A 70,504-nucleotide genomic window follows, 5' to 3' on the forward strand; every position below is an offset into this window, starting at 1 on the left:
ATTCTAAACTCACCTTTATACACACGGACCTTCCAGTGCAGCTCTTCATGGTTTACTTTAGCTCATTTCATTACCAAATAAAACAAACGGCCAAACACCAGACAGTCTACTCTTGCTTTCCAGGGTGATTCAAGACCCACGGGCCCCGCCAGCCCTTTAAACAAACAAACAAACAAACAAACAACACCAGACAGTTGTACAAATCCACCACTTTCTTGTTGAATCCATTCAGTCACTTGAGGTTTAAAACCTTCCTTCTTATTTGCCTTTTGCGATGTTTGTCAAAGCGTCATGAGTCCTATCACTGCATCTCTGCTGACCATCCACGTCTCTCCTTATGAGTCACGCGTCGCGGGGAGCCCTGTTCTCAGGAAGGGCCTCACATTCCTGCAGGGACTCTCCCCACACCCGCGAGGGGGTCAGAGCTCCATCATCACCTGGCTTCTCCACAGCTGTGCTCTGGGTCTCTGCGCCTCCTGGGTTGGACATGCAGGAAAGAGCTGGCGCCCTATTGGGATTGGGGTGTAACCCCTGAACTCGTCAGTACTCTCTGTTACATGGAGCAGAAGGCCCCCCTCACTCACTCCCAGGCTCCCGGCACCCCGACTCCTCCAGGCTCTGTCCCCTCCCTCCCACTGTCTGGGCTCAGAGCCGGGTCTCTGGTTCCCAGGAGGCCATGGGTTCCCTCGGGCTTTGCGGGTGGCAGTGCCTTCCCCTGAAATGTGCCTCCCCCCCTCCCCCCCCCCCCCACACACACAACCTTCAGGCCACATCCTGTCACTCAGGCCACTGGCCCCGCCCTGATGGGACTGGGGTCCTGCTGTCCCTGCTCCAGACCCCCTTTCCTGACACCTCCCTCCTGTGTGAACGCCTGTGGTTGGCTGTGCCCCCACTTTGTGAATTCTGAGCTCAGGGCGGAGGGCGATGCCCGGTTTCCTGCCTGGGTCCCGGGGCAGCTGGGCCTGGCACGAGGTCCCCTGCCCAGGGGTGACAGGAGGAGGGGGTGTGGGAACGGGAAAGGCTGTGGGGAGGAGGGGTGTCTAGGAGGAGGCGGTGATGGCACAGGTCCTGGCCCAGCCTGGAGCCCGGAGCCCCGCGGGAAGCCCAGTGGGTCCCCAGGGGCTGAGGGTCCCAGGGGTCTCCCTGCCTGCGGCCTCCCTCCAGCCCCAGAAGAGGGGGCCCCGGGTGCTGGCAGTGGGGTGCCGGGGTCCTGTGTCCCCACCACCTGGGCTCCCCGCACTGGGCGGCGGCGCCATCTTCTCTCACCCGCGTGACGGGTCCCTCCTGTCCCCGCAGCGCATTTCCTGATTCTGGGGAAGGGCGAGTGTCAGTTCTCCAACGGGACGGAGCGGGTGCGGTTCCTGTACAGAGACATCTACAACGGGCAGGAGGATGTGCGCTTCGACAGCGACGTGGGGGAGTTCCGCGCGGTGAGCGAGCTGGGGCGGCCGGACGAGAAGTACTGGAACAGCCAGAAGGACTTCCTGGAGCAGATGCGGGCCGCGGTGGACAGATGCAGATACAACTACGAGGTGTCTGAGGGATACCTGGTGCATCGGCAAAGTGAGCGCGGGGCGGGAGAGGGGGGAGTGGTGGCCTGGAGGGCGGGGTGCGCACCCAGGGCTGTGAGGAGCACCCTGAGGGGCCTGAGGGCGGCTGTGGGGACCCTGAGGTCCTGTCCTGTGTAGGGGCGTTTTCGGGGTGCCCAGCCAAGCCCAGTCAGGGGAGAGTTTGGGGAGCAGAGGGGAGGTGTGAAGTGTGAGGGGGAGAGTCGGTCTGCCTTGGCCAAACTCCCCCCTCACCCCGAGCCCCGGAATAGGGGTGCTTGGTGCCCAAGCCTTTCCCTGGCAGAGGGTCAGGCTGGGTGTGAGGGGCGGACCTGTGTGTACAGAGGGGGTGATGGGAGCCAGGTTCCACATTGTAATTCTGTTACTTCACACACTGATGTTACATGTATGCAGTGCTAATAGTATTTAAGTAATCGCACACTAACTTTTTAGAGTTGTGACAGTTTACCTCACATTCTTATTTTGTTAATCTTTTTATATTACTGCCAAATCTCAGTTGAAAATTTGTTCTTTATTTCTAATTCATCCTTCTTTGATTTCTAAGGTTCTTTTTTTTTTTTTTAAATATATTTTATTGATTTTTTTTACAGAGAGGAAGGGAGAGGGAGAGAGAGTTAGAAACATCGATGAGAGAGAAACATCAACCAGCTGCCTCCTGCACAACCCCCACTGGGGGTATGCCCGCAACCAAGGTACATGCCCTTGACCGGAATCGAACCTGGGACCCTTGAGTCCACAGGCTGATGCTCTATCCACTGAGCCAAACCAGTTAGGGCTGATTTCTAAGGTTCTTGAACATTTTTGACATGTGCGTTGGCTAATGGCTGTCCTGCTCTAGGAATGGCCTATTGTCCGTCATCCCTGGGGTCCGGGCCTTTTCTCGGTGATTTTCCAGGTTCTCTAGGCAGCCAGAGGGACACTTTGCTGACATGGATTCAGCATTTTCTCCAGCTCCTGGCTCGTGTTTTGATTCTGCTTTATTTCTTCCATGTTAGGAATTTAAACATCTTTAAGGTAATGAAATGCACTCAGAAGTTGCTAGCAATGATTTACCATCAACCTTACATCTACCCTTTTGGCCCCAGCTGTTCGTCGTCCTCCTCCTCCTCATCCTCATCCTCATCTTCCTCCTCCAAATCTGTATTTATTGGGCCTGGTCTCAGGCAGGAAGGACACATGTCAATGAGTCCCAGCCCCTGCCCTGAGCTCAAATGTCAGATTGAAAAGAGGGACAATTATAAAACGACAACAATCCCAATAACAGATCGGCTTCTGTGAGAAGGAGCGGGTGGATCAGTGAGCGTCACTATAAGTGGTATAATGGGTGAGCCTGCTCCTCCCTCTCCCCCAGGACTCAGCCCCGGAGCTGGGGAATCCCCCTCTTCCTGCTTCCAGGGGAACCATCTCTGTGTTCCAGGTGTGACTGCATTCCCAGGACTTCACACCCTGAGTCCCATCTTCCCTATGCCGGTCCCCAGCTTCTCCCTCTGCTTTCCTTACATTCTCTCTCCTGCCTATATAATAAAAGGCTAATGTGCAAATCAACCAAACGGCAGAACAACCTCTCTTTATGGTGTGCACTGACCACCAGGGGGCAGAGGATCAACAGGAGTTGCCCACTGGTGTTCTGTGCACCAGAAGCTAGGCTCCTGGCTGGTGAGTGCGGCAGCGGTGACGGTAGCCTTTCCTTCATCCACAGCAGCGCTAACGATATCGGACTGACAGCTTAGGCCCGCTCCCACATCCCCTGAGGGCTCCCGGACTGTGAGAGGGCACAGTGGGGCTGAGGAACCCCCCTGAGTGCATGACTTTCATGCACCGGGCCTCTACTATATAATAAACAGCTGACATATAGTGATGGCTCCGTTCCAGCCACTGTTGTGCATATTTTAGGCCCATTGATCCCCATGTGTCACTAAGCGGTGAGTTAGTATTATCACCCCCTTGTAGGGGAGAAGCTGAGCAGGAGGATCTCCCAGGATCCCCAGGAAGAGGCAGAGCCTGGATGTGACCAGGCAGCCATGCTCCAGAATCACACTCTAAAGCACACACTCTGTGCCTTGCACAGATCTGTAAACACTTCCATTCAACAATGAGGAACTGTTTCAAGTGAAAAATCCCCTAAATGTCCTCACCGTCTCTCCAAACCAGTGGCCCGGGCTGGAGGAGGAGATTCAAGGTCCATGGCACTACCTCCTGCGGGGCCACAGGGCGGTTTGAGGGGGGCCTGTCCGGGGCCGGGAGCTGGGGCCGGAGACGAGGCCGAAAGGGAGCAGCCAGGGGCTGCCTGTCTGCTCACGTCTCCCTCCGCCTTCTCTGTCCCAGCTGCGCCCACAGTGACCGTGTTCCCGGCCAAGACCCAGCGCCTGCAGCACCACAACCTCCTGGTCTGCTCCGTGAACGGCTTCTACCCGGGCCACATCGAGGTCCGCTGGCTGCGGGATGGCCGGGAAGAGCAGGCCGGGGTGGTGTCCACGGGCCTGATCCGGAACGGGGACTGGACCTTCCAGATGCTGGTGATGCTGGAAACAGTGCCCCGGAGCGGGGAGGTCTACACCTGCCAAGTGCAGCACCCCAGCAGCTCCAGCCCCGTCACCGTGGAATGGAGTGAGACGCCTTCTGACCTCCGCGCCCGCCCCCCCCACACACACAGGGGCCTTTGCTGGTCCCTGAGGGCCAGGGTCCCTCTCCCCACACCCCGTTTTCCTTTGCTGGGGTCTCTCCCTCAGCACAGGCCACAGGGCAGCCCTGCGATCGCTCCTGTGGACCCCACAGCCCTGGGGGCGCCATTCCTGCCCTGCGGTCAGTCTCCCACCCTCTCCCTCATGTGCCCCTGGGCCTGGCCCCGTCCCCTGTGGGCTGGGCGGTGCTCCTGCCTGCGCTGAGCTGCCCACTGTGACCCGGGAGGAGGCGCCTCCTCCACAGCGTGGGGACCCTCCTGCCGCGGGAGAGCCCCGTCTGCTCTGTGTCTGCGGCTCTGTCACCCGGGCCACGTACCCAGGGTCCCCGAGCCCCGGGCTCCGCAGCCCTCAGAGGCCGAAGCAGAGGCCTTGGGTCGGGGGTGAGGGCACCTGAGGCCAGTGCCTGGGCCTCTACCTGCTCAGTGTGGCCTCAGTCTCTTTCCGGAAATGGCTATTCTTCTGCTTCCTCTAGGGCACCCCCCACCCCCCCCCAGCTCTCCATCCCAGGGTCTCCACTAGAGAAGGTGCCTTGGGCTGAACCCACTGACACAGCCTCTCCTCCAGGGGCCCAGTCCGGATCCGCACAGAGCAAGGTGCTGAGTGGAGCCGGGGGCTTCGTGCTGGGGCTGCTCTTCCTCGGGGCGGGGCTGCTCGTCTCCTTCAGGGCGCGGAAAGGTGAGGAGCCCGCGGGCAGCGAGGCCCCGAGACGGCGGGGGACGGGGCTTTGCTGGGTGAGCTCTGGGTTGGCAACGCCGTAGAGGCCTCTCTTTCCCTGTGGGTCTCCCGTGTCCTGGAAACGCAGAATCTCCAGCTCCCGGTTCTTAGGCGGAGACATGAGGAGCCATGGCTGTGGGTTAGAGACAGGGTAACACGCACGGGATTTGGGTGCAGATCCTGGGCACATGGAGGAGCAGGCCCTGCGGTCACTGATGACACTGGATGTGACGGCTTCGGGGCCCCTGCTCTCAGCTTCTGCTCTTCTCTGCTCTGTGTCAGCGGGTGGGGTGCTGCTAGAGAAGCTCAGGTGGCCTGGGCGGGGACCCCGTGTTTGGGTCACACTGACCTTCCTATCTTTAAGCGGCATCTTCCTTCTCTTCCCAGGACACTCTGGACTTCAGCCCACAGGTAATGCCCTTTAATCCTCTCTTAGGGGCGCATTGGGTTTCCCTAGAATAGAAGGTGCAGGGGAGGAGCCAGGGGACAGAGGGGGAGCCTGGGGTGGCTCTGGCCCCGCCCACACGCAGAGCCTCCTCCCGCTGGGGAGAGGCAGCTCTAAAGCAGCTCTGTCTCCTGTGGCCTCAGAGCCTTTCCTCTCATGTGGGAGCCACAGCAGGAGGCTGGGAGGGCAGCGCCCCTGCTGGCCGGGCCTGGGAACTGCACTGTCCTCTGTCTGCAGGGCTCCTGAGCTGAGGCGGCCATGGGGACACGGGCAGGAAAGACCCTTCTGTCAGGCCCCTTGGCAGCCTGAAGAGGTTTCCTACTGGGCTCTCACTCCACAAGGAGAGCCGCCTCGGGCTTTGGGGGGTCCTGGCTCCTGACCCGCAGCAGCTCCTCCCTGCTGGTTCCTCCCCGCCCTGGACCTGGAGGCCCCAGTGTTGACTACAGAGCCTTAGCTCCATCCCTCCCCGTCCCTTTGTGTTCAACCCTCGCCATCTGCTGTGCACCTTAGCTCACCTCTGCCCACATCTATACTAATAAAATGGTAATATGCTAATTATACTGAGTGTCCAGACATCTTCTGAACATCCAATTTCCTTCTGGACAAAGCCACGGTGGTGGAGCCAGAGGCAAAGGCAGTTAGGAGTGATCAGGCTGTCAGGGGAGGGCAGTTGAGGGCCATCAGGCTGGCAGGGGAGGGCAGTTTGGGGCCATCAGGCTATCAGGGGAGGGCAGTTGAGGACCATTAGGCAGGGGAAGAGATTAGATGGCAATCAGGCCAGGAGGCAGCAAGTGTTAGAAGCCAGAGGTCCCGGATTGCGAGAGGGATGTCTGACTGCCAGTTTAGGCCCCATCCCTGTGGAGTCCCGGATTGAAGAGGGTGCAGGCCTGGCTGAGGAACCCCCCTTCCCCTGTGCACAAATTTTGTGCACCGGGACTCTAGTCTATATATATAAAAGCCTAAGCGTCCATTACGCCTGAATGACCGGAATGATGGGTCAACCGGTCATTATGACACGCATTGAACACCAGGCAGCAGACACTCAATTCTGGAGCTTCACCCTGGTGGCCAGTGTGTTCCCACAGCGGGAGTGCTGCTCAGCTGACAGACCAGTCCCAGTGGCCCACCAGCCTGTCAACAGCCACTCACTCCCTCAGTCGTCCTACATGTCCAATCTCCAAAAATGGGCCAGGCACCAACAGACCAGTGCTGCTGGCATGATCCCAACAGCACCACCAGCCTCCTGGATGTCCCCACAGCACCACCAGCCTCAGGCACAGTGGCTGATCCCTTGTCCTGGACGCTCCACAAGGAAGAAAGGATATAAATCGACTCCCAGTTGGCTTCTGACAATTGATGTGAATGTCAGTGGGATGGATCTGGATCCCGGGCAGCAAGGGCATCCCACCACCTGCTCAGAGGGCCAATCATGTCCAAGCCCCCCTCCACGCCCCTCGTAACTCCACTCATGCACCAATCCATGCACCAGACCTCTAGTTTCTTTATAAAGGTTTACTCAATTAAATATAGAGTGAAGATAATCTGCCTCACAAGGCTTCAAAAACAGGAATTTGAAAGAAAAGGTTTTCTTCATCCCTTCCTGCTTTTCATGAGTTTTCCATCCTGCAATTGGACTGGTTCCTGAGCCAGGAGACAGCCTGCAATGGACCTGAACACGGTGGTCTCCTACGTCGGTGTTTCTCAAAGACAAGCACACAGGTTTCCTTGCCCATGGGATGCAGAGAGGGGACAGCAAGTATAAGAAATGCAGGCTAACCCAGCTGGTGTGACTCAGTGGTTGAGTGTCAACCTATGGACCAGGAGTTCACCATTCAATTCCAGGTCAGGCCATATGCCCAGGTTTCAGGCTTGATCCCCAGTGGGAGGCATGGAGAAAGCAACCAATCAATGATTCTCTCTCATCATTGATGTTTCTATCTCTCTCTCTCCCACTCCCTTCCTCTCTGAAATCAATAAAAAATATTTGTATTTTAAAAAGTAAAGAAAAGCAGGCCACTTGTAAAAATATGACCTCTTCACTGTTTCTATAATCATGTTCCTTTCATTATTTTTCTCTAATTTTTGAAAAGAAGGTACTAAACCCGGTACCTCTTGAAGTCCCCTTTTACAGTGTTAGTTTATTGATGACTTCTATACCTCAGTCTTTCTGTGTCTCAGATAAAACGCGGGCTGTGCTGACTCTGCCTTGAGGTCCACCTTCCCCATGAGTCAGTCCAGAGGCCATCAGGACAGAGCTGCAACTCTAGTGGGAAAGGTGCGCGTCTGAGGCCTCCAGCTTGTGTGGCAAACTCACTGTCTGTCACAGGAAACCCTGTGTGGTCTCTGAGCATCAACCAGGGCCGCTGCTGGGCACCCAGGGGAGCGTGTGGATCCCTGCTGTGCCACCAGCATGCAAGCCTCTGAGCTGGAGGAAACATGGGAGACCTCCTGTGGGGTGGCCTCCCAATGCGTATGAGCAAGGAACAGCAGAGTTTTATGCAGCGTTTTGTTTAATAAGACAGAGGAGGAGAAAGGACATATAGATAAACCTGTTCATTTCATCCACCTATTTATTTTCCTACCTACCAGTCATCTATCTATAGAAACAGGGGATGGATTTTTTAAGTGGTTGTCTACAGGGCAAAATGAGGGAATAGGTTGAAAGGTTCTGTACTTTTCTGAATATATATCTTAATAAATGGTTTTAACTTGAGGAACATTAAATATGTTATGTAATAATTTAAAACAAAAGTTTTAGGAGGCAATACATAAAACAAACAAACAAAAAAAAAACTATAGCAATAAAAACAACTGACAAGAAGTATATGATGGGAAACAGCTAAAAAGTAATCAAGGGTTTCCAGGCCAACACGACAGAGAAGGAAAACCCTGAGCTCACCTCCTCCCATTTCACGTTAAATTGACACCTGCAGACACAGCAACTCCCCTGGAGAGGAAATGAGGGCTGACTGAACAACTTCTGCACGACCAACAGGAGAGAAATCCCATACAAACATGTGGGAAGGAAAGAGACATGGCACATGGAGACCCCACCCAGCACTGACCTGCAGTAGGCAGGGATCCCTGAGGGCGTATGTGCAGACTCGCCCCCTCTGGGTGAAGTGAAAAACAGTGGCTGAAAGGGCACCTAGACTATAAGAAGGGAAATCCATTTACTAACCAGGAACATCAGCCAAGTGGGAGGGGAACTGCAGGAACCCTCTCTGGTGTCAGAGGCCCTAGAGAGAGCCAGTCACTCACTGACACTCTCCCTCCCCATTGATCTCCTGGGCAGGACATACTTCAGGTGCTTCAGCCAGCCAGCCTTGGTGGTCAGGGTGCACACCAGGCCCAGGCTCAGGCCTAAGGCCCCAGGCCCCAGGACCAACCAGCTCTGTGGCTTGTCCCCAGGACTTCCATAGCCAATCCCACTCCAGCTCAAGGACCCTTAGCCCCAGAGCTCCACGTGGTCCTCTCTCACTGCAGCTCTGGTTCAGGGCCCCTTATCCTCAGGGTTCTGCTTGGCCCACTTCCATTCCGGCTCCAGCTAGCCTGCTAGGGACACCTGTCACGCACAGTCTACAGAGGAGAAGATCCTGAACAAGTCTCTCCTTCTAGACTGGGAGAGGTCGCTGCTTCACCTAATTCATAGAAACAAACACAGAGAGACAGACACAAGGAGGAGGCAGAGAAATGTATTCCAAATAAAGAAACAGAAAAAATAAAATAAAAAGAACTAAATGAAACTGAAATAAGCTATTTACCAGATAAAGAGTTAAAAGTAAACACTGGTTATAAGTATGCTCAATGAACTCTAGAGAGGAATAGATGAACTCCATGAAAACTTCAACAAATACATAGAAAAATATTTAAAACAACCAATCAGAACTGAGGAATATGATAATTTAAATGAAAACAAAAATACTCTGGACGGAATCAACAGCAGATTAGTTGAGGCAGGAGAATGAGTCAGCAAGCTGAAAGACAAGGTTGTGAAAGTCAATCACAACAGCAAAAAGAAAAAATAATGTTTCCAAAAGTGAGGATAGTTTAAGGGACCTATGGGGCAACATCAAGTGTGCCAACATTTGAATCATAGGGGTCCCAGAAGGAGAAGAGAGAGAAAGGGATGGAAAACCTACTTAAAGGGATAATGACTGAAAACTTCCCCAACCTGCTGAGGAAAACAGATGTCCAAATCCAGAAAGCACAGAGTTTTCTAAACAAAATGATCCCAAAGATGCCCATATCAAGACACATCATATTTAAAATGCCAAAAGTTAAAGAATCTTAATGGCAGCAAGTGGAAAACCAGCTAGTTATGTACAAGGGATCCTTCCTTAAGACCATCAGCTGATTTTTCAGCAGATACTTCTCAGGCCAGAAGGGAATGGCACAAAATATTCAAAGTGATGAAAGGTGGAAACTTACAAACAAGAATACTCTATCCAGAAAATTTAGCATTCAAAATTAAAGTAGTCATAAACAGTTTCCCAGACAAACTAATGTTGAAAGAGTTCATCACCACTAAATAAGCATTAAAAGAAAAGTTAAGGGAACTTCTTTAAATGGAAAATACCAAAATTAAAAATAAGAAAATATTGGAAAGAAAAAATGTTCACTTATGATAAAGGCAAATTTGTAAGTGCGGTAGATCAACCAATTATAAAGCTAGAATGAAGATTATTACACAAAAGTAGCTAAACAACTGTAATACATTAAGGGATACACACACAAAAGAAGAGGTAAAATATGATGCCAAAAAACATAAACATGGGGGTGAGTATACAATGTAATTTTAGAATGCATTTGAACTTAAGCAACAACCAACTTAAAAATCATTGCTATAAACATAGCTTGTTATATATGAATCTTATGGCAACCAAAACCAAAAATCTATAATACATACAGTTAAAAATGAAGAAAAAGAACCCAAACAATACACTAAGAAAGTCATTAATGTACAAGAAAAGAGAGCAAGAGCCATAGCCGGTTTGGCTCAGTGGATAGAGTGTTGGCCTGGGGAATGAAGGGTCCTGGGGTCAATTCCAGTCAAGGGCACAGACCACAGTTGCAGGCTCCTCCCCAGCCCAGGCCCAGGTTGGGCTAGTGCAGGAGGCAACCAATTGATATGTTTCTCTCACATCAATATTTCATGATCTCACTCATTAATGGAAAATAAAGAACATTATAACCTGATGAACAAAAAGATAGATACAGAGGCAGTAAAGCATCAAACAGACTGTCAAATTATAGCGGGAAGGCTGGGGAGTGTTAGGGGGTGGGGAAGAGATCAACTGAAGGACTTGTTTGCATGTATATAAGCATAACCAATGGACTCAAGATACTGGGGTCGGGGAGTGAGGGCAAGTGCCGGAGGGTAGGGGAGGCTGGGGGGAGGTCAATGGGGAAAAAAAGGAGACATATGTACTACTATTTGTAATACTTTAAACAATAATAAAAAACTACTATATAAAAAATATTTCTCTCTGTCTTTCCCTCTCTCTTCCACTCTCTCTGAAAATCAGTGGAAAAATATTCTTGAGTGAGAATTTTTTAAAAAGAGAGTAAGAGAGGAAAGAAAGAGCAAAGAACTATAAAAGCAACCAGAAAATAATTAATAAAATGGCAATAAGTCTATACCTGTCAATAATTACTTTAATTGTAAATGGATTGAATATTCAAATCAAAAGACAGGGTGACTCCATGGATTCAAAAACAAGACCCGTGCATATGCCTATAAGAGACTCATTCAGTTCAAAAGACACATGCAGACAAAAAGGAAAGGGATAGAAAAGGTATTTTATGCAAATGGAAATAAAAAGAAAGCTGCAGTAGTGATAGTTATGTCAGACAAAATAGACTTTAAAACAAAGACTATAGCAAGAGACAAAGAAGGGCACTACATAATGATAAATGGATCAATCTAACAAAAGGACATAACATTTGTAAACATCTATGCATTCAACATTAAGAGCACTTAAATATATAAAACAAATATTTATAACATAAAGGTAGAGTTGACTGTAACACAATAATAGCAGGGAACTTTAACACCCCATTTACACAATGGGTAATTCAGACAGAAAATCAATAAGGAAACAATGGTCTTAAATGACTAGATAGAATAGATACACTGTACAGACACAGAACATTACAGCCAGAATCAGAAGAATATACATTATTTTCAAGTATGTATGGACCATTTTTCCAATATAGACCACATGCCAGGCCACAAAAAGAGTCTCAGTACAATATTTAAAAATCAAAATAATATCAAGAATCTTCTCTAATTACAACAGTATGAATCTAAAAATAAATTATAAGAAGAAAACTGGAAAAAACAAAACCAAGTGGAGACTAAACAACAGATACTAAACAATTAATAGGTTAATAAAGAAATCAAGGAGTAAATTAAAAAAAAATATCTTGAGACAAATGAAAACACAACAATCCCAAATCCTTGGGACACAGCAAAAACTTCTAAGGGGGAAATTCAAAGCAATAGGCCTACCTCAAGAAACAATTCAAATAAGCAATCTAAACTTACACCTAAAGTAACTAGAAAAAGAAAAACAAACAAAGCCCAAGTGAGTAGAAGGTACGAAATAACAAAGATCAGAGCAGAAATAAATAAAATACAGACTGAAAAGAAAATAGAAAATATCAATGAAACTAGGAACTGGTTCTTTGAAAAGATAAGCAAAATAGATAAAACTTTGGCCAGACTCATTAAGAAAAAGAAAGAGAGAAAGACTAAATAAACAAAATCAGAAATAAAAAAGGGAAAGTAACAAGCAACACCACAGAAATACAGATTATACGAAAATACTATGAACAATTATATGCCAACAAATTGGACAACCTAGGAGAAATGAATAAATTCCTAAAACCATATAATCTTTCAAGAGTGAGTCAGGAAGAAACAGAAAATTTGAACAAACTGATTATTACAGACAAAAGTGAATCAGAAAAAAGACTTCCAACAAACAAAAATCCAGGGCCAGATAGTTTCACAGCTAAATTCTACAGAGCATTTAAAGAAGAATTGATATTTATCATTCTAAACTATTCCCAAAAATTAAAGATGAGAGAAAGTGTCTACACTTATTTTATGAAGACAGCATTACCCTCCTATCAAAACCAGACAAAGAGCCTGCCAAAGAAAAAGGAGGAGGGGGAGAAAAAGGAGGAGGAAGTGGTGGTGGTGGTGGAAGAGGAAGAGAACAAGAAGAAGTAGAGGAAGGAGGAAAAGGGGGAGGAGGAGGAGGAAGAGGAAAATGATTAGCCCATATGCCAGATAAAATCCTTAACAAAATATTAGCAAACTGAATTCAGCAATACATTACTGGTAAAAATATCATACAGCATGATCAAGTGGGGTTTATTTCTGGAATGCAAGATTGATTCAATATCCACCCAGGACTGGGGAGTTAGGGGATAGAGCTCAGAAGGCAGACACCCCAAGTTTCCTGGGTTGAGTCATCCCTCACGCAGCAGAGGACATCTTTCCCACATAGTCATTTGCCTAGCCTGGGGGGAAGACAGTTGACACACCCTATTGGAAAACACCTTGCCCTGAGGCCATTTAAGAGATTAAAAGTAACAATTAACCTCCAGGCAGAAGCAACTGCCCCACCCTGTTGAAAAATCTCTCTCCACACCTAAGGGTGATTCCCTAGGGGCAATTCAAGTCAGAATCCTATTAGTCCATAGACAGAGGCGGTCTCTGGAGGCTTTGCATCTTTGCCTGATCCAATTAGTGAGAAACAGCCTTTAACACTCTCCTTCACTAGAGTTTGAGAGGTGTAGAGGAACTACCTAATACATAGTCACAAACCCAAACAAACAACCAAAATGGGGAAACAAAGAAACAATCCCCAAATGAAAGAACTAGAGAATTCTCCAGAAGAAGAGATAAATGAAGCAGAGATAAGAAACTTATCTGAAACAGAGTTCAGAGTAATGATGGTAAAAATGCTCAACAGAATGAAAAAATATATAGTAGCTATGAAAAAAAGAACAGTCTGAGATAAATAATGATATAACACAAATAAAGAACACATTGGAAAGAATACACAGCAGATTAGGGGAAGCTGAGGATCAAATCAGTGAATTAGAAAATAACACTCAATCAGAGAACAAAAAAGAAAAACTAATTAAAAAACAGGAGGACAGCTTAAAGGAGCTGTGGGACAATGTGAAATGTAACAATATTAGAATATCAGGTGTGCCAGAAGAGGCAGAAAGGCAGAAAGGAATAGAGAAGGAGTTTGAAGAAATAATGGTAGAAAACTTCCTTAACCTGGTAAAAGGAAAAGTCACACAAGTTCAGGAGGCACAGGGAACACCGAACAAGAAGAACGCAAACAGACCCATGCCCAGACACATCATAATTAAAATGCCAAAATTTAAAGACAAAGAGAGAATCTTAAAGGCAGCAAGAGAAAAGAAAACTGTTAGCTACAAAGGAGTTCCCATAAGGCTGACACCTGATTTCTCATCAGAAACTCTACAGGCCAGAAGGGAATGGCATGAAGTCCTCAAAGTAATGGAAAGCAAGGATCTGAGACCAAGATTACTATATCCAGCAAGGCTATCATTCAAAATAGATGGTGAAATAAAGAGCTTCCCCCCCACACACAAAAAAGCTAAAGGAATTCATCACCACTAAGCCAGCATTATAAGAAATGTTAAAGGGATTGCTGAGAAGGGATTGCTGAGAAGAAGAAACAGAGGGAGAAACCTAGGCATAAAGAATTAAAATGGCTATAAATAAGTACCTCTCAATAAAAACCCTAATTGTAAATGGATTAAATGCTCCAATCAAAAGGCATAGGGTAGCTGAATGGATACAAAAACATGACCCAACTATATGCTGTCTACAAGAGACCAACCTCAAAACAAAAGACACACACAGGATGAAAGTGAAGGGATGGGAATAAATTTTCCATGCAAATGGAAAAGAAAAAAAAGCTGGAGTAGTAATACTTATATCTGACAAAATAGACTTTAAAATGAAGGCCATCACAAGAGACAGCAAAGGTCAATACATAATACTAAAAAGACTGATCCAACAAGAGGATATTACCTTGGTAAACATTTATGCACCCAATATAGGTGCACCTAAATATATTAAAAACCATCTAGAGGACTTTAATGGAGAGATTGACAACAATACAGTCACAGTAGGGGACTTTAACACCCCTCTGACTTCCCTGGATAGATCTTCCAGACAAAAACTTAACAAGGAAACAGAGACTCTAAAGGACACACTGGATCAGATGGATTTAATAGACATTTATAGAACATTTCACCCCAACGTGGCAGAATGTACATTCTTCTCAAGTGCACACAGATCATTCACAAAAATAGACCACATGTTAGGACACAAAACAAGTCTCTACAAGTTCAAGAAGGCTGAAAACATATCAAGCATCTTCTCAGATCACAGTAGAATGAAATTAAAAATCAACTACAGTACTAGTAAAGATACCCCAAAACATTCCAATACACGGAGGTTAAATAGCATGTTATTAAACAATGAATGGGTTACCAACAAGATCAAGAAAGAAATCAAGCCCTAACCATTTTGGCTCAGTGGATAGACCATCGGCCTGCGAACTGAAAGGTCCCAGGTTCCACTCCGGTCAAGGGCATGTACCTTGGTTGCGGGCACATCTCCGGTAGGATGTGTGCAGGAGGCAGCTGATCGATGTTTCTCTCTCATCGATGTTTCTAACTCTCTATCTGTTTCCCTTCCTTTCTGTAAAAAATCAATAAAATATATTAAAAAAAATAAAAAATAAATAAATAAAAAACTTCCTGAAAACAAATGAAAATGAACACACAACAACCCAAAATCTCTGGAACACAGCAAAAGCAGTCATGAGAGGGAAGTTCATAGCACTATAGGTCTACCTCAAAAAACAAGAAAAATCAGCAATAAACTATTTAACCCTACAACTTGAAGAACTAGAAAAAACAAAACAAAAGAAAAGCCCAGAGTAAGTAGAAGGAAGATAATAATAAAGATTAGAGCAGAAATAAATAACATAGAGACTAAGAAAAAAAATACAAAAAAATCAATGAAACCAAGAGCTGGTTCTTTGAAAGGATAAACAAAATTAATAAACCATTAGCCAGACTCATCAAGAAACAAAGAGAGAAGACCCAAATAAATAAAATCAGAAAGGAAAGTGGAGGAGTAACCACGGACACCACAGAAATACAAAGGATTGTAAGAAAATACTATGAATGACTATATGCCAACAAGCACAATGTGGATGAAATAGACAAATTGCTAGAAAAATGCAATCTCCCAAAAATGAATCAGGAAGAATCCAAAAACCTGAACAGGCCAATAACAATCCATAAAATAGAAGCAGTAATTAAAAACAAACAAACAAAAAAACAAAAAAAAAACCTCCCACTAAACAAAAGCCCAGGTCTGGATGTCTTCACAGGAGAATTTTTCCAAACATTCCAAGAAGAACTAACACCTATACCTCTCAAACTGTTTCAGAAAATCCAAGAGGAAGAACACTTCCAAACTCTTTTGATGAGGCCAGCATTATCCTCATTCCAAAACCAGATAAAGACACTACAAAGAAAGAAAATTACAAGCCAATATCCCTGATGAACACACACGCTAAAATTCTCAACAAAATATTAGCAAATCGATCAAGCAATACATTTAAAAGATCATACACCAGGATCAAGTGGGACTTTTCCAAGGATGCAAGGCTGGTACAATATTCACAAGTCAGTAAGGGTGATACATCGCATAAACAAATTGAAAGACAAAATCACATGATCATATCGATAGATGCAGAAAAGGCATTCAACAAAATTCAACACCCATTTTTTGATAAAAACTCTCAGCAAAGTGGGAACAAAGGGAGCATATCTCAACATGATACAGGCCATATATGACAAACCTAGAGCCAACATCATCCTCAATGGGCAAAATCTAAAACCATTTCCCCTAAGACCAGGAACAAGACAGGGATGTCCGCTTTCACCACTCCTTTTTGACATAGTACTGAAAGTGCTAGCCATAGTGATCAGACAAGAAGAAGGAATAAGAGGCATCCAAATTGGAAAAGAAGTAAATCTGTCATTATTCTCAGGTGACATGATATTGTACATAGAAAGCCCCAAAGACTCCATCGAAAAAATACTAAAGTTAATAATGTATTTGGCAATGTAGCAGGATACAAAATTAACACCCAGAAATCTATGGCTTTTTAATACACCAATAATGAACTCACAGAAAGAGAAACTAAACAAACAATCTTCTTTACCATTGCATTAAAAAAATTATGATACCGAAGGAGAATAACTGACTGAGAGTCCCAGATGCTGGCCCTCTGGATCCACCAATGCATTTGCACCATGGGCTGCTCCCAGCCAATGACTGAGGGGTACTAGTGTTGGCCCATTCCTGTGGGATACAAGACTCTTCCAACATGTGACATTAAGTGAGGATCTTCCCATCAGCCTTGGCAAAATTTCTTAGAAATGTGCTGTAGGAGAAACCAAGATGGCGGCATAGGTTAAACACCTAACCTACAGCCTGGCACAACAATTTCAAAAATACAACTAAAAGTCAAAACGGACATCATCCAGAACCACAGGAAAGCTGGCTGACTGAAATGCCCACAACTAGAAGGAAAGAGAAAACCACAAGGAAAATCAGAGAAGCCGTAAAAGCCTGAGGTATGGAGACACGGGCGGAGACACGAGCCCGCGCGCGTGCGGGGAGGACGGAGCTGGAGAGGAAGGGGCGGCTGACGGCCTGGCTGGCGTTCTCTGGCGGGAAGGAGATAAAAGCCCCAGATTGTGCTGAACCCCAGCTCTGACTGCACTGAACCCCAGTTCTGGGCAAAACCCTGGGAAGCCGGGCTCATGCTGGGGGAGTCTGGGCTGTGGGGCGGAGGCACAGAGGAGTTGTGCTGGAGCCACTCACGGGAATGTGCGCAGAGGAGGGACTGTTGCCTGTGCCGCTGGATTGCCCTAGCGGGAAGGAGACAAAAGCTCCGGACCGTGCTGAACCCCAGTTCTAACTGCACTGAACCCCAGTTCCGGGAAAGACCCGGGGAAGCCAGGCTCATACTGGGGAAAGCTGGGCTGTGGGGCAGAGGTGCAGAGAGGCGGCGAAGGGCAGAGCACCGGAGGCGCGCACGGGATTGTGCGCAGAGGATGGTCTGTTGACTGTGCCGCTGGATTGCCCTGGTGGGAAGGAGACAAAAGCGCCAGACTGCGGTGAGCCCCAGTTCCGACTACACGGAAACCCAGTTCCGGGCGAGAATCTGGGAAGCCAGATTCATTCGGGGAGAGACTAGACTGTTTGGCAGCCGGCGAAACTCCAGGGCGCTTTTCTCTCAGAGGTGTATGCTGGGAGTACAGAGGGACACTGAGACACAGGAACCTCATAGGGTGGGGCTGACGGGAAGCCAAGGCTGTAGGCTCCGCCCTGTAACTCCGCCCCATCCAAGCTGAGCACAGAGGCTTTTACAATTTTGCAAGTCTAGTTGAATGGGGCTGTCTCCCGGCATAGACACAGCTGATCCTCACAGCCAATTGGACTGGAGGTCACATCCTCCCAGTGTACCAACAGCAATCAAGGCTTAACAACACCAAGACTTTGCACTCAGCCGACAAAGGGGGATATCAAGAGCGACCACCTAGGGAGATTGGGGAAGCTGAGCGATAGGGAGGCAGCCAAAAGGGGAAGACACCGAAACAGGTCACGAATATAAGGGATGCTGTAATTCCTGCTGAGTGGCCTCAGGCAGTAGCTGACCTACACTCCATTGGAGACCCAGAAACGAGGGCATCTAGTGGTCGGTGTGAGATGACACCAGATTTCAACCACTCGCATAAGGGACACATTCAAGAGGCAGACTCAGTGAGCACCAAAGCCTTGCTGCACCAAGACCCGGCCCATAAACGTGTCTCCCGCACAACAACTCTTCCTTTATAGACACAGAGGGTCCGCACAGCCAATTGGCCTGGAGGACAATTCCTCCCAGTGACACCAACAACAATCAAGACTTAACTATACAAAGGAGGACCAAGATGGAGGCATAGGGCAGAAGCCTGATTGTTGCCTACCACAACAATTTTGAGACTACGACGGGAGAGCAGAGCAGACACCATCCAGAACCACCAGAGGGCTGACTGAGCAGATGCTCTACAACTAGAATAAAAGAAAGGGGTACGCGGGATGAAGCTGATGCCGGTGACCCAAAGATCACACTTTAAGAACTACGGCTCAGGCGACACAATGGCGGCCTGGAACGTGCTCGGCGCAGTTCCCCCAGCGGTCTCCGGCTGAGGGGAAGACTTCACTTGCTGCCGAGCACGGACAGACGAGCCCCTGGGAGACATGGGGTGGGAGACTACGCGCTTGCTGACCTCCGAGTCCTTCAAGAATCTCAACGCCCCGAAAGCGGCCAGGTGCGCACGCTCGGCGACCGGCCACCGCTGCAGACACAAGGGCCGACGCAGCCACCCCGGACCAGCCCGCCGCCGCGCACCGGGCACACCGGAGCTTCGCCGAGCCCGCCGCCCAACGAGTTCTGCGGTGGCTGCCCTGGAGCTCTGAGAAAATGGCCGAAGGAATTGCTGAGAGGGAATTGACCAACAGGAATTGGGATCAAGAAGACGAAACCCCGCTGGGTCCCGGATCCGGGTGAAGCCGAACGCCCCTGGGTCCGGGTGAGGCTGGGAACTGGGTCAGGGTGAGGCTGGGTGCCGGGTCCGGGTGAGGCCACATGCCCCTGGATCCGGGTAAGGCCGCACGCCCATGGGTCCAGGTGAGGCTGGGTCACGGGACAGGGTGGGGCCGCCCCACTGGGTCCGGGTGAGGCTATGCGCCCCTGGGTCCGGGTGAGGCTGGTACCTGGGTCCGGGTGGGGCCGTGCTACCCTGGACCCGGGTGAGGCCACGCAACCCTGGGTCTGGGAGAGGCCATGCGCCCCTGGGTCCGGGTGAGGCCACGTGCCCCTGGGTCCAGGTGAAACTGTATCCTGGGTCCGGGTGAGGCCGTATGCCCTTGGATCCGGGAGAGGCTGTGTCCCGGGTCCGGGTGAGGCCTCGCACACTTGGGTCCGGGTGAGGCCACGCGCCCCAGGGTCTGGGAGAGGCCACGCGCCCCTGGGCCTGGGTGAGGCCACACGCCCCTAGGTCCGGGGGAAGCTGGATCCCGGGTCCGGGTGAGGACGTGTGCCCCTGGATCCGGGTGAGGCTGGGTCCCGGGTCCGGGTGAGGCCGTGGGCCCCTGGATCTGGGTGAGGCCACGCGACCCTGGGTCTGGGAGAGGCCATGCACCCCTGGGTCCGGGTGAGGCCATGTGCCCCTGGGTCCGGGGGAAGCTAGATCCCGGGTCCAGGCGAGGCCGTGTGCCCCTGGATCTGGGTGAGACTGGGTCCTGGGCCCGGGTGAGGCCACGCACCCCTGGGTCCGGGTGAAGCTGGATCCCGGGTCCGGGTGAGGCCGTGTGCCCCTGGATCCGGGTGAGGCTGGGTCCCGGGTCCGGGTGAGGCCGTGGGCCCCTGGATCCGGGTGAGGCCACGCGACCCTGGGTCTGGGAGAGGCCACGCGCCCCTGGGTCCGGGCGAGGCCGTGTACCCCTGGATCCGGGTGAGGCTGTGTCCCTGGCCCGGGAGAGGCCACTCGCCCCTGGGTCCGGGTAAGGCCACGCACCCCTGGGTCCGGGTGAAGCTGGATCCCGGGTCCGGGTGAGGCAGTGTGCCCCTGGATCCGGGTGAGGCTGGTTCCTGGGTCCGGGCGAGTCCATGGGCCCCTGGATCCAGGTGAGGCCACATGACCCTGGGTCTGGGAGAGGCCACGCGCCCCTGGGTCCAGGTGAGGCCACGTGCCCCTGAGTCCGGGGGAAGCTAGATCCCGGGTCCGGGCGAGGTCGTGTGCCCCTGGATCCGGGTGAGGCTGGGTCCCGGGTCCGGGTGAGGCCGTAGGCCCCTGGATCCGGGTGAGGCCACGCGACCCTGGGTCTGGGAGAGGCCACGCACCCCTGGGTCTGGGTGAGGCCACGCGCCCCTTGGTCCGGGTGAGGCCATGCGCCCCTGGGTCCGGGTGAAGCTGAATCCTGGGTCTGGGCGAGGCCGTGTGCCCCTGGATCCAGGTGAGGCTGGGTCCCGGGTCCGGGCGAGGCCGTGGGCCCCTGGATCCGGGTGAGGCCACGCGACCCTGGGTCTGGGAGAGGCCACGCGCCTCTGGGTCCGGGTGAGGCTACGCGCCCCTGGGTCCAGGTGAGGCCACGCACCCCTGGGTCCGGGTGAGGCTGGGTCCCGGGTCCGGGTGAGGCCGTAGGCCCCTGGATCCGGGTGAGGCCACGTGACCCTGGGTCTGGGAGAGGCCACGCGCCCCTGGGTCCGGGTGAGGCTACGCGCCCCTGGGTCCGGGGGAAGCTAGATCCCGGGTCTGGGTGAGGCCATGTGCCCCTGGATCCGGGAGAGGCTGGGTCCCGGGTCCGGGTGAGGCCGTAGGCCCCTGGATCCGGGTGAGGCCACGCGACCCTGGGTCTGGGAGAGACCACGCGCCCCTGGATCCGGGTGAGGCCACGTGCCCCTGGGTCCGGGGGAAGCTAGATCCCGTGTCCGGGCAAGGCCTTGTGCCCCTGGATCTGGGTGAGGCTGGGTCCCGGGCCCGGGAGAGGCCACGCGCCCCTGGGTCCGGGTGAGGCTATGCGCCCCTGGGTCCGGGTGAAGCTGAATCCTGGGTCTGGGCGAGGCCGTGTGCCCCTGGATCCGGGTGAGGCTGGGTCCCGGGTCCGGGTGAGGCCGTGGGCCCCTGAATCTGGGTGAGGCCACGCGACCCTGGGTCTGGGAGAGGCCATGGGCCCCTGGGTCCGGGGGAAGCTAGATCCCGGGTCCGGGTGAGTCCGTGTGCCCCTGGATCCAGGTGAGGCTGGGTCCCGGGCCCGGGTGAGGCTACGCGCCCCCGGGTCCGGGTGAGGCCGTGTGCCCCGGGATCCGGGTGAGGCTGGGTCCAGGGTCCGGGTGAGGCCGTGGGCCCCTGGATCCGGGTGAGACCACGCGACCCTGGGTCTGGGAGAGGCCATGGGCCCCTGGGTCTGGGTGAGGCCACTCGTCCCTGGGTCCGGGGGAAGCTAGATCCCAGGTCCGGGTGAGGCCGTGTGCCCCTGGGTCCGGGTGAGGCCACATGCCCCTCGGTCAGGGTGAAGCCGTGCCCCTGGGTCCGGCCGAGACCAAACCAGAGGGAGTCTGACCTGCATTACCACCATTTGTCCACCATCCAGAGCTGAGGGGTCAGTGTCGACATGTACTCATAAGGAACTGGTGGACATTGATATTGGGTCTCAAAAGAACTGTTGGTCCAGAAAGAAACTCACTACAGACTGATTCATTTGCCTGTCAGCATAACTATTATTGCTCGTCTCACATTCAGTTCTTATAAGTATATCTCTAGTGACACATGATTTCGCTCATCTAGGGGAAATGATGAACAACATAGACTGATGAACAACAACAGAACCAGAAACAAAGAGGCATCGATCGGACTATCGGGCCTCAAAGGGAGGATAGGGGAGGGTGGGGGGAGGGGGGGAGATCAACCAAAGGTCTTGTGTGCATGCATATGAGCCTAACCAATGGTTAAGTTCAACAGGGGGTTGGGGCATCCGTGGGGAGGGGTGTGGGATGGGAATGGGGGGATGAGGACAAATATGTGACACCTTAATCAATAAAGAAATTTAAAAAAAAATTATGATACCAAGAATAAACTTACCTAAGGAGGTAAAAGACCTGTACTAGGAAAACTACAGGACATTGAAAGACATAAACAAATGGAAGAACATACCATGCTCATGGATTGGTAGAATCAACATCATTAAAATGTCCATACCACCCAAAGAAATCTATAGATTCAATGCCATTCCCATTAAAATACCAACGGCATGTTTCAGAGACGTAGAACAAACTCTCCAAAAATTCATCTGGAATAAAAACAGACCCCGAATAGCTGCAGTTATCCTGAGAAAGAATAACAAAGTTGGAGTGATCTCAAGACCAGATATCAAGCTGTATTACAAAGCCCCGGTTCTCAAAACTGCCTGGTACTGGCACAAGAACAGACCTACAGACCAATGGAACCAAACAGAGAACCCAGAAATCGACCTAAGCCATTATGCTCAATTACCATTTGACAAAGGAGGCAAGAGCATACAATGGAGTCAAGAGCATACAATGGCCCCTTAAGTGTGGCTCGGCATTAGAACCACTTCTTCAAAATAGACTCGCCCAGGCTGAAAACCGACTTCTGCGCATAGGCCACAAAGATTCAATTGCACTGTATATGTGCGCCCCACACGTGGTATTTTGTGGAATTGCCACACTCAAGGGGCCAAAGAGCTGCACGTGGCTCGAGAGCAGCGGTTTGCTGACCACTGTCCTAGACAATGGAAACTAAGAAGAAAATAAACAAATGGGACTACATCAAAATAAAAAGCTTCTTCACAGCGAAAGAAACCATCAGCAAAACAACAAGAAAGCCCACTGCATGGGAGAACATATTTGCCAATGTTATCTCTGATAAGGGTTTAATCTCCAAAATTTAAGGGAACTCATACAACTTAACAAAAGGAAGATAAACAATTCAATAAAAAAAAATGGGCAAAGGACCTAAATAGACACTTTTCAAAAGAGGACATAAAGAAGGCCAAGAGACATATGAAAACTTGCACAAAATCACTAATCATCTGAGAGATGCAAATCAAAACAACAATGCGGTATCATCTCACACCTGTCAGAAAGGTTATCATCAACAAATCAACAAACGACAAGGGCTGGCGAGGATTCGGAGAAAAAGGAACCCTCATGCACTGCTGGTGGGAATGCAGACTGGTGCAGCCACTTTGGGGAACAGTATGGAGTTTCCTCAAAAAACTAAAAATGGAACTCCCATTTGACATAGTCATCCCACGTCTAGGAATATATCCCAAGAAATCAGAACCACGAATCAGAAAGGGTATATGCACCCCTATGTTCATAGCAGCACAATTTACAATAGCTAAGATTTGGAAACAGCCTAGGTGCCCATCAGCAGATGAGTGGATTAGAAAACTGTGGTACATCTACACAATGGAATGCTATGCTTCTGTAAAGAAGAAGGAACTCTTACCATTTGCAGCAGCATGGATGGACCTGGAGAGCATTATGCTAAGTGAAATAAGCCAGTCAGAGAAAGTTAAATATCACATGATCTCACTCATATCTGGGATATAATGATCAACATAATTTGATGAACAAAAATAGAGCCAGATGGGGGAAAATATATTTTAGAATATAATAGAAGTAATCCTGTTATTTGCAGATTTTTAATATTTTTAATATTTCCAACAACTTTTGTGATATCATACTACATTAGTACAGTTTTGGTAATGTTATTATTTATTATACTTAAAATCGTTTTTTTCTTGAAATCTTAATGTTTATTGTATACAATATTATATTTAAGATAGTTTTTCTTGAATAATTGGTGTTTATTCCATGTAGCATTATTATATTTAAAGTCGTTTTTCTTGAGGTATTAATGTTTATTGCATGTAACATTATATTTAAAATCATTTTTCTTGAAATAAAAAATTTAAAAAAAAAAAAAAGGAAGAGGGGCTCACCTGGGAGGGTCAGTGGCTGGCACTGCCCCCCTGGGAGGGTGAAGGGTCTGTGGCAGCCCTGGCACAGGTGCCCAGCTCCCCTCCCCCGCAGGCTCCCTGAGTCCCTGGGCTGCAGCCATGCTCCTCCCTTGGGTTCTCCTGGGCCCTGGGCCTCGTGGCCCCGCCCACATCATCCCACCTCCCTGCTGGGTGTGGACAGCTCCAGGTGTCAGGCCCCTCCCCCCCTCCCTCCACCCCTCCCCCTCCCCCTCTCCCCCTCCCCTCCTTGCTGAGTCCATCTCTGAACACAGGGAGCTGAGGGATGGGCTGGGGCGGGACAGGCCCTCCTTGCCATCCTCTGTGACCCAGATCAGTGGGCCCGGGGCCGACAGGCAGTGCTGGGCTGTGGCTTTGTTACCCGCAGGCTCTGTGGGTGGCGGTGGCTTTCCACATTCTACTGACAGAACCCCCGTCTCCACTCCCCAGTCCTCTGGTGACAGCCCCTCTCCTCTCCTAACACAGACACCCCGGCACGAATGGGAGCAGGGGCCTGTGGGTCTGGGCGAACCCTCATCCTTCCATCCCAGGGAAGGGGTGGGCCGGGGAACCCTGGCTCAGAGAGGGGGGCTGCTCACCTGGACTCTGGCTGTATTTCATCTGTGATGCTCATTTGCTTCCACACTTTATTACCCTAAAGCTGTGACGTGTGTGTCTCCTCAGGTCCCGCATGTATGCATTCAAGGTCTTTGGTTGGTCACCTCTCACCCACCCTCCATCCCCAGCCTTCCCTCTGAGATTCCGCACTCTGTTCCCTGCTTCCATGTCTCTGGATCCACTCCGTTCATCAGTTTATCTTGTTACTTAGATTCCACATCTGAGTGTGATCTCATGATACTTGTCTCTTTCTCTGGCTGACTTATTTCACTTAGCACGATAGTCTCCAGGTCCCTCCATGCCGTCTCTCAGGGTTAGATGTACTTCCTTTTACTGCTGCATAGTATTCATGTTGTAAATGTACCACAGCTTTTTTATCCATTCATCTACAGGGGTGCATATATCCTTTCTAATTGGTGCTTCAGTTTTCTTAGGATATATTCCCAGAAGTGGGATCACTGAGTCAAATGGCAGTTCCATATTTACTTATTTATTTTAGGAAATTCCATACTGTTCTCCATAATGGCTGCACCAGTCTGTGTTCCCACCAACAGTACCAGGGTTGCCTTTTCTCCACATCCTCGCCAGCACTTACAATTTTTGATTTGTTGATGGTGGCCATTTGGACGGGTGTGAGGTGATATCTCATTGTCTTTTTAATTTGCATCTCTCTGATGATCAGTTTCTTTGAGCATTTTTTTCATATGTCTCTTGGCCATCTGTATGTCCACTTTGGAGAAGTGTCTATTTAGGTCCTCTGCCCATTTTTTAATTGGATGGTAGGAGTTTACATTCTAAAAGAAAAACACACACCCCTTTTACATGGTGTTTCTGTTTGGGGTTTTGGGGGTGCTGAGGAAAGGGTTTGTGGGGCGAGCTTTGGATACACCTTAGCCCATTGTTTAAGGGAGAGAAGAGGAAGGCTTTAAAGGCCGCCAAAGGCAGACATGCTGGGTAGGTAGAGCTCCCAGGGAGGGAACACAATCCCCAAGAAGCAGGGATTTGCTCCAGTAAATAGACTGGGGAGATGGCCTGTGGGGGGCAGGGCATCCTCAGACACAGTGGAGCCAGAAAGATCCTGGCACTTTGTTCCAAGGGCAGGGCCTCCATGCAGGATGCTGTGACAGGACACAGCGCTGAGCGGGGATCCTGTGACCTGTCAAGCAGGAAGCAGAAAGGACCAAGGTGAAGGCAGGCTATGAGTATCAAGAAATTCTTGAACACAAAAGTGGCTGGAGGCGCAGAACTAACAGTGAATTCTACCGTCAGGTGCGCCAGGAGCATTTTGGCTTCTGCAGTTAGAAAATAGCATGTACTACAATTTATTTATTTGATTGTTTGTTTGTTTTTTGTTTGTTAATCCTCACCAGAGGATATTTTTCATTGATTTTTAGGGAGAGTGTATAAGAGAGTGAAAGACAGAGAGAGAAACATCCATGTGAGAGAAACACATCGATTGGTTGCCTCCTGCATGAATGCTGACCCAGGCCTGGGCTGGGAGGAGCTTGCAACCAAGGTCCATGCCCTTGACCAGAATCGAACACGGGATCCTTTGGTCTGCAGGCCGACGCTGTATCTGCTGAACCAAACCGGCTGGGGCTTTTAAGTTTTATTTCTTTGTGTGTTTTTTTTTTAATACTACAATTTTAAATGGACCACACTACTTTTTTCTGAATTACCCCTCCCCCGCATCCCCATCTCTGGAAAAAAAAAAGTAATAAAACACCTTTTCTCCCCCAGGATGGCCAGGGGGCAGTGAACTATGGGATGTGAGTGGGAACGGGGGAAGTTATTGGTATTTTGTTGTTATGATAAGCTTTGTATTTAAACTTGGTAAAAAGCCAATTACCTGCCAAGAAGGAATAAGGAAGAAACTTTCAAAAATGTGCCAATTCCTTTAGTGAAGTTTCAGACCCAAAGACTAATTGACATGAAAAGCTGGAGAGAAGTGGTTGAGGAGTTCACTCACTAACGTTTACTCCACTTACTTGAACTTAATACGCGTGTTCTTCACCTTTGTGCCCAGACGGTGCGTGAACATCCCATAAGGCACTGAACACAGCCAGCCGCGTCTCCAGGGTCCCCGGGAACGTTACCACACGCAGGTCGGACAAGCCGCCAACACAACCCAAAAGCAGAGAGCCTGCGGGAAGTCAGGCAGGGGCTGCTCTGTTTCCTGCTGTTTGGTAACCCGGAGGGCGGGGCGGCGGCAGCTCCTCCCCCTGCGCCCTCCCTGCGGCTGCCTTAGGGGCCCAGGGCATGGAGGACCATAAGGGAAACGGGGCAGCAACAACCCTGAGAGCAAAGGGTGGGGGCTGGGAGGTGCTGGGCTGTGACCGCTCTGCCTCCTCCGGGGTCGGGGGTCACGGCTCAGGGACCCTCCTGCCGCTGCGGTCACCAGTGCGCACACCGGAGCTGCGTGTCAGGGCACACGGGGTGCGGCAGGGACTGTCCTGGGACCCCGTTCCTGCGCAGCCTGGGCGGCTCCACGGACACACCCACAGCCACGCCTGTGCCTCCACCAGGGACCTTTCCTCCCGCAGGACACGCCCCTGGGAGGCAGTTCGCTTTCTTAGACATGGGAGCACTTTTTAATGATTGACGGGAGGGGAGAGAGGAAGGGGGGGGGGGGGGGAGAGAGAGAGAGAGAGAGAGAAAGAGAGAGAGAGAGAGAGAGAGAGAGAGAGAGGCAGGAACATCGATGTGTTGTCCACTCATTTACGCTCCCATTGGCGGCCTCCTGTGTGTGCCCTGACTGGAGGTCTCCCCGCAACCATGGCGCATCGGCCCGCCAGCTAGGACATGGCAGCGACTTCAGCTTTGGCCCCGGTGAAGCCACATGTCCCCAAGCACCACTCTCCAGGCATTTATCACTGTGTCAAGTTCCACATCCCCATGCGGCCGCCTCGAGATGGGAACAGAACACCCTGCAAGTCACCTGTCTCTCCGCCCTGATATGACACAGAAACACCACGTGCAGCTCAGGAATTCACACGGAAGAAGGTAAACCCGTCATAATCTGACGATCAGGTACTCGTGGGACGGCCTGGGGGACAAATGCTCCTCCTGTGGACTCAGAATGAGGCGGTGAACGCTGGACGGCGCTCCTTTCCTCCTCCTCCTGCGCTCAGCTGCGCCCCGTGGGCGTGGGGGCCACAACCAGCTTCTCTCTCCATCGCTGGGTGGCCCTGCTGGTTATGGGGGCTCTGACTCAATGGCTCAGGAGCAGCGAGGCTTGCGAGAGCGCAGGCGTGGGTACACAGAACGCCAGTCCCATCGTCCCTGCGTTACCCGTCATGTCCCAGGTGACCTCCCTCAGGGGCTCACACAAGCTGTAGCCATTTCCAGGTGTTTCTATGACTTCTAGCAAACAGGCATGTGGCTCTTGAACAACCGTGTGTCATTTGCTGTGACTCAGACCTGTGAAACGTTACCGGGAGCGTGAGTACCCGTGAGGGACCGTGTGCTTCCCTGAGAGACGGGAGCACGTTCAGTCCCCCTCTGTTTCCTGTGTTCCTGGTCCCCAGGACTCTCAGAGCCAAAGGTGAGAAACACGCAGAAACTCCATCGTCTTCGCTTCTGTTTATCACTGATGTTTCCTCCCGGATTCTGTCCGTGTTCGTTGTTAATGGTGGTCAGTCATCAGGTGATGCGGGCCCATTGCATTTAGGAGTGTGCGAGCTGGACACCGCCCGCCCTGCAGCTGCCGACCTGCCTTTCAGAGGTTGGCGTGGCTGATGGTTGGAGAGCATCCTCTCAGATAGGACACTCACACTCTTCCAGCCCCTCCTGCAGCCAGGAGTGGTTTCAAAACAATTTAACCCAGGCGTCCTCAAACTACGGCCCATGGGCCACATGCGGGTGTTTTTGCTGTTTTGTTTTTTTACTTCAAAATAAGATATGTGCAGTGTGCATAGGAATTTGTTCATAGTTTTTTTAAAACTATAGTCCAGCCCTCCAACGGTATGAGGGACAGTGAACTGGCCCCCTGTTTAAAAAGTTTGAGGACCCCTGATTTAACTCTTTAGCTTGCCTCCTTCAAAATATGAAAAAAAAATATTTAATTCAGGATACTGATCCACTTTCCATGTTGCCCTTTCTTCCCCCGTGGGGTGTGTACGATCCATTTCCCAGCGTCCTCGCAGGACCCTCTGAGCTCTGTCCCTCAGCCTCTCTGTGACCTCCCTCAGCTAAACGCTCCGGCGGCCTCTGGGGTTCTGGGCACAGCATCCTCTGTGTCTCTCATTTTCTGCTGCCAAGTCCGGCACGTGGCGCTGAGGGGGGCGCGGTGCTCCCGCCCCTGGAGGAGGAGAGGCCAGGCCGCGGGGAGCGCAGTGGCCCCGGAGAGGGAGTGTTAGACACCTTACTCTTCCCGAGGAGAAGCTTCCTTCTCTATGAGGACGGACTCTCCTCAATCACCGGCACATATTTTATCATTTATTTGGAATCAAAGACACCACATGGCGGGCACCGGCCTGGACTCACTGGGCAGGGGCTGGTGGGACACAGGCAGAACGTTGAAAAACCCTCTGGCCGGGATTTGTGCTGGAGGAGGAGTGGGTTCTTCTCCAGGACGCAGTCCGCAGCCTGGGTCAGAGGACAGGGAGCCCCGCTGACAGCACCGGGGCCGGCCTGTGCGCGCTCCCTCCGCTGCGCCCCCGGGACCGCCCCCCGCAGACACTCCCTTCTGAAGCCCGCGCTGCGCTGGGGGCTGTGGAGCGCAGACCAGAGGCCGGAGAATGGACCTCAGAGGCCGAATGCGCCCTGCCAACGGCTTCGGGAGAGACGGGTCCATCCAAGTCCCACGGGGACGTCACAGCCTCGCACCGGGCAGGGCTGCCAGCCGTGCGAGCGCTAGCGGGCCTGTCCCTGGCACGGCCTTCCCTCACGGATACGTGTCTTCCGTGGTAAGAAGACCTTGGCCCTGTCTACCCATTTCCCCCTTACCTTTAGGGACCAACCACCTGCTGCTCACTTTATGTTCCAAACTAGCGGTGGGAGCTTTCTGGAAACGATGAGAATGTTCTGAGACGACTCGGACAAGAGCAGACACTCCATGCCACCTGTGCTTGCTGATCACTAACGCCCGTTCCCCGGGTGCATTGCCACCTCTCAGGCTCAGCACAGTGAGTCCACGGTGTGACACGGGAGGACTCAAGACCTTGTGTGATGCTGCCAGTGGCAAAAATCTGTGTATGGCCTGGCCGGCGTGGCTCAGGGGTTGAGCATCGACCTGTGAACCAGGAGGTAACAGTTCAGTCTGAGACAGGGCACAAGCCCAGGGTTCAGGCTCGATCCCCCAGTTGATGTTTTTATTCTCTCTCTCTCTCCCGTCCTCTCTGAAAGCAACTAAAAATATATATTTTTAAAAATCTGTGCTTCTGATGTTATTCGTTTCTTCCCAAGATGTTGTGATTCATTTTCCTTAAACACAAAGCTGTGGTCCCAAGCATGAAGACCAGAGACTGTACTGACAACAGTCTGAACTGACAACACTTTCCCCGAGAAACTAAGTCAACGGCCTTTTCCCAGGACGGACCCCAAGTTTCCTGCGGAGCAGAGCAGGCTGCCTCCCCTCCTGTGGGAGGTCCGGCCTGGGACCACCTGCAGGACTGAGCGTGTGGGGGCAGCTGTTACCTGAACTCTCCTTCTATTGAATCAGCTCTGAAGAAAATGTGAGATATAATAGCAGCTGGTTTTGTCACACATAACTGGACAGCATACAGAATTTGTCATAGTTGTTGATACATTCTTCCTTTTTTTAAAATTGATTTTAGAGAGAGGAAGGGACAGGGAGAGGAAGAGAGAAACATCTGTTGCCTCCTGGACACACCAGACCAGGATCTGAACCGGAATCCTGGGCATGTGCCCTGACAGGGAATCAAACCGGCCACCACTCACTGCACAGTACGACGCTCAACCCACACGAGCCAGGGCTGTCGATTCCTTTAAAAAATAAATTGCTATGCTTTTAAATAATATGTCAAATTTATATAAACACGTTTGGTAGAATTCTCTTTGGCTGTATCTCAGTGTATTCTTCATATAGAATTGCTTTGCCATTCTTTTTCATCCAAATCTAATGGGGGCCTTAGCTTGGCTTCCCCAGATCGTCACACATCACAATTAGTAAATTTTGAGTAAATTAACAATGTCTGGTTGTGAAACTAAAAGTGATATTCTCCTAGTTGCAACTATCCAACTGCCCACAGTACTGACTTACCACTGGGGTCAGGGACAGAGTTTGTTCTCAAATCCAGGAACAAGAGGGATTTCTTCCCAATCTCTCCAAGAAATGTTGACTTTTCCACACTAACAGAAACATATTTTTCCAAAGTGAGTGAGATAACCTTTCTGTTCTGCTTTCAGGTGGTCTAATTTGCACTTAACCTGCTGAATAGCCTGAAATGCTGATTGAGAACAGTAGGTTGGATTTAGGAATCGGGGGGCACCGTGGTCTTTGAGAAGGGGAAGGTGTGTACGTGGGCTCTGGGTGTCACCACATAAGATACATACAAACTCTGTCATTTCCAGAGAAGGGTGCAATGGTGAGGCGGGATCTGGTCCAGGGACGGGAATTGCTGCGCTCAGCTGCCTCCATTTATGGAAAATGCGGTCCCTCTCAGGAAGGAGTGGCTTGTGGGCGGGCACATCTGTGAATGAGCGATGGGAGAGCTTCTCCTGGGAAGAATATGCCCTTCAGAGGGTGAATGCGGGGTGGTGGGTGCAGGGGCTGAGCGTGTGGGTCTGAACCTCATCGTGGGCTCCACCTGGAGGCACCTTCACTGCCTTGTGTCCTTGCAAAGGCCCTCAGCGCCATCACTCTGTTCTCTCCAACTGGAGGGATGAAGGCACTCAGCTCACCGATGTCAGGAGCCAAGAGTCAATCACAAATTAATTCTAACATTATTTCAGTAAGCTAATGAAACAGAACCTCATGGAAACTTGGTCCTTGCCACAGACTTACTTCCTCATGCCTAAGGACAAAACATTCTTTGCATAGCTGCCCTTCAACCGCCCCATCCTTTATCTATAGTCAGCACCCTTTACGACCTTAGCCAAATTATCTAAGCCCACATGACCCGCTCAGCCCCCACCCCTCCTAGGCATCTCCCCTTCTACAAACCACATATAAGGAACACTGTAAGAATAAAATTTCGAGGCTTGATCAGAAACCCTTTTGTCTTGCCGCCATTCCTTGCGTCCCTTGTCTGTCTCTCATTCTCTTAGGTGCGCCGCCTCGGTACCCCCGTTAGAAGACCCCGCTGGCCGGGGCATTTCTGGCGCCCAAACGTGGGGCACCGAAGGTCGGCTCTCCGGGGAACATCTGCACATCGGTCCAGCCGGACACCCTCTTGAGTTGCCGCGGAACGCGCCGTGAGTGAAGACTCGTCCCTTGATCGCCGCGGAGCTACCCGTCCGTGAGTATGATCGCAGTTGAGTTTTGCAGATGATCTTTTTTCAGACAAGATTTAGGAGTGAATTCCTTGTGAGAACGAGTTTTTGTGCCCATTGAGCGGTCTTCCGCACTCTGCGCTTCTCGTTTCAACCTCCAGTCCGCTAATAAGCACTCGTCTCGCCGATCCGGGAAGAGTTAAGGGTACCGCGATCTGGCTGAGCGAGAACTCTGAATCACCCTGAGGAGTATTTTGTCTCTGGTCGGTTCCTCGTCACGTCTCTCGCAAACCCTGAGCTCGCTTTGTCTTAGTGGTCGTTAACCTGGCATGGGGCTTATACATCCCGACCTATGATACGCGAGCAGGGGCCTTTGGGCAAACAGAGATCGTTGACGAGACAACTGTCCTAGGCACAACAGAAACTCAGGGCTGACCTGGCACGGGCTTTATACGTCCCAGAGGCTTACGCGGAGGAGGCAAAAAATTGAGAAGCTCCCAGGTCAACATGGGCACCTCTCTCAGTTCTCACGAGGTATTTCTCGGTGGGCTCAGGGAGTCCCTCAGGACACGAGGAGTAAGGGTAAAAAGAAAGGCATGAAACATGTCCCTGGTTTCCACTAGAGGGCACCATCGATTCAAAGCGATGGAAAAGAGTGGGCGACGCCCTTCAGGATTATTATGAGACTTTTGGTCCAGAGAAAATTCCTATTTTAATTGGTGATGGCCTTGATTCAGCACAGGAGAGTTTAAGAATGTCTAAGTGGGGTACAGCCATGGCCTTACAGCCTGCAATGGAAGGGTGCAAGTCTCTAAGAATACCATCTGCACCTCTTCTGCCTCCACGTGTAAACTACTTGTAACCAAGTAAAAAAGAATAAAAGGAACTTTTCAGCAACTGCCAATAATTCTTTATCTTAAAAATCTTTTCTTTCCTTAAAAATAAAAATAAATAAAAATTGAAAAAAGTGAATAAAATAACAACAATAGATGCCAGACCATTACTGAATCTTCCCCCCAGAGCAAGCAGGATGTGGGGGAAGGGAGACACGTGGCGATCCAATATGGACGCCACTCCCCAAGAAAGCCACTTTGAAAGGCCTCATCTTCGCCATCTTTATTTATTTTCCAGCTAATGACTTAAAGCTTTTACAAATTCATAAATGCATCCGGGATTTCTGTGCACATGCAAAGGGAAAAGGCCAGTTTAAAAATGAGTGCGCATAGTTTTGAGCTGGACTTGACCTTTTTCTGTGTACAGAATAAAAACCCGAGACTATTTTGGCCTTAAAAATGGCGAAGATGAAACGGGGAAAGAATGGAAATTTAAAAGAACTTGGAAGTTTACTAAATTAAATGATAAATTTAAATTACCTAAATGTATTGAAATTAATAATACTGAAATGTTGATCTGAGTATGCCTAGTATGAAGTCTAGATGATAGAAGTTAATCTATTAATTGAATATGCCTTATATTTTATTTGAAATGTATCCTTAAAAATGTAAAAGTATTATTGATTTGAGAAATGCTAAGTATCTAATTTTGCTATCTAAGATTTAAAGCTCTGAAAGTTTAAGGTCTCTTTTCTCTCCATTAAAAGGTTTTAAAGCTACACCCTTTTTTATGGAGGGAGGGATGGACACGCCCTTCCCCTAGTGTGCAGGTAGGCTGGTTCCCGCCAGCGGCCATTTTTAAAGAATGTTCATTTGCATTTCAATGGCTACACCTTTTGCTAGCTGACCTTCCCAGAAAAGGTCAAGTGGTTTTTCCTGAAAAGGTGGCTCATTTAAAATCAGCTTTCCACCAGTAGTCATTTTTTAATATCTACAAGTTTGCTTCTCAGTTTCCCTAGGCAGAAAAAACATGGTTTAAAGTTAACTATTAGATTTTAAAATTTATTCTTAAGAATATAAAGGTGTTATTAATCTAAGAATTGCAAATATTTGACTTGCAAGCTCTGAAAGTTTAAGATTCAGATTGAATTGTGAGAAATTATAGAATTGTGGTAACTAAATGCCTAGAGTATAGCAACTTAATTTTTGAGAAAATAAAATGTGTTTTCTCTTAAATAATTAGGAATTCAAAACATGTTACTTCTTGGTCTGATTTAAAAAAGAGAATTAATTCTGCGATACAGTTTAAATTTAATTGATATTCTTTAAGATAATTTAAGTATATAATCTTTAAATCATATATATACATATATATATTATATGTTTGACCTTTCCAAGGTATTTCAAGGTTTTGAGAATAGCTTTTAAGACATTTCACAGGCCCTTAAATGTATTTCAAAAGTCTATTCTCTCTTCATGGAAAGCTTTATAAAATAATGAAAGTTTTTGCCTGTAAGAAGGGCAAAAACAATATATTTAAATATAGCCAACATTTTCAACAGCAGTAGAATTTCTAAAAAGACAAAAGCCTCAAGCAACCTGCATTTTTGGATCGGCTGGAGGTGGGACAGTGTTTATACTTTTGGATCAGAACAATAAAGTATCAAATAAGTTTACTGAATAAGCTTCTTTGCTTTTTTAATTAAAGATACCTACTTAAGTTACTTTATAAATTAGACTTTTTAAAATATAATCAAAGTCTCATATAAATTAAGTTACATGAGAAGCCAATGTTTTTATAAGTAATTGAATCCTAACTTTATGTAGCCCCCTGCATTTTTAATTAAGCTAGAGGTGGGGCAACATATTCGGCTTGTGAATTCAGACGTAAATTTGCTTTATTTTTTAAATGAAGATACCTACTTTAATTTAAAAATTTTAGCTTATTAAATTATAATCAAGGTTTTCAGCTAAATGAAAAACCAATATTTTATTTTTGACTTTCTTTTGAAAGAACAGATTGAGCAGCCACCTTGATGGCCACGTGGCTTACTGCCCGCCATCTTGCTCAGATCGGAAAGAGACCCAGATAACAGAGACTTGGCCCAGCTTAGATTGAATTCCAGGCAACAGAGAGTTGGCTGTGATGGCAGCTGCCCTATATCAAAATCCAGCCTAAATCCAGAAATGCTCAGGGCTTTCTCAAGGATGCAAAATAATCCTTTTCATTGATATTTACAGTGTAAACTAAGATTGTCTTTAGAGTATTAAATTTGACAGTAAAATAGTCAAGTTTTCAGGTTAATTTAAATTGGCTAAATGAAATAAGTGAATATTTAAGAAAATTTAATTGTACAAAAAGCTGTTCCTAAAGTATTAACCAAAATTTCTATTGGTAGTTTATTTCATGGTAAAATTGCTTAACATGCAATGAACCTAAAGCAGTCATATTTTTGTGCAAAAAAATTTAAAGTTATCAAGACTGCATTATAAAAATTTTCCAAAAGCCTCCTAAAAATTAAATAAAAAAGGGGGATGGTGGAAAATACCATGTAAGAAAAAATATCCTGTAAGTAAATTACATCTAGAAAAAATTTTTTACTTTGAAAATTCATTTTCATACAGCAGGACACCCATGAAAAACATATATGGTGTCAAAATAAGCCAAAGGAAAATTGTTTGGGCAAAAAATAAAGGATCCCAAGTAAAATTTATAGAAAAGATTCCTTTATTAACTTTTGGTCGAGAATGTGTTTGTATATTTTCAGAAAACAACTCCTAGACCATGTGGATTCCTGCAACAGAGAGGAATTAACAGGAATGCTCCAGCTATGAAGACATTTGGCCCTTGGGCATTTAGAAAAATAACCGACCTTGTAAAACAGCAAATAGATTCAGCTTTAGCAAAACCCATCCAGGTTCACTATCAACGCCTAGAAATGGCCGAAAAACCTCCAGACCCAGACTCGCTCCTTCCCTATGGGGACAGCATCTTAACCAGAGGGATGCTTACCTACGCTCTAGCCAGAGCCAGAGGTATGGGTATCAAACCGGGTGCAGAGCAAAGCATTGCAAGGGAAGGTTCAAACATTTTCAACCTCCTCTGGATTTCCCTGAGAGTTCACCTGGTTTGCATAGAGGTTGACATCAATAAAAATAATGGCTCTGCCTCTCCTCCCCAAAAGATGTCAAGAGCCACACACGGTGAGCATACAAAGCCCACGGGAGGAACCAGGTCAATGTCTCCCCAGTTGGTTAAGGCCCACTCCCTTCTCTTAAACAGAGAGGGAGGACACCGAGATGATGTGAGAATTAAACAAAAATCTGCTGCAAAGAAGCCCCTGCATATCCTGGGTACAGAGTACAAAGCTCAAAATTGCTCAATAAATTTCACTCCCTTTTATATGGAGGTATAACGGACATGTGGCATTATATTAGTTTCAGGTGTGCAACAAAAAGATTGGGTATTTGTATCTATTGGAAATGACACCACAGTAAGTCAGGGTAACATCTACACCACACGTAGGTACTAAACTTTTCTAGTGATGAGAATGTTTAAGACAGTGGTTCCCAACGTGGGGCACACGCTTCATAGGGGGCAATTTGATTTTTAAGTGGGGCAATTGGAGAATGAGGTATTAACAGTTAATTTTTTTATTTCTTATGGTTCTAGGGCCTCATGTACAGTATATAAATATATATTGTGACATATTTATGCATTTAAGTTCTCTACTAGTATTACGTTTTGAAACTTTATTTGCTATTTTTTCGTATCACTTCATATTATTTTTAAACAATTTCTTAGCGATTTCTTCCTCAGTACTTCAGCTGTCCTTTCATTCTTTTATTTTTCTCTTTCACGGATGCCATGTTCTTTGGAAGCTTGTTTAGACCAAGTTAATGGTCTTTAAGGCTTCCTCCTCGTGAATAGTTCACTTTTTTAATAATAAGAATTATATGTCACGGGGGAGGGGACATCAGGGTTTTAGAGATGCTTAGGTGGGTCATGGCCAAAAAAGGTAGGAAACCGTTGCTTTAAGATCTACCCTTTCAGCTGTGCATTACATCCTGATGACGTGTTTATTTATAGCTGGAAGCTTGTTCCTTTTGACCATCTTCCTCCATTTCTCCCCCTCAATGGCAGTCATTTCGCTGCAGCATGGTCAGTATCCTGTCACTAGACAGATGCCGGCATGTGGAGGACTGCACATCAGAACTGGGGCGTGAGAATTAACACGGAACTTCAATGGACAGCTGTCCTTTCAAGTCCACTGAGGATCTGAGCGGTACATGTATGTTAGGGTAACATGTACTGATGAGCTAACGTAGAACTAGATGTTCTAAATCACATGATGACATCAAAGGATGTACTTCCTAGTTTCCCATCGAGTTCCATTTCCTGAACACTCTGTAATAATTTCATTAGCAAAGTCTTCTTCTACCTTTTCGTAGAATACAGCAAGAGCAGTGACTAAATAAGAGGACATGCCCCCAAGAAAATGGGAAAATCCTAATGGGGACAGGAGTAAAGACCTGAATGCTTTCACATGAAATACCATCTATTCCAACGCAGAGCTGCTGGGCCACAGGCTGGCTTAGAGTCCTTCCTCAGGCCCCCAGCCCCCTGCACACTTGGGTTTGGGCAGGTGGCCCGGTCACACTGGTGGGTTAAGGGCTGTCCAAGGCACTTTCCCTCCATCCCACAAAGACCACCTCCTCCAGCCCCTTTCTCCAGTGTGTTCCCGAGGTGCCCTGAGCTCAGTGACAGCACCAGGACATAAACCTGAAAACCTTTCACTCGGGTTAAATTATTGAACTTTCCATTTCCTTCAGTCAGTGACATCCCCCCTGTAAAGAGTCACCGACTATACTCTCCAATCAGCAGCTACCAGCCTGTCCCGTCATCAGTTACTAGGGGAAGCTGCTCCTCCAGGTGTCCCCAGAATCACAGCCTTTCGCAGTATTGAAACACCTGGAAGATCACAGTGGCTCTAACTGTGAGAGGCTAAGTCACTTCCCCAAATCTGCAACACTCATTTGTGGTGCAACAGCGAAATAAGCCAGTCAGAGAAAGACCAGTGTCACATGGTCTCAGTCCTATGTGGAATCTGGTGAACAAAATAAACTGATGAACAAAATAGATCCAGAGACATAGAAGCACAGAACACACTGTCAACCTCAGAGGGAAGGCAGGGGAGGGTGGGTGGGAAGAGATCAACCAAAGAACTTATATGTGTGTATGCATAACCCATGGACACAGACAATAGGGTGGTGAAGGTATGAGGTGGGGGCCTGGGGGGGGGGGGGTGCGCAGTGGAGGGCTAGAAGAACTCAATGGGGGACATACTAGTATGTAATACTTTCAACAATAAAGACTTTTTAAAAAATAGGACAAAATTGAAGGCCTCCTAACTTGCAGTCACCTCCCTCACCCTCAGCTCCCAGCATACTCACTCATCCATTTGCAAACGGCTCTGTCTGCAGTGAGAGAGAAGAATGCTCCCCAAAGGCTCCACCTTGTGTGCTCATCACTGACCAGCGAGGAGCTGCCTCACCATAGGGCCCAGCACAGTGTTTCTGACACAACCAGACCAAACCTTTAAAGCCCTCAATCAAAGCAATGCTTTTAATGCAGGAAATTCTAAGTATCAGAAGAGGACCTTCCTACTGCATCTCTGACCAGCAACTGATGATGCTGTTCATCTCTGATGCTGATTGGTTCTCAGTACTGAGGTGACCCAATCCAGGACAAAGAGTGAGTTCCCTAGTTGGTGTTATTGGGGCTGTGGGGGGAGAAGGGGCACAGCCCTCCCTGAGTGAGACTGGCCTGCTCCCTGCCCCTGTCCTCTCTGAGCTCCAGCATGGTGTGTGTGCGGTTCCCCGGAGGCTCCTGGGTGGCCGCTCTGACGGTGATGCTGATGGCACTGAGCCCTCCCCTGGCTCTGGCCAGGGACACACCAGGTAAGTGCACCTTGGGGGTGAGCTGTTGTGGGTGAGGAAGAAAGGAAATGAGCTTTGTCACCGTGTCCAGGCCATGTCCCTTAGAAAATGGTGGCATATTCTTCAGTGGCCACCTAGCTTTACAACATGGACCCCGATTCTTTCCACCACAAAAGGGGTGGGTGCTCGCCAGTACGAGATGTGCAAGGGCCTCCATGTATCTCAGCCGTTCTTCTCCCCTCGCCTCCAGTAAACCTCCACAGCCTGTGTCCCATTCCATCGGGGTCTTGAGAGGATTGAGAAATAATGATTTCAGACTAATTCCCACCCACTTCTCCCTTTATTGCATTGAGTTATCCCCAAAGGAAAGTTTCTCTGACATTTTATGGGAGTCAAAGGAATTAGAGGGTCTCTCTTTGAGGATCCTGTGCTCTGTCCTCAGCAGAATCTGTGATGTTGGTGCCTCTCCCTACGATGTGAGATGTATCAAGGGGCCTCCCCACCAGCTCCTTTCCTTTCTCCCTGAACCCCTTAAGAAAGAAAAAATGCAGAGCAATAATTTCTCTGAAAAACACACACACACAAAAAAAAAAACAACACAGAATTACAGGCCTTCAGTTCAAGTGGTTAGGAAGCTCTCCCTGAGGAAGTGACATTCAGAGACATTTGAGACCTGGATGATGAGAGAAGCCACGCTGTGAAGATCTAGGGGACAAGTGTCCCAGGGAGAGGAACAGGAAGGGCCACAGTGTGGGCACGTGTTTGCCGTGTTTAAGGGGCAGGAAGAAGGCTAGCGTGGCTGCAGCACAGGAACAAGTTGGGGAGTGACACTGACATAGGAAGAGGCTGGAGAAGACGGGAGACACATCATATTGGGCCCTGATGGTGGGTAAGAAGTGTGAATTTTATCTGAAGAGACATGTGAGCTGCTGGAGGGTGACAAGGAGAGTCCACGTATGTTTATTAAAAGCAATGATCCCAGCTTCCAGGTGGGGGTTGGACTGCAGGGTTCACAAGAGGAGCCAGGGCCTCGAGGAGCATGGAGGAGCCCAGGTGACGTGCTTGGGCTTCAGTGAGTGTGTGAGGCAAAGGCAGCGGGGAAGGGGAAGTGAGCAGATGGGAGGAGATATTTCCACGACTCGTTATGGATGAAATGGGGGAGGAGTCAAAAGCCCTAAGGATTTTATCTTCAATAATTAGAATAAACTTGGAGCTGTTTACTGAGATGGGAAGACTGTATAAGAAGTAGTTTGAAGGGGGTGGTGAGGAAGAAAGGTTCAGTGTAAGCTGGAAATGATTTCCTGACATTTGTGTGGAGCTGTCAGGAGGTCAGTTGAATACAGGAGCCTGGAGGTCATGGCCGGCCAGGGCAGGGGGTGTATGTGTTGGTGTAATTGACACATGTGCTGTGTTAAACTCCAGGGAAATGGAGGAGGAGGAGGAGGAGGAGGAGGAGGAGGAGGAGGAGGAGAAGGAGGAAATTAAGGAGGAGAGAGAGAGAGAGAGAAAAGCAGACAAGAAGCTGCCAAGGGTCAATCCCCGAGGACCAAGGGCCAATGAGAGCAGAGGGGACTGAGAAGGGGTGCAGTGTGTTGAGGAAAACCGAGAGAAGGTGATGCAGGGCAGTGAGGGGAAGTAGATTTTTCCAGAAGGGAGGGGCCAGGTCTGGTGAGAACTGCTAAGATGCAGGGAAGTGAGGACATGCAGAGAAGTGAGCACTGGGTTTGGTGGGCGTGACGTTCACAGTCAGTGGAGTGTATGAGACGGAACCTGATTGGACCGTTTGAAGAGAGGACGGGAGCTGAAGACGTGAAGGATGATCACAGTGACTCTGAGCAGCGACCTCAGGGAGACTGTGCGCTGGGCTCAGGGGGTCAGTGGACCTGAAGCATAAGAACAAAGGAGCCTGTAAGCGCCCCTGGGTCCGGGTGAGGCCACGCGCCCCTGGGTCCGGGTGATGCTAGATCCCGGGTCCAGGTGAGGCCGTGTGCCCCTGGATCCGGGTGAGGCCACGCGACCCTGGGTCTAGGAGAGGCCATGCGCCCCTGGGTCTGGGTGAGGCCACGCGCCCCTGGGTCCGGGTGAGGCCATGCGCCCCTGGGTCCGGGTGAAGCTGGATCCCGGGTCCGGGTGAGGCCGTGTGCCCCTGGATCCGGGTGAGGCTGGGTCCTGGGTCCGGGTGAAGCCACGCGCCCCTGGGTCCGGGTGAGGCCACGCACCCCCTGGGTCTGGGTGAGGCCACATGCCCCTCGGTCCGGGTGAAGCCGTGCCCCTGGGTCCGGCCGAGACCAAACCAGAGGGAGTCGGACCTGCATTACCACCATTTGTCCATCATTCAGAGCTGAGGGGTCAGTGCCGACATGTACTCATAAGGAACTGGTGGACATTGATATTGGGTCTCAAAAGAACTGTTGGTCCAGAAAGAAACTCACTACAGACTGATTCATTTGCCTGTCAGCATAACTATTATTGCTCGTCTCACATTCAGTTCTTATAAGTATATCTCTAGTGACACATGATTTCGCTCATCTAGGGGAAATGATGAACAACATAGACTGATGAACAACAACAGAACCAGAAACAAGGAGGCATCGATAGGACTATCGGGCCTCAGAGGGAGGATAGGGGAGGGTGGGGGGAGGGGGGAGAGATCAATCAAAGGTCTTGTGTGCATGCATATGAGCCTAACCAATGGTTAAGTTCAACAGGGGGTTGGGGCATCCGTGGGGAGGGGTGTGGGATGGGAATGGGGAGATGAGGACAAATATGTGACACCTTAATCAATAAAGAAATTGAAGAAAAAAAAAAAGAACAAAGGAGCCTGAAGGGAGCTGGGGGACGCGAGAACCAGAGGTGCTCAGTCATCAGCAAGGAGCCACTGGGGTAACCTTGAAGGCAGAGGTGACTGGTTATGAAAGCCACCAATTCCACAGCCACTGCTTATCAGTGACCCAGAGCAGACAGTCACCACCCGGTGATGAGGGTGGAGTCATCGACAAGACAAACCTGGTCCCTCTGGCATGGAGCACCGTCACATCGGGCAGTTACTATGCACCAGGCCTCCATGTGAGTGTGTGACTCTCATGACCATCCCGTCTCACCTGCAGCAATTACAGATGTAATGACCATGGACCCTGATCCAGAGAGTTTAAGCCACTGACCCAGAGTCACATGGTTAGTTGTAGAACCAGGTGGCATAGTCTAGATCTCAGAATCTAGAAAGTTCTCTCTTCTAAGTCAGCACAGTCCTTTCATATTAGGTGCATATACATCCCGTTATATACAGAGACCAATGTTTCTGTCCTTGTGTTCAAAATGACATTTAGTGATAAAGTTAATTAAAGACAATTGCCAAATGGTGATAAAGGTATTATTTTATCTAGGAAGTTAAGGAATAGAAAGATCTTTTTTTTTTTTCTTCAATTTCTTTATTGATTAAGGTGTCACATATTTGTCCTCATCCCCCCATTCCCATCCCACACCCCTCCCCATGGATGCCCCAACCCTCTGTTGAACTTAAGCATTGGTTAGGCTCATATGCATGCACACAAGACCTTTGGTTGATCTCTCCCCCCTCCCCCCACCCTCCCCTATCCTCCCTCTGAGGCCCGATAGTCCGATCGATGCCTCCATGTTTCTGGTTCTGTTCTTGTTCATCAGTCTATGTTGTTCATCATTTCCCCTAGATGAGCGAAATCATGTGTCACTAGAGATATACTTATAAGAATTGAATGTGCGACGGGCAATAATAGTTATGCTGACAGGCAAATGAATCAGTCTGTAGTGAGTTTCTTTCTGGTCCAACAGTTCTTTTGAGACCCAATATCAATGTCCACCAGTTACTTATGAGTACATGTCGGCACTGACCCCTCAGCTCTGGATGGTGGACAAATGGTGGTAATGCAGGTCCGACTCCCTCTGGTTTGGTCTCGGCCGGATCCAGGGGCACGGTTTCACCCGGATCCAGGGGCCCACGGCCTCACCCGGACCCGGGATCCAGCCTCACCCGGATCTAGGGGCACACGGCCTCGCCCAGACCCAGGATTCAGCTTCATCCGGACCCAGGGGCGCATGGCCTCACCCGGACCCAGGGGCGCGTGGCCTCTCCCAGACCCAGGGTCGCGTGGCCTCACCCGTATCCAGGGGCCCACGGCCTCACCCGGACCCGGGACCCAAGCTCACCCGGATCCAGGGGCCCACGGCCTCACCCGGACCCGGGACCCAGGCTCACCCGGATCCAGGGGCCCACGGCCTCACCCGGACCCGGGACCCAGGCTCACCCGGATCCAGGGGCCCACGGCCTCACCCGGACCCGGGACCCAGGCTCACCCGGATCCAGGGGCCCACGGCCTCACCCGGACCCGGGACCCAGGCTCACCCGGATCCAGGGGCCCACGGCCTCACCCGGACCCGGGACCCAGGCTCACCCGGATCCAGGGGCCCACGGCCTCACCCGGACCCGGGACCCAGGCTCACCCGGATCCAGGGGCCCACGGCCTCACCCGGACCCGGGACCCAGGCTCACCCGGATCCAGGGGCCCACGGCCTCACCCGGACCCGGGACCCAGGCTCACCCGGATCCAGGGGCCCACGGCCTCACCCGGACCCGGGACCCAGGCTCACCCGGATCCAGGGGCCCACGGCCTCACCCGGACCCGGGACCCAGGCTCACCCGGATCCAGGGGCCCACGGCCTCACCCGGACCCGGGACCCAGGCTCACCCGGATCCAGGGGCCCACGGCCTCACCCGGACCCGGGACCCAGGCTCACCCGGATCCAGGGGCCCACGGCCTCACCCGGACCCGGGGCCAGGCTCACCCGGATCCAGGGGCCCACGGCCTCACCCGGACCCGGGGCCAGGCTCACCCGGATCCAGGGGCCCACGGCCTCACCCGGACCCGGGACCCAGGCTCACCCGGATCCAGGGGCCCACGGCCTCACCCGGACCCGGGACCCAGCCTCACCCGGACCCAGGGGCGCATGGCCTTGCCCGGACCCAGGATTCAGCCTCACCCGGACCCAGGGGCGCATGGCCTTGCCCGGACCCAGGGGCACGTGGCCTCACCCGGACCCGGGGCCAGGCTCACCCAGATCCAGGGGCCCACGGCCTCACCCGGACCCGGGGCCCAGCCTCACCCTGACCCAGTTCCCAGCCTCACCCGGACCCAGGGGCACGCGGCTTCACCCGGATCCGGGACCCAGCGGGGTTTCATCTTCTTGATCCCAATTCCTGTTGGTCAATTCCCTCTCAGCAATTCCTTCTGCCATTTTCTCAGAGTTCCAGGGCAGCCACCGCAGAACTCGTTGGGCGGCGGGGTCGGCGAAGCTCCGGTGTGCCCGGTGCGCGGCGGCGGGCTGGTCCGGGGTGGCTGCGTCGGCCCTTGGGTCTGCAGCGGTGGCCGGTCGCCGAGCGTGCGCACCTGGCCGCTTCCGGGGCGTTGAGATTCTTGAAGGACTCGGAGGTCAGCAAGCGCGTAGTCTCCCACCCCATGTCTCCCAGGGGCTCGTCTGTCCGTGCTCGGCAGCAAGTGAAGTCTTCCCCTCAGCCGGAGACCGCTGGGGGAACTGCGCCGAGCACGATCCAGGCCGCCATTGTGTCGCCTGAGCCGTAGTTTTTAAAGTGTGGTCTTTGGGTCACCGGCATCAGCTTCATCCCGCGTACCCCTCTCTTTTATTCTAGTTGTAGAGCATCTGCTCAGTCAGCCCTCCGGTGGTTCTGGATGGTGTCTGCTCTGCTCTCCCGTCGTAGTCTCAAAATTGTTGTGGTAGGCAGCAATCAGGCCTCTGCCCTATGCCACCATCTTGGTCCTTGTTTGTATAGTTAAGTCTTGATTGTTGTTGGTGTCACTGGGAGGAATTGTCCTCCAGGCCAATTGGTCGTGCGGACCCTCTGTGTCTATAGAGGAAGAGTTGCTGTGCGGGAGACACGTTTATTTGCCGGGTCTTGGTGCAGCAAGGCTTTGGCGCTCACTGCGTCTGCCTCTTGAATGTGTCCCTTATGGGAGTGGTTGAAATCTGGTGTCATCTCACACCGACCACTAGATGCCTTCGTTTCTGGGTCTCCAATGGAGTGTAGGTCAGCTACTGCCTGTGGCCCCTCAGCATGAATTACAGCATCCCTTATATTCGTGACCTGTTTCGGTGTCTTCCCCTTTTGGCTGCCTCCCTATCGCTCAGCTTCCCCAATCTCCCTAGGTGGTCGCTCTTGATACCCCCCTTTGTGGGCTGAGTGCAAAGTCTTGGTGTTGTTAAGCCTTGATTGCTGTTGGTACACTGGGAGGATGTGACCTCCAGTCCAATTGGCTGTGAGGATCAGCTGTGTCTATGCCGGGAGACAGCCCCATTCAACTAGACTTGCAAAATTGTAAAAGCCTCTGTGTTCAGCTTGGATGGGGCGGAGTTACAGGGCGGAGCCTACCGCCTTGGCTTCCCGTCAGCCCCGCCCTATGAGGTTCCTGTGTCCCTCTGTATTCCCAGCAAACACCTCTGAGAGAAAAGCGCCCTGGAGTTTCGCCGGCTGCCAAACAGTCTAGTCTCTCCCCCAATGAATCTGGATTCCCAGATTCTCGCCCGGAACTGGGTTTCCGTGTAGTCAGAATTGGGGCTCACCGCAGTCTGGCGCTTTTGTCTCCTTCCCTCCAGGGCGACTCAGCGGCACAGTCAGCAGCCCATCCTCCGCGCACAATCCCCTGCGCGCCTCCGGTGCTCTGCTCTTCGCCGCCTCTCTGCACCTCTGCCCCACAGCCCAGCTTTCCCCAGTATGAGCCTGGCTTCCCCGGGTCTTTCCCGGAACTGGGGTTCAGTGCAGTTGGAACTGGGGGTTCAGCACAGTCCGGAGCCCTTGTCTCCCTCCCGCTAAGGCAATCCAGCGGCACAGGCAACAGACCCTCCTCTGCGCACATTCCCGTGCGCAGCTCCGGCGCAACTGCTTCATGTCTCCGCCCCACAGCCCAGACTCCCCCAGCATGAGCCCGGCTTCCCAGGGTTTCCCCCGGAACTGGGGTTCAGTGCAGTCGGAGCTGGGGTTCAGCACAATCTGGCGCTTTTATCTCCTTCCCGCCAGAGAACGCCAGCCAGGCCGTCAGCCGCCCCTTCCTCTCCGGCTCCGGCTTCCCCGCACGCGCGCGGGCTCGTGTCTCCGCCCGTGTCTCCAATACCTTAAGCTTTTACGGCTTCTCTGATTTTCCTTGTGGTCCTCTCTTTCCTTCTAATTGTGGGCATTTCAGTCAGCCAGCTTTCCTGTGGTTCTGGATGATGTCCGTTTTGATTTTTAGTTGTGTTTTTGAAATTGTTGTGCCCGGCTGTAGGTTAGGTGTTTAACCTTGCCGCCATCTTGGTTTCTCCGACCAGGAATAGAAAGATCTTGTGGGCTTGCATTCCTAGGGGTTATTAGAATTAAAATAGAAAGCTATTTATTGAGTGCTTATCTGATCAGCATCAGAAAGAATCACTATGTAATTCCACACTTAACAATATCCTGTGAGGAATACAGTATCACTAAATCTATTTTAGAGATAACGAACAAGGCCCATGGGTGTTGCCATCTGACCCAGTGGAAGAGCTAATGCTCTAATTGAGATCCTAATTCTAGAGCTGGGCTTCTACCCCCCTGTGAGCAGTGGCTTGGCTGGGTCTGACTTGTGCTGAGATTTCTGATGCTCCCATGTGCCAGCGTGTGTCTCAGGGCTGGGGGCAGCAGAGGCCAGAACTGCTAGTTCCAATATACAGGGGGAAGTTACATCCATTTTGCATTTACAACTTGAAAAGTCCCATATGGGCTCACACTATGATGTGAGCATGTGAGGAACACAGAGAAGTTTAAGTGCACTCCCAGCCTCAGATTCCATCAGCGGGTGGGCTTGTGTTGCCAAAGGAAATACAGGATGCCCGATTTAACCTGAATTTCAGAGAAACAACAATTGTTTATCTGAAACCCAAATGTGCTGGGAATGGTGTATTTGTATTTGCTTTATCTGGCGGCCTTTCAGTTGGGCCCATGAGCATGGCCTGATAGTGCTAACCACACAGGCTACAGTGAACAGCCACTCACACATGTTTCTTTTCAACCTTCTCACGTGTCAGGAAGGTGCTAGAGAATTTGTGAAAAGTTAGACAGACCCGCTCTGACCAGAGTGCCCTCCCCTCTGCCACCATCTCCACGTGAAGGTCTCCATCTAAAGCTGGACCTGCTCCTCTTTGTAACCTGTCTGTGTGAGGGTGTCCTCTTAGCTGCTCCCCTCCTGAGGGACCTGCCCATAGAAATGAGAGTCCACCTCCGGCCAAGGCTGGCAACCTGGTGCCTCCCGGTATCATTGGGAGCAGGAGGCAGTTAGGAAGCTAATTAGTTGGGACTTTGACTGGGAATCAAATGGCCGTGGCTGTAGCTTCTGCTGTGGACAAGCAGTGGGCCAGTGGCCGGGAGAGTAAGAAAGAAGATGATGTGGAGGATAAATGATAACTTGGTGATTGGGTAGCAAGGCAAAGAAGCAGGTAGATCTTGGTCCTGAACAAATTAATTTTGCTAAAAAAAGTTACTGTGCACCTGGACCAGATTCCTAAAATATATAAATTCCATATAGACCACGCCTTTGCAGATACATTGGTAGAACTTCCCATGTCATTCCCAGCTGCTGTGTGATCAACAGTGGCTTTCACCCCAGATTACTCAGAGGGTTCACACCAGCAGAGCTCACCCTGTGAAGGTTCCCCGCCCCTCCCCCTCCCCACCCCGGGGACATCTGCCCCATTTAAAGCCGTGTTTGGTGGTCACACGGGGTTTCTCTGACAACTGGTGGGATGCCGTGTGCAGCCCACTGTGTACAGAACACCCGCCCCACCCACCCAGAACCATCTGGTCCAAAGGTCCATAGTGCTGAGGTGGAGGACACTGCGAGACACCGGCTGTTTCTGAAAATTCCAGACTCACCTTTATACACACGGACCTTCCACTGCAGCTCTTCATGGTTTACTTTAGCTCATTTCATTATCAAATAAAACAAACAAACACCAGACAGTCTACTCCTGCTTTCCAGGGTGATTCAAGACCCACGGTCCCCGCCAGCCCTTTAAACAAACAAACACCAGACAGTTACAGAAATCCACCACTTTCTTGTTGAATCCATTCAGTCACTTGAAGTTTAAAACCTTCCTTCTTATTTGCCTTTTGCGATGTTTGTCAAAACGTCACGAGTCCTGTCACTGCATCTCTGCTGACCGTCCACGTCTCTCCTTATGAGTCACGCATCGCGGGGAGCCCTGTTCTCAGGAAGGGCCTCACATTCCTGCAGGGACTCTCCCCACACCCGCGAGGGGGTCAGAGCTCCATCATCACCTGGCTTCTCCACAGCTGTGCTCTGGGTCTCTGTGCCTCCTGGGTTGGACATGCAGGAAAGAGCTGGCGCCCTATTGGGATTGGGGTGTAACCCCCTGAACTCGTCAGTACTCTCCGTTACATGGAGCAGAAGGCCCCCCTCACTCACCCCCAGGCTCCCAGCACCCCGACTCCTCCAGGCTCTGTCCCCTCCCTCCCACTGTCTGGGCTCAGAGCTGGGTCTCTGGTTCCCAGGAGGCCATGGGTTCCCTCAGGCTTTGCGGGTGGCAGTGCCTTCCCCTGAAATGTGCCTCCCCACCCCCCACACAACCTTCAGGCCACATCCTGTCACTCAGGCCACTGGCCCCGCCCTGATGGAACTGGGGTCCTGGTCCCTGCTCCAGACCCCCTTTCCTGACATCTCCCTCCTGTGTGAACGCCCCTGTGGTTGGCTGTGCCCGCACTTTGTGAATTCTAAGCTCAGGGCAGAGGGCGATGCCCGGTTTCCTGCCTGGGACCCGGGGCAGCTGGGCCTGGCACGAGGTCCCCTGCCCAGGTGGTGACAGGAGGAGGGGGTGTGGGAACGGGAAAGGCTGTGGGGGGGGTGGTGTCTAGGAGGAGGCGGTGATGGCACAAGTCCTGGCCCAGCCTGGAGCCCGGAGCCCCGCGGGCAGCCCAGTGGGTCCCCAGGGGCTGAGGGTCCCAGGGGTCTCCCAACCCTGCCGCCTCCTTCCTGCCCCAGAAGAGGGGGCCCTCCCAGGTGTTGGCAGTGGGGTGCTGGGGTCCCGCGTTCCCATCGCCTGGGCGCCCTGCTACGTGATGGGTCCTTCCTGTCCCCGCAGCACATTTCCTGGAGCAGTTTAAGGACGAATGTCATTTCTCCAACGGGACGGAGCGGGTGCGGTTCCTGCACAGATACTTCTACAACGGGCAGGAGTTCGCGCGCTTCGACAGCGACGTGGGGGAGTACCGCGCGGTGAGCGAGCTGGGACGGCCTACCGCCAAGTACTGGAACAGCCAGAAGGACCTCCTGGAGCAGAGGCGGGCCGAGGTGGACACGTACTGCAGACACAACTACAGGGTGTTGGATGGATTCCTGGTTCATCGGCAAAGTGAGCGCGGGGTTGGTGGGGAGGTGCCACACAGGGCTGTGAGGAGCACCCCTGAGGGGCCTGAGGGCGGCTGTGGGGCCCCTGAGGTCCTGTCCTGTGTAGGGGCGTTTCCGGGGTGCCCAGCCCTGTCTAGTCGGGGGAGGATTTGGGGAGCAGAGGGGAGGAAGGTGTGAGGTGTGAGGGGGGAGTCGGTCTGTCTTGGCCAAACCCCCTCCCCCCCCCCGCCCACCCCCAGCCCTGGAACAGGGGTGCTTGGTGCCCAAGCCTTTCCCTGGCGGAGGGTCAGGCTGGGTGAGGGCGGGGCCTCGAGGCCCCTCTGGCCTTTCTGAGCTCCTTCAGGTCTGAGTGTCTCGTTCCCCTTAGTGCGCCTGTGTGTACAGAGGGGGTGATGGGAGCCAGGTTCCCCATTGTAATTCTGTTCCTTCACACACTGATGTTACATGTATGCAGTGCTGACAGTATTTAAGTAATTACATGTTAACTTTTCAGAATTGTGGCAGTTTACCTTACATTCTATTTTTTTAATCTTTTTTCAATATTGCCAAATACTCAATTGAAAATTTGCTTTTCATTTTTAATTTATCCTTCTTTGATTTCGAAGGTTCTTGAACATTTTCCACGTACATGTTGGCTAATGGCTGTCCTGCTCTAGGAATGGCCTATTGTCTGTCATCCCTGGGGTCCGGGCCTTTTCTCGGTGATTTTCCGGGTTCTCTAGGCAGCCAGAGGGACACTTTGCTGACATCGATTCAGCATTTTCTCCAGCTCCTGCCTTGTGTTTTCATTCTCTTTTCTTTCCATGTTAGGAATTTAAACATCTTTAAGGAAATGGAATGCACTCCGAAGTTGCTAGCAATGATTTACCATCAATCTTACATCTACCCTTTTGGTATACAGTAAAAATGTTTTCCCCCACCAGGTTACTCCTCCCCTCCTCCTCCTCTTCCTCCTCTTGCTGCTCCACTTCCTCCTTCCCCTCCTCCTCTTCATCTTCCTTCTCCTCCTCCTCCTCCTCCTCCTCCTCCTCCAAATCTGTATTTATTGGGCCTGGTCTCAGGCAGGAAGCACACATGTTAATGAGTCCCAGCCTCTGCCCTGAGCTCAGAAGTCAGATTGAAAAGAGGGACAATTATAAAACGACAGGAATCCCAATAACAGACCGGCTTCTGTGAGAAGGAGCGGGTGGCTCAGTGAGCGTCACTATACGTGGTATAATGGGGGCTACCCTGGTCCTCTCTCTCCCTCAGAACTCAGCCCCGGAGCTGGGGAATCCCCCTCTTCCTGCTTCCAGGGAACCATCTCTGTGTTCCAGGTGTGATCGCATTCCCAGGACTTCACACCCTGAGTCCCATCCTCCCCTAGCTGTTCCCCAGTTTCTCCCTCTGCTTTCCTTACATTCTCTCTCCTGCCTATATAATAAAAGGTTAATGTGCAAATCAACCAAACGGCAGAACAACCAGTCTTTATGATGTGCACTGACCACCAGGGGGCAGACGATCAACAGGAGTTGCCCACTGGTGTTCAGTGCGCCAGAGGCTAGGCTCATGGCTGGTGAGTGCAGCAGCGATGACTGTAGCCTTTCCTTCATCCACAGCAGTGCTAACGATATCGGACTGACAGCTTAGGCCCGCTCCCACATCCCCTGAGGGCTCCGGGACTGTAAGAGGGCACAGGGGGGCTGAGGGACCCCCCTGAGTGCATGACTTTCATGCCCCGGGCCTCTACTATACAATAAACAGTTGACATAGAGTGATGGCTACGTTCCAGCCGCTGTTGTACATATTTCAGGCCCATTGGTCCTCATGTGTCCCTAAGCGGTGAGTTAGTATTATCACCCCCTTGTAGGGGAGACGCTGAGCAGAGAGGATCTCCCAGGATCACCAGGAAGAGGCAGAGCCTGGATGTGACCCAGGCAGTCCTGCTCCAAATCACACTTTAACGCACACACTCTGTGCCTTGCACAGATCTGTAAACACTTCCATTCAACAATGAGGAACTGTTTCAAGTGAAAAATCCCCCAAGTTTCCTCAACGTGTCTCCAATCCAGTGGCCCGGGCTGGAGGCGGAGATTCAAGGTCCATGGCACTACCTCCTGCGGGTCCACAGGGCGGTTTGAGGGGGGCCTGCCCGGGCCTGGAGCTGGGGCCGGAGACGAGGCCGAAAGGGAGCACCCAGGGGCTGCCTGTCTGCTCAGTCTCCCTCCGCCTTCTCTGTCCCAGCTGCGCCCACAGTGACCGTGTTCCCTGCCAAGACCCAGCGCCTGCAGCACCACAACCTCCTGGTCTGCTCCGTGAACGGCTTCTACCCGGGCCCCATCGAGGTCCGCTGGCTGCGGGACGGCCGGGAAGAGCAGGCCGGGGTGGTGTCCACGGGCCTGATCCGGAACGGGGACTGGACCTTCCAGATGCTGGTGATGCTGGAAACAGTGCCCCGGAGCGGGGAGGTCTACACCTGCCAAGTGCAGCACCCCAGCAGCTCCAGCCCCGTCACCGTGGAATGGAGTGAGACGCCTTCTGACCTCCCTGCCCCCTCCCCTCCACAGGGGCCTTTGCTGGTCCCTGAGGGCCAGGGTCCCTCTCCCCACACCCCGTTTTCCTTTGCTGGGGTCTCTCCCTCAGCACAGGCCACAGGGCAGCCCTGCGATCGCTCCTGTGGACCCCACAGCCCTGGGGGCGCCATTCCTGCCCTGCGGTCAGTCTCCCACCCTCTCCCTCATGTGCCCCTGGGCCCTGGCCCCGTCCCCTGTGGGCTAGGCGGTGCTTCTGCCTGCGCTGAGCTGCCCACTGTGATCCGGGAGGAGGCGCCTCCTCCACAGCGTGGGGACCCTCCTGCCACGGGAGAGCCCCGTCTGCTCTGTGTCTGAGGCTCTGTCACCCGGGCCACGTACCGAGGGTCCCCGAGCCCCGGGCTCCGCAGCCCTCAGAGGCCGAAGCAGAGGCCTTGGGTCGGGAGTGAGGGCCCCTGAGGCCAGTGCCTGGGCCTCTACCTGCTCAGTGTGGCCTCAGTCTCTTTCCGGAAATGGCTATTCTTCTGCTTCCTCTAGGGCAGCCCCCCCCCCCCCCCCCCCGGCCCAGCTCTCCATCCCAGGGTCTCCACTAGAGAAGGTGCCTTGGGCTGAACCCACTGACACAGCCTCTCCTCCAGGGGCCCAGTCCGGATCCGCACAGAGCAAGGTGCTGAGTGGAGCCGGGGGCTTCGTGCTGGGGCTGCTCTTCCTCGGGGCGGGGCTGCTGGTCTCCTTCAGGGCGCGGAAAGGTAAGGAGCCCGCGGGCAGCGAGGCCCCGAGACGGTGGGGACGGGGCTTTGCTGGGTGAGCTCTGGGGTGGCAGCGCCGCGGAGGCCTCTCTTTCCCTGTGGGTCTCCGTGTCCTGGAAACGCAGAATCTCCAGCTCCCGGTTCTTAGGAGGAGACATGAGGAGCCATGGCTGTGGGTTAGAGACAGGGTAACACGCACGGGATTTGGGTGCAGATCCTGGGCACATGGAGGAGCAGGCCCTGCGGTCACTGATGACACTGGATGTGACGGCTTCAGGGCCACTGCTCTCGGCTCTGCTCTTCTCTGCTCTGTGTCAGCGGGTGGGGTGCTGCTAGAGAAGCTCAGGTGGCCTGGGCGGGGACCCCGTGTTTGGGTCACACTTACCTTCCTGTCTTTAAGTGGCATCTTCCTTCTCTTCCCAGGACACTCTGGACTCCAGCCCACAGGTAAAGCCCTTTAATCCTCTCTTAGGGGTGCATTGGGTTTCCCTAGAACAGAAGGTGCAGGGAGGAGCCAGGGGACTGAGAGGGGAGCCTGGGGTGGCTCTGGCCCCGCCCACAGGGCAGCGCCTCCTCCCGCTGGGGAGAGGCAGCTCTAAAGCAGCTCTGCCTCCTGTGGCCTCAGAGCCTTTCTTCTCACGTGGGAGTCACAGCAGGAGGCTGGGAGGGCAGCGCCCCTGCTGGCTGGGTCTGGGAACTGCACTGTCCTCTGTCTGCAGGGCTCCTGAGCTGAGGCGGCCATGGCTACAGGAGCAGGAAAGACCCTTCTCTCTGGCCCCTTCGCAGCCTGAAGAGGTTTCCTGCTGGACTCTCACTCCACAAGGAGAGCCGCCTTGGGCTCTGGGGGGTCCTGGCTCCTGACCCCCAGCAGCTCCTCCCTGCTGGTTCCTCCCCGCCCTGGACCTGGAGGCCCCAGTATTGACTACAGAGCCTTAGCTCCATCCTCCCTGTCACTTTGTGTTCAACCCTCACTGTCTGCTGTGCGCCTTAGCTCACCTCTGCCCACATTTCTTTGTAAAATGTTCCTCAATTAAATACGGAGTGAAATCATCTGCCTCACGGGCTTCAAGGACAGGACGTAGGAAGAAAGAGTGTTGCACAGTACCTAGGAGACGGGGCGCCAACAGAGCTGTGGAGGCCAAGGGCCTAGGCCGCCTACGAACCCCTCACATGCAGAGGAGGCACCTGAGCCCAGAAGCCAAAAGCCTCCCAAGTCACCCAGGTCAAGATGGAGACCCAGGTCTGACCCCGGGCCCACAGCTCGCTCAGTGCGACTCCCCCAGGTCATCAGGAGCCAGGAAGGGGCTGGTGCAGGGCGTGTGGTCCTCGGTGCCCGCCCCTCCAAGTCTCTTGAGCTCAGTCTGGGAGACAGAGTCAGGAGTCCAGTCCCCTGTGGGCCTGGAAGCAGTTTCCATACTTGGGACCCTCCCCATCTCCTGTTGGGTCACCCCCACCCCCAGGAAGCTCCCGGCTGATGGGGCAAAAGAAACAGAGAGGCAAGTGAGCACGTCAGCCACTGGGGAGAACACACCGTGACAGGAGAGCGTGGCCTGGCCCTGGCTGGTTTGGCTCAGTGGATAGAGCCTTGCCCTGCAGACTTGAGGGTCTCAGGTCCAATTCCAGTCAAGGGCACGTGCCTGTGTTGCGGGCTTGATCCCCTGTGTGGGGCATGCAGGAAGTAGCTGCTCAATGATTCTCTCTCATTATTGAACTTTCTACTTCTCTCTCCCTCTCCCTTCTCTCTGAAATCAATAAAAATATTTTTTTAGAAAATAGAAAGAATGCTTGGAATTTGTGTTGGCTTCACCCAGGAAGGCTTGCTGGAAGAGGCTGAGAAGTGAGGAGAAGGAGCTGCTTTAACAGCTCAGGAGAAGGTCGGAGGCGAGGGAGAGCCTGGAGCTGGCGAGGGAGAGGGCGAGGGTTGAGTTGCCCCCTGAGTTGTCTGAACCCTCACACAGGCTCACTGGTGAACACTGGGCCTGTGTGCACACACTCATGCCTACATGCACACTCATCCATGCACACCCATTCTATCTAATAAAAGAGTAATATGCAAATTAACCATCACTCCACTACACCCACAAGCCACGCCCACCAGCCAATCAGGAGCGAGTATGCAAATTAACCCAACCAAGATGGCTGCAGCCACAGAGCAAGCGGGAGGCTTGGGTTTTCCCGGTAATGGAGGAAGCCAAGCTTTCCACACACCCAGCCAGGCCCAGGCCTCCACTCAAGGCTACAAAGTTTCAATTATAGAAGATAAATAAACCCCAGATACCAGGGCCTCTGCTTGGGTCACTGGGGGGCATGGCTGGCCTGCAAACCACCACAGGCCCCTCACCCAGGCTGCCCCACGCCCCAAGGGAACCCCCACCCTGATCTGGGACACCCTTCAGGGCAAACCAGCTGGCCCCCACCCATGCACCATGCCTCTATCCTATCTAATAATCCTACCTAATAAAATGGTAACATGTAAATTACCATCACTCCGCTACGCCCACGATTGGGCCAGAGGGAGGCGCAGGGGGCAGGATTCGGGGTGGCCGGGGTAGCCGATTGGGCCCGCAGGACGCTGAGCTCAGCGTCTGTGCCATGGCTGTGCTGCAGAACAGAAGGGGCCTCTGGGGCAACGAGCTCACGTCCTGCCACAGACCATCAAAAGCAGGGAAGCTGGGTGCCTGTCTACTCCGGAGGCTTCTGAAAGGCCTGGTGCACCAGCGGACAGGCACCCAGCTCCACCGCGATCGAAAGTGAAGGCGTGGGAGCTGGGTGCCTGTCCGCTCCCGCACCAGGCCTTTCAGAAGCCTCCGCTGCGCTGGAGGCTTCTGAAAGGCCTGGTGCACCAGTGGACAGGCACCCAGTTCCACTGCGATCGAAAGCGAAAGCATGTAGGGGACCCTACACGTGCATGATTCAATCATGCACTGGGCCTCTAGTCCTATCTAATAAAAGAGTAATATGCAAATTGACCATCACTCCAACACACAAGATGGCTGCCCCAATGTGGACACAAGATGGCCGCCACAAGATAGCCAGCAGGGGAGGGCAGTTGGGAGGGACCAGGCCTGCAAGGGAGGGCAGTTGGGGGTGACCAGGCCGGCAGAGGAGGGAAGTTGGGGTCGACTGGGCCTGCAGGGAAGGGCAGTTGCGGGGGGACCCAGGCCTGCAGGGGAGAGCAGTTGGGGGGGACCAGGCCTACAGGGGAGGGCAGTTAGGGGTGACCAGGCCTGCAGGGGAGGGCAGTTAGGGGTGACCAGGCCTGCAGGGGAGGGCAGTTAGGGGTGACCAGGCCTGCAAGGGAGGGCAGTTAGGGGCAAACAGGCTGGTAGGGGAGTAGTTAGGCATTAATCAGGCTGGCAGGGGAGTGGTTAGGAGGTGATCAGGCTGTCAGGCAGGAGCGGTTAGGGGCAATCAGGAAGGCAGGCAGGCGAGCAGTTGGGAGCCAGCAGTCATGGATTGTGAGAGGGCAGTCGAACATCCCTCGAGGGGTCCCAGATTGGAGAGGGTGCAGGCTGAGCTGAGGGACACCCCCCCCCATGCATGAATTTCATGCATCGGGCCTCTAGTATGTTACATCCCAAGTGTAAGCACTCATAAGCCTTCTCAGACCTCCATGAACACACATGGATATGCAATGTGCTTTCATGTTCGCATACACACAGTCAGATACAGACCTACAGGGGGGCCGACCCTGCCTTTTATGGAGTTCAAATATGCTTTCCTCTGTACATCGGAAGGCAGCCTGCACTGCCCCAGTAAACGTGGGTCCCCCAGCAGCTGTATCACCTATCACATGTCCTGGCCCCACTGCCTGGGCTCCATCCACAGCCCCTGCACCAGGTCCCACGTGGGGCGACGGGAGTGTCTTTTACGCTGTGCACTTACTGGTCACTGGATGCAAGCTGCCCCAGAAAATGGGGTGACCTTGAGAGAGGAGGTTCCCTTCAGTCAAGAGCACTCACAAGGGAGGGTCCTCACCTTGGAGCTGTCAGTGGCCGGCACTGCCCCCTGGGAGGGTGAAGGGTCTGGGGCAGCCCTGGCACAGGTGCCCAGCTCCCCTCCCCCGCAGGCTCCCTGAGTCCCTGGGCTGCAGCCATGCTCCTCCCTTGGGTTCTCCTGGGCCCTGGGCCTCGTGGCCCCGCCCACATCATCCCACCTCCCTGCTGGGTGTGGACAGCTCCAGGTGTCAGGCCCCTCCCCCCCCTCCCCCTCTCCCCCTCCCCTCCTTGCTGAGTCCATCTCTGAACACAGGGAGCTGAGGAATGGGCGGGGTCGGGACAGGCCCTCCTTGCCATCCTCTGTGACCCAGATCAGTGGGCCCGGGGCCGACAGGCAGTGCTGGGCTGTGGCTTTGTTACCCGCAGGCTCTGTGGGTGGCGGTGGCTTCCCACATTCTACTGACAGAACCCCCGTCTCTGCTCCCCAGTCCTCGGGTGACAGCCCCTCTCCTCCCCTCACACAGACACCCCAGCACGAGTGCAAGCAGGGGCCTGTGGGTCCTGGCGAACCCTCATCCTTCCTTCCTTTATTGTCTCCTGACTAGAGGGTAAGCTTCATTAGGTGGCTGGGTTCGCCTGTTTCCTCCACTGCTGATCCCTGGGGTCTGGACTCGTGCCTGGCATATAGCTGAGTGTTGGCACCTGCCCGGGGGGCGGGGGGGGGGGCGGGCAGGGACAAAACTGGGCTGACCCCAAATTTCAACCACACAAGGGCCCAGAGCCCCACCCACAGGGCAGGGGGCCTGGAAGAATCGTGTCACCTCCTTAATGTGATGCAGCAGGTGGAATGAGGCCACAGGTACAGAAGAGACCATTTCCACCACACACCACACACCACACGCCACACACCACACACCACACGCCACACGCCACACGCCACACACCACACAGTGAGCAGATGTGGCAGGTCCGAAGGGACTCGCCCAGTTCCCCTCCCGCTGCCTCTCTAGGGAGGCCACCGAGTCCCCTGGGTCCCGGCCCCCTCGGGAAGCATGGTCAGTCACCAAGGGCGTCCTCAACCCGCACACCCCAGCCCTCGCAGCTGCGAGTGGTCAGATTTCCTGTATCGCTGCACGCCGCCCAGCGCAGCCCCCGTGTGAGCACGCTGCCCCAAACACGTGCACCACCATTTTCCACGTCTGAAGATGCTATTGTGATAAACAAAACACAAATTCGTCCAGAGTGCCTCTGCTGATCCCTGGGGTCTGGACTCGTGCCTGGCATATAGAATGTGGGGTTCTCATCATTGTGCCTTTCCCACTCGGCGGCAGGTCACTAAAAGTGCAGCTGAAAGCTGTTGTTTTCAAACTAGTGCTGGGTTTCATGCGCGTGTGTGTGTGTGTTTCTTAATTCTCACCTAAAGATATTTATTGATTTGAGAGACAGAAAAAGAGAGGAGAGAGAGAGAGGTGAGAGAGAAACATCAATCAGTTGCCTCCTATATGTGCCCTGACTGGGGATCGAACCAGGGCCTTTTGGTGCATGGGACGATGCGCCAACCAACTGAGACCCCAGCCAGGCCTTTATGCACTTTTTCTTAAAAACTTTTTATTCTGGAAGACTTCAAAAATACAGAGACTGGACTAACTGTCCGTCACCCAGCACCAACCCTCATCAGTTCCTGGCGCGCCTCTGTGGCCACACCTCCAGCCACGCCCACTCCAGTTACTGGTGAAGGAGATGCCAGCCATCACGTCATTCCAGCCATCAATATCTCTCTATAAGTCTGAAAGAGGAGGACACTTCACTGTTAAACAGAACCGAAATAGCATTATTACACATGATGGCGCGTCTTTTATGTCCAGTCAGTGTTCACAGCCGTTGGGAGCTTTTACGTCAAACATGGATGCTTCCACTTGCAAAGTCAGGGAGCCTTTGATCCCCTTGTCTGTCCCGCATGTGATGGCTACAGAGCCCCCCCAGTTCCCATCCCCGTCCCCCGCCGACGCGGCACCTGGGAGCAACCTCAGGCCAAAAACCTTCTCGAAATCCTCCCCTCGCCCCCTCCCCACGGAGAATCGGGTTGGACCACCACCCGCGGGCTCCACGGTGGCTGCTCCATAAACATTTGTCCAGGTGCCCTGAACTGCACCCTCAGAGGCATCGGAGGCCCCAAAGCTCGGAGGGCGGTGAAAAGCAATGGGCACCCCCTCTCTCCGCCCAGCAGAGTCGGGGGCCTGGGCTCTGGGTCCCAGGGCCATGGCCAAAGGCACCGTCATTAAAAGTCTGAGCAGCCCCTGCATGAGGTCCAAGCTAAGGAGGGAGCCGCCCTGAGGGAGAGGGGTCGGGGAGGTGCCCAGGGAGGCGCAGGCCCTGCAGACCCCTGGGCCCACGTCCCTGCTAACCCCTTTACTTTTCCACTGACCGAGCCCAAGTAAAGCTTGCTTAAACTCCAGAGCCTCGTCGTAGCCAGGGTGTGTGAATTATGAGACTTCGCCCGTCTCAAGGGGGGATGGGGTTTGAGGAGGAAGAAATTGGCCTGAAAATGGCCACGGAGGTGGGGTAGGCAGAGCCCGGAAAAGCCCTCGTGTGACTGAGATGCTGAGGGAGCCAGCACCTCGGACTGGGGCTGCCAAGAATTCCTCGGGGGTCCCAGGAGCTACGTGGGAGGGGAGCCTGGGCGAGCCTGGGCTTCCTGCAGAGGGAGGGGTGAGAGAGGAAGCCCAGCCCCCACCGCAGTCTAGAGAAGCAGGAGGCATCGGCTGACTACACAGGAGAAACCCAGAGAGGCGGGTTGCCCCGGCTCCCGAAGCCCCTGCTCCCAAGAATGCAGCTCCTCAGCCCTCCTGGTCTTCACGGGAACCAGACCCCCCTCTGGGCTGCGTGCCCTTTGGTCAGCGTCTCCTCCTCTCAGTCAGAGGCTCCTCGCCTTTTCCTTTCCAAGGGACCGGGTTCCCAGCTGGGGGAGGGGCGGCCGTGACACGCAGGCTACCCTCTACCTGGGCTCTGGTTGACTTCATGCTTCCCCTCCTGTCCCAGCAGCTGCCGTCACCACCCCGCGGCTCCCTGATCATGTTTCCGCGGCCTCCCAGAAAAAGGCAGAGGGATGCTGGGGAGGAGGCTGAAGTGACAGAGGATGGGTGGCTTTCTTAGAATATGAACAGCCGCTGTGACTTCCAGGGGGACCGTCCTAGAGGGAATAAAAGGTCGCGGCCGATCTCTCTGCAGGGAAGCCAGCAGAGACTCGCATGGCTCCCCAACTCACCTGTCCCCGGTGCCTGAACCTCCTCACTCGAGGTCTATTCCCTTAAATAGGACGTGCTGGAAATACAGATATTCCTGGGGGGCTAAACTGTCACCGTGATTCGGGAGCCCTCTGTGCTGGCCCTGTCTGCATGCGGGCCTCCCCTCAGCGCAGCTCCGGGAAACTCTGTCCCAGGCGCCTGGCCTGCTGGCCTCCTGTTTTTTCAGCCCATGGAAGCCCCTGGCTGGAGGCTGGGAGCCAAAGGAGCAGACGCCCCAGAAGAAGTGTTTCTTCTCTCTCTCGGGCTCGGGGTGTCTGACAGGGGCTGCCTACCTGCAGCCTCCCCAGTGTGTCCCCTCCACAGCTCCCACCGGGCAGCCCCGGTCCTGGGCTGGCACGGGACCCCTTTTCCTTGCACGGTCATGGCGGGGGGGGGGGGGGGGGAGGGGGGATAGGGGGGGAGGGGAGGTGGGAATTCATCTCCGGGTCAGCTCTCCCAGCACCTCTGCAGCTGGGCCGGCACGTTCTCCCTCTGCAGAACCACCTGCCCGAAGTGCGCTCCCCCTGCTTGGACGCTCACTGGCAGCAGCTCACACTTACAAAGTTCGACAAGGGCCTGCCAATTCCACCTCCCAGCACACATCCCTCCCTCCCTCGGTCTCCCCCGCTCCCTCTCCACACAGTGCTCGAGTGGAAACCTAATGCCACCCTGGATTCTTTCTGGCATGCATCCAGTCTGTCACAAACCCTTTCAAGTGTGCATGGGGAGTCCTTGGCTTTCGTCACCGCCGTCCCTCAGGGCCTGCAGCCTCCCGGCTTCCTCCCCGGCCTGCCCGCGGCCGCCTCCACAGCATCCAGGGCAACCTCTGACCTCTAACGACAGCACTGATGTCCTCTCCTGCCTAACCCCTCAGCGGCATCCCAGACTCCTGCCGGTCATTAGTATGTCGCCACCCATTTCTGGCTAGCTTTCAAACGGCCCTGCTGGAGCGGGGGGGGGGGGGGGGGGGGGGGGGGGAGGGGGGGTTTGCGGGGGGGGGGGCAGCAGAGCCCCGATATCAGCAGACCTCAGGCTTGAGAAACAGGCAAGAAGCCAGACAGTACCGGTCCAGGGCTGTCAGGCTCTGCATCCCCCATTACAGCCAGAAGGAGCCGAACTTTGAGTATTTGAGACTCAAGGAGGGAGCAGTCGGCCAAGCCAGTCAAGTGCCATATCGTAGCCAAATGAGAGAGCATCTGGCCCCTCTGGCTTCCCACTCTCTGCCCCAAAAGAGACACGGGTGGATGCTGGACGCCAAAGCAGGATACGTTTCCATGGGGGCCTCCAGGTGCTCGTGATCCAGCTCCTGCCTCCTCCTCATCCCCAGCTCATTCGCACATGCCTCACCCCCCACCCCCCTGGTTCACTCCACACCAGGCAGTTCCTAGAACATGGCCAAGCTCTTGCCTGACCTAACGATCTCTTTCAAGGACCTCGAAGAGGAACTGTGCCTTTGCCCCAGCAGCCCGCAGGCCTCTTAGCTGCTCCCCTTTCCCTGCTGAAGGGGTGGGAGGGGTGACTAGTGGGTGCCCAGGCCTCGCTCCAGGCAGCTGTGGTGGGCGACTAATCCAGCCCCGGGGCCAGCACATTCACAGAGCCTGGGCGTTGCCTGGGCAGCCCTGGTCCTGGGCTGCTCCCACCGGGGAGCACCAAGCCCAGCATCTTCCGGGGTGCTTCTCCGGAGGCAGGCTCTCCGTCCTCAGCAGCACCACCATCCTGTCCCCCTGGGTCCCTTCTCCCACACGCACCTCCTTCATTGCCACCAGCTGCAAATTTTCAGCTGAAAACATAAAAGGCAGGTGCTTGTCTTTGGCTTTTTTCTTGTAAGAAGAAAAACAATGAAGAGACAAACCCTTGGAAATCAAGTGAGGGGCGGGGGACATTCTGGGGAAATGTCAACTCAGCAAACTGAAATGCCAGGGATGAACGTGGGCCTGCAGGCGGAGCTGTCACACCGCACTCCCACAGTGACAGTGCGTGATGGCGAGGCGGGCGCAGGCAGCACCTCCATTCTGCTGGCCTGAGTCCCCCACCCCCGTGGCTCTCCCTGGCCCTGGGCCCTCCTGTCTCCCCTCGAGCTTAGACAGTATGGGTTGGGGGCGGGGGCGGGGCTCTCTTACCTCTGCCCCCCCCCCCCACGAATTGCACTTGGGTCCCCCCTCCCCACCATCACGGAGGAGAGCGCTCCCTAGTGGAGCTGGGCACTGAGATGCACACACAGTTGGTCTCCCCCTTCCCTTCCCGGCACATCGCTCCTAAACCCTCGAGCTCCTAAGTGACAAGGGCAAGGGGAGCATCCTTTGGGGCAATATTTAGTCTTTTGTCCTTGGCTCCCGGAACAACTCCAGAGTCACAGGGTGAACAGAACGTCTGTTTTCACAGCAAGCTCCTTTCTACCCCACCTGGGTTTATGTTAATGAGGTGGCTGTTGGAAAGCACCTAAGGGTGGGCTGGTTGCCAGGGGAACCAAACACTTGATGGGAGCGATGGAACTTTCAGCCCCTCCGGCTCCCAGGGAGGGGAGAAGGGCCAGAAATTGTGTTCAACAACCAAGAGCAAATGATTTGATCTATCATACCTCTGTCATGATCCTCCATTAAAAAAAAAAAAAGACAGGGTTCAAAGGGCTTCTGGGTGGGGAACGCACCCACACACCTGGAGGTGGCACACCCCCACTCCATGCAGATGGAAGCTCCTGAGCTCGCAACCCTTGCAGCCCCCACCTTAGCACCCCTGCATCTGGCTGCTCCTCCATTCCCTCTATCCCACTCCTCATCATAAACCGATAACCCAAAGTGCATGCCTCTCGGGGCTCTGAGCCGCTCTCGATAATTAATCAAGCCTGAGGAGGGGGTTGTGGGGACGTCCTGCGTGCAGCCCACCAGTCAGAAGCACCTGCATTTGTGATTGGCATCTAAGGTTGGGGAAGGGGCGAGCCTATGCGACGGAGCCCTTACCTGTGGGATCTGACGCTACCTCCAGGGAGAGAGTGTCAAGATTGCATTAAATTGTAGGACATCAGCTGGTGTTGCCGAATTGCTTGGTGGTGTGGGGGAAGCATGCCTGTGCTGAGGTGGCCGCAGCAAGAGACTGTGGCCTCCGGGGCCTCTAGGAGTCACCCCTCTGGTTACCGGACAGAGGACCTGGCCCTGTGCCGGTCTGCTGGGCCAGCAGGTAGTGTGCGGGTTCTTGACGTCGTGCAGGAAAGATTTCACAACACGAGTCCAGGTGACTGAGAGTGCTCCAAAGCCGAGGACAGTGAAACAGGAGGAGCTTGGCATAGAGGAAGCCACAGGAGAACCTAGGCAGAGCTGCCCTGGCTCTCTGGGAGGTCAGAGAAAAAGGGGGCCTTGGGGACAGGCCAGGCCGTTGTCCTGGGTCGAGCTGCCACTGCCCATTGCTCCCCTGATTGCAAGTCTCACTGGGTCCCTTAGAGTTTAGGAGGTGTGTGCCTGGCGGCGGGAAGACGGGAGGGGGGGGGTTGGGCCTGCTCTCAGGAGACAGAGGGCATGGTGGGTCCTTTGTCTTGAGGGCTTTCCCTCTCTCTCTTGCAGGCTGGAATCTTAGGGGAGGTCTCAGGGAGGGTTTCAGCAGAATATTCATCGGTTTTCCAGGTGTGCCCTTCAGGGTTGTGGTCTCTACTGATTGGTCAGTGCCAGGGCAGGGGGTCCTTGGTCATTGCAGCTGGTCCTGGCACCGCCCACCTGGTTTTGCTGCTTTTCTGGGCCTAGAGCTGAAATACAACCGAGGCCCAGAGGTTATCTCCGGGGAGGGGACCTTCTGCATCTGCTGTGAATTGCTCTGCCAGTTTGTTCTGCTCTCAGTTTCCCCATTCCACTTGCCAAGGAATTTTCCTGGCTTCTTACTCACCTGGCTCCATCTCAGGGCTGGGACCTCCTAGATGGGGAGCCTCTGTCCTCTGTCCCAGGAGAGGTTAGCCTTCCAGGGGGCGGGTTGCATTCCTGTTTCCAGGGCATCAGCATGCACCTCTGGTCACTAACTATGACCGTGGTCTACTGGGCACAGGAGGGTTCCAAGTGAACCAAGTCCCCAGAGAAAGGAAGAAAGAAAGAGGTGTCTGGCGTCTGGGGAGAGGGGCCCAGCAGATCAGCTCCTTGAGGCCAGGCTGTGAGGCGGGTGGGGGAGGGAACAAAGGATGTTTGGAGACCAGAAAGCAGAGAGGCAGCCAGTGAGACGTACCCAGTCCAGGGAGGGCGGGGCAGGGACCCCTCCCTGGCACTGAGCTGGGCCCAGGCCTAAAGGGCTCACACAGGACCTGGGCTGGAGCCTGTGAGTTGGAGGGAAAGGCCTGCTGCCCCCCAAGCAGTTAGCACCGCACCCGGACTGTCTAACCCTAATGAGCATCTCGCCCCACACAGCACCTGCCCATCAGGCCTGCGGGAGCCTGGCCTCTCTAAGAGCTGTGCGTCTTTCAGGACAAAGTGGGGCCTTCTCGGTGGCCCAGAGCTGACTGTCATCATGAGTTTTGAGGAAAAATGATGGCGGGGCAAATTGGACCCCTGCCCTCGCATGTCAAGGCCAGAGGCTGAGGGAAGGCGGGCGGGGCGTGGTGCTGGCGGGCTCTGCGTTTCAGGGCTCCTCTCCCTTGAGAGCTAATAGCCGGCCTCACCCACAGCAGGGAAGTGCGGGGAAGCCAGCCCACTCCTCTCCATCTCCCAATCTCCTTCTCTGAGCTCCCTGAAGGGCCACCCAGCCCCCTCGCCACTGAGTGCCCTTGAATGAGGAGTAGTCATTCCAGAGACGCGGCAGGGGAGGGCTTGCTGGCCTTAAGGGAAAGGGCATTTGTTTAAATTACTCAGCCCTCCCAGTTCCTTCCAAATCGGAGCCTGAGCGTCAGCACCACGGACAGCGCCGCGGGCCCTAGCAGCGCTGAAGGATGGGGAGGGCGGCGCTAGGCCTAGGGAACCCCACTCTTGAGCCCCAAGGGCCTGCCCTTTCACTGCAGCTTGAAGGGACATTGGATCAGGAGTGTCACCGCTGGGCCCATGCCTGGTAATCAACCATTCCCAGTGCCCTGCATGGGAAGGCAATTAAAGCAAGAATTAAAAAGCCATAGCATCACTTCAACTCCATGTGACCAGCCTGACGTGTGTCCTCTGTCTCTAGGGAGGGTAGAGGGGGTGTGGGGGTGCCAGGGCAAAGGGACAGGGCAACAAGGAAAGAGAAAGAAGTGGAAAGGGAGTTGGGGGGGGGGCATGAGAATGCAGGTTTCTGAGGCTTGCACACCTTCCCACCACATAGCCAAAGTCGGCTCGGCCCCCACCCCACCACCCAGAAGCCCCCCTGATGGCTCTGGCCTAAGGAAGCTCTCTCCTCTGGAGTCTCCCGAGCTACCACCACCTCATGGGCAGGTGGCAACGTTGCGTCCGTCTCCACCAGAGCGTGTGCCCCACCGATGGGCTGTGCTATGTCACCAGGGCCCACCCCACACCCAGTGCCTGGTGCAGAGCGACACTGGGTAGGTGATCCTTAACTACTCCTGACTGGTTCTTTGGCTGAAGCTCTTAACATAGTCCCACCCTCACCCCCTTACCGCCCTACAGCTGGGCAAGGCCATCCCTAAATGAGAGTCATAAAGCTCAGGAGCCTCAGGAGCCTGTTGACAGAGAGCGGGAACTCCCCCCCACACACACACTTTGTCTCCAGTGTCTAAAGCAGCGGTTCTCAACCTGTGGGTTGCGACCCCTTTGGGGGTCGAACGACCCTTTCACAGGGGTCGCCTAAGACCATTGGAAAACACAGATATTTACATTACGATTCATAACAGTAGCAACTGTTATGAAGTAGCAACAAAAATAGTTTAATGGTTGGGGGTCACCACAACATGAGGAACTGTATTAAAGGGTCGCGGCGTTAGGAAGGTTGAGAACCACCGGTCTAAAGAGTTCCTGCACATTCCTTCATGGAAAAGCTCTGGATTGGCTTCTCACTTCTGAGAGAGCCAGAGAATTCTCCTCTACTGGAATGGTGTTAACCCTTTTCACCTCAACAAGGTCCTCCCGCAGGCCCTCCTCCCGTCCCAGGCGACGGCCTTGATGGGCTTGGAAGTGAGGGGGTACTCGGCTCCTCTCATTCCCATCCTCCTGGTGAAATCCTAAGCCGGGGATTCAAGTTTGATTGGAGCTGTTCTAGCAACTTATGCCTCTGCCCCATTGGGAGCTACATGCGTCTGTTTTAAATAAATCCCCTCTTTTTTCACTCCTTTTTACAAAGAACAACTGCAAATCTCCTCTGAGGACAGCTTTTCTTTGGGGTGGAATTCAGTTCTGACAGCCAGACGTTCATGAGACAGGCCCGGGTGAATAGTGATTACATGAATAGCTGTGGGTTGGCTCTTGCCCGACACCTGGGGTGTTCTCTCGGCATCCTGCAGTGTTTTTGGCTGCAGTGTCCCAACAACTTGGTTGCTCTTTTAAGAAAAATATGATTCTCAGGAGTGGAAAGGAAGACGAAAAAGAGGGCTGGTTGCTGCAGGGGAGGGTGAGTGCGCTCTAACGCCCAGAGCTCTGCCGCTTGTTTTTTTTATATATTTTTATTTATTTCAGAGAGGAAGGGAGAGGGAGAGACAGACAGACAGAAACATCAATGATGAGAGAGACTTGTCGATAGGCTGCCTCCTGCACGCCCCCTATTGGGGATCGAGCCCACAACCCGTATATTTGCCCTGACCAGGAATCGAATCATGACCTCCAGGTTCATAGGTCGAAGCTCAAACACTGACCACGCTGGCCAGGTCCTGTTGCTTGTTTTAGATGTAGGTGAGCATCGCCAAGGTTTGCCACTACCCACACTGCTCTCTTCCAATGCACCTTGCCCATGTCCTGGGTCCCCAGGTGTGAACACAGCTGAGCCTCTGGCATACCCTACGATCCCGACTGAGCTTGGAGGAGCTGGCCAATGGCGCACACAAGAGACCGCAGGGTCCCGGCCTGAGGAGCATGCTCACTGTGGTGGCGGACGGGTCTCTGCTCAGCCAGACACCGATGAAAGGGCTGGAGCCAGAAATGGCCCCTGAGCACCAGACCTGAGCAGCAAAGGCCCCTGGACTCCTAGTGAACTCCTCCTCCTCCAGCGCCCCAAGCTCGACCAGACCCCGGGGCCACCCAGCCCAGCCCCGGCCAGAGGAAACAGAATCCCCCTTCTTTTCCGCCATCGCCTCCAGAGAGAGCTGGTGCGAAGGAGGCCTGGGTGACCACCACTGTTGTCAACGGCAGAGGCTGCTGGAGGCTCGCTGCTCCCATTAGCAGCCGCGGGCAGCCCCCCGAATCCAAACACCGCAGCCTAGCAACGTGGGGAAGGTGCCGCCGAGTTCGCGATGCAATGGGAGAGAAAGGGTTTGGCCAGCTGGCTCCCCTCACCGGACCTGCCCTGGACGGGGCTGACCTCTGAACCACTTTGCTCCCAGCCACACGGCGTAAAACCTCGACCAAGACTTCTCTGCTTCTTCACATGAAAGCACAAACTTCCCCCAACCGCAGGCGTCCGCAGTGGTTCACGAAAGCGCCAGCGCCTTGTTCTCGCTCCTCCTGTCCTGGGACCAGGGAGCTGGGAGCTGCCTGCCCGGAAGGAGAAGAGAACGGAGAGGCTCTGGCGTGTGAGGGGCCGGCTTTCTCTATAATTAATGTGTCGCTTTGGAAGCCATCTGCTTTCTCTCCGCTCACATCTATCATCTCCACCAAACACAAATGCAAACATTTACAATGCAGTAAAAGGAGACCGCGTGCCACCGAAGGAGCAGAAAAAACAAGTCCTGCTGAGGTCCCGCCACAGACCCAGCTCTCCGCCCGCCGCGCAGCCCGTCCCTGGAGAGAAAGCCATGCAGCGCCTCTGAGCGTTTTATGGCAGCGGCGAGTGTGCCAAACCCCATAAATAGAGAGGGAACCCAGAAGCAAGTGGGTGACTGGGCATTTCTGGGCGTCTGTCAACCACCCGGGGAGGCACTGACCGGGCGTCGGCCGGAGAGCTGCTGAGAAACTCAGCCGCGTCCCAATCCCGCGCTCTCTGTCCACAGGCCGCGAGGCGAACCGGAAAGGAAGCACTTTGTGGGATTGTTCCGGGTCCAGGCGTGGTGAGCACTGGACGGGCGCCACGGGAGGAGGGGGAGGCGGGAATGTCACTCCAAGCAGCAGGTGTAACAGACAGCAGCTCTGCTCCTCGGAACTGAGCTCTGGTGGGCTCCCTCGTGCCCTGCTGCGATGCCGGGGCCCGGGGGTTCGGCAGTGTCTGCTGCACCCCACTTCTCATCAAGCCACTTGTGAGCTCTGAAAACAGACCCTGAGCCACAGAAGGAAACGAATAAAAATACCCCACAGGTCCCCAGCGCCGTGTCCCCTGGGCCAGGACACGCTGCCTGGAACACACCTCGGGGCTTGGCTTGCCCCAGTTTCAAATGCCGTCACCAGTGTTTCTGCTCCTGAGCCCAGCCCCGGCCCCAGCTCTGCGAGGGACATCGGGGACCCCAAACCTGAGCAGAGCAGGGCCCTCCCCCGCCCCGCTGCCTGCGCTCCAGGAGCTGGGGGCTTCGCCGCTGCGGCCTTCGCTGCCGCCAGCAAAGCTCATTTCATTCTTACCCGTGCTCTGGGCTCTGGGCCAGCCGACCCTCTACTAGTAAGCCTTTCCTTTCCCTTTTCCCCTGGAGCCTCGGCGCCCCCAGCGGTCCCTGACTCCCGTCTGTCTCTCAGCTCTGTCGTCCTCTGCCACCATCCTGCCTCTGAGGGGCCCCCAAGACCCAGGCCTGTGAGCCCCTTGCCGCCCCCAGGCGCCCCCAGTTCCAGCTTTCTGCCTTCGCTGGTCCCTCCTGCCACCTGCGTCCTCCACCTCATGTCCTCGGGGCCTGGGGGCCTCGGTCCAGCAGCTCACCTGGCCTTCCCGCTTGTGGTTCGAAGCCGCTGGCATCTTGCTTTCGTGCTCTGCCCTGCCTGGTGCTGGCTGCCTCTCCCAAGTTAGGGGGTCTGCAGACCCAGGTGCCGCTGCCTCCCTGCTCCGGCCTTGGTGAGGATGCTGGGGTGTCCTCGGGTCACGAGGAGAGGAGCGCTGGCGTGCCGTTCCGCTGCCCGTCCCGGGGAAGAGGCCCCGGTGCCCCGTGTGGTCTGCGTCGTGTCCTCTGGGTTCTGTGAACTTCCCTCCCGGCCTGGGCTGGCTTCACGGGCCCTCTGCCTCGGCCGCCGCACGTTCGCACATTCGTGGAGTTCCCATTTGAAGAATGAAGAGCTCAGAGCGTCCTTCCCTTCATTTTTTGTCCAATTTCTAGCAGGAGAAGTAGCCACGCATTGAGGGCTTGAGGGAGAGACGTGTACATGGGAAAGACGGAGTAGTCGTGACTAGGCTTGTTACCCGCCATCGCTCCATTTGTGACGCACTAACCGCGACTGGAAAACACACCTCGAGGGCCAGGCCCCTGGGAGAGGGGAGAGGGGAGAAGGGGAGAAGGGGAGAAGGGGAGAGAGGAGGGGAGAGGGGAGAGGGGAGAGGAGAGAAGGGGAGAAGGGGAGAGGGGAGAGGGGAGAGAGGAGAGGGGAGAGGGGAGGAGACGTCCTGGGGAGACGGTTCAGAAAGGGCCGCCCACGAGCTCTGCAGCCCAGAGGGGTACGAGGGAGAGGCCTTGGTCCCTGCCGCCCTGTCGGTGGCCCACAGGGACCGTGAGCCTCGTCAGGCGCCGTGCCCTCCGCACACTGGGCGTAGCCCCCGGCGAACGCTGCCCAGCCCGCTGCACACCAAGTCGCAGGAGAGGCCCAGCATGTTATTCACGCCCAGAAAACCGCTCTTCCCTCTCCCCGCTCACAGGCCTGTCCCTCATCGTGTCTCAGTGTCTTGAAGGTGTCTCTGGGCCAGCGCCCAGGCTGCCCGGCGTGGGTGGAGGGCGGCGGGGAGCAGCCCACACTTGGCCTCTGCTCGGTCGGGGTCTGGCCGCCATCTGCAGTCCCCCTGGTGCAGATGGGACTCTCCAAGCCCAAGGACACCCAGAACAACAGTGTTTGTCCCACTGTTGGCTCAGACGCATCGCGCTCAGGCACCTGCCTGGACGGCTCAGGGACGAGGGCAGGTTTGTGGAATGTGTGCCGGGACGCGTGCTCACGCAGCAGACGCTCAGCGGCAAAAAGCACGGCTGATCCTGAAGCCAGACTCTGAGTTGGAATAACGGCCTGTGTGCTAAGAGACAATCCTTTCACCTCAGCTTTCCCTCCTGTAAAAGGGGATAACAGCCATCCGGCCTCGTAGGGGTGTGAGATTTTTAAAGCTGGTGTCACTCTGCCTGTCATTGTCTCTTCTGGGGCACCACCCGCACCCGGACACTGCTGAGTCAGAGGCAGCACTTTTGCTGTAAGGCCCACGTCATCAACATTGCCAGCTTTGTGGCCGGAATCGAACTCCTCCGAGACAGCTTCGCCCCAGCGGGCGGGAGTTCGGACCTGGCGTCGGTGGGCAGAGACCGGCCTTGCTGACCCAGGAGGGGGGAGAGGTCGTCTGGCCGGGCTGGAAGCTCACCAACCTTTGCTCCTTTCAGAGGCGAAAAGCCAGGGCAGACAGACGGGCTGACGGGAGACGCTCCTGGACAAGCCGCCCCACCTGCAGGTTCGGTTCCTAAGGGACCACACGCAGACCCCAGGCCGACTCTCCTAACCCACACGGGTCCTGTGACGCCCCACTGCCATCCTCTGCAGCTGTGTGCGCCACGCCCTCCTCTGCCCACCTGGCCACGTCCAGCCTTGAC

The 70,504-nt window shown here is 53.2% G+C and overlaps 2 protein-coding genes across 2 annotated transcripts in view; both read left to right on the forward strand.

The window, feature by feature from the left end:
• The window catches only part of LOC307104939 (HLA class II histocompatibility antigen, DR beta 5 chain-like), a gene marked incomplete at its 5' end in the record, with an annotated part of 10,569 nt that extends 4,660 nt beyond the window's left edge, over nucleotides 1-5,909 (forward strand). The window contains 5 exons of the mRNA XM_079780228.1: nucleotides 1,297-1,563; nucleotides 3,894-4,175; nucleotides 4,814-4,924; nucleotides 5,351-5,374; nucleotides 5,646-5,909. Coding sequence (XP_079636354.1) covers nucleotides 1,297-1,563; nucleotides 3,894-4,175; nucleotides 4,814-4,924; nucleotides 5,351-5,374; nucleotides 5,646-5,659 — 698 coding nt within the window. The 3' untranslated portion in view covers nucleotides 5,660-5,909. The remainder of the gene's footprint in view (nucleotides 1-1,296; nucleotides 1,564-3,893; nucleotides 4,176-4,813; nucleotides 4,925-5,350; nucleotides 5,375-5,645) is intronic.
• Nucleotides 5,910-38,755: 32,846 nt separating this feature from the next.
• Nucleotides 38,756-53,516, forward strand: LOC307104938 (DLA class II histocompatibility antigen, DR-1 beta chain-like). The gene is made up of 6 exons (XM_079780227.1): nucleotides 38,756-38,894; nucleotides 49,026-49,295; nucleotides 51,515-51,796; nucleotides 52,440-52,550; nucleotides 52,974-52,997; nucleotides 53,270-53,516. The coding sequence occupies exons 1-6, from the start codon at nucleotides 38,795-38,797 to the stop codon at nucleotides 53,281-53,283; spliced, it is 801 nt and encodes a 266-aa protein (XP_079636353.1). The 5' UTR covers nucleotides 38,756-38,794; the 3' UTR covers nucleotides 53,284-53,516.
• Nucleotides 53,517-70,504: the final 16,988 nt, after the last annotated feature.

Source organism: Cnephaeus nilssonii, assembly GCF_951640355.1.
Source record: "Cnephaeus nilssonii genome assembly, chromosome: 9".
Taxonomy (NCBI): Eukaryota; Metazoa; Chordata; class Mammalia; order Chiroptera; family Vespertilionidae; genus Cnephaeus; species Cnephaeus nilssonii.

Bases quoted from the DNA above. Each gene is read 5' to 3' on its own strand.
- LOC307104938 (XM_079780227.1), top strand. From the start codon at position 38,795: ATGGTGTGTGTGCGGTTCCCCGGAGGCTCCTGGGTGGCCGCTCTGACG. The intron at 38,895-49,025 runs GTAAGTGCACCT...CTGTCCCCGCAG, and splicing joins TCTGGCCAGGGACACACCAG to CACATTTCCTGGAGCAGTTT. The intron at 49,296-51,514 runs GTGAGCGCGGGG...TCTCTGTCCCAG, and splicing joins ATTCCTGGTTCATCGGCAAA to CTGCGCCCACAGTGACCGTG.